This window comes from Gadus chalcogrammus, chromosome 4 (genome assembly GCF_026213295.1).
Source record: "Gadus chalcogrammus isolate NIFS_2021 chromosome 4, NIFS_Gcha_1.0, whole genome shotgun sequence".
Lineage (NCBI taxonomy): Eukaryota > Metazoa > Chordata > Actinopteri > Gadiformes > Gadidae > Gadus > Gadus chalcogrammus.
In genome coordinates, this window is record NC_079415.1 from 11,413,237 (window position 1) to 11,473,236 (window position 60,000).

The 60,000-nt window shown below is 46.5% G+C and overlaps 7 protein-coding genes across 14 annotated transcripts in view; 5 read left to right on the plus strand and 2 right to left on the minus strand.

The window, feature by feature from the left end:
- The window catches only part of c6 (complement component 6), a 25,174-nt gene extending 17,507 nt beyond the window's left edge, over positions 1-7,667 (plus strand). The window contains exons 15-22 of one of the 2 annotated variants that reach the window (XM_056588249.1): positions 152-377; positions 798-966; positions 1,253-1,364; positions 1,541-1,673; positions 2,164-2,361; positions 2,876-2,963; positions 3,399-3,640; positions 6,863-7,667. In XM_056588249.1, the coding sequence (XP_056444224.1) occupies positions 152-377; positions 798-966; positions 1,253-1,364; positions 1,541-1,673; positions 2,164-2,361; positions 2,876-2,963; positions 3,399-3,640; positions 6,863-7,053 (1,359 nt within the window). In that variant the 3' untranslated portion in view covers positions 7,054-7,667. The remainder of the gene's footprint in view (positions 1-151; positions 378-797; positions 967-1,252; positions 1,365-1,540; positions 1,674-2,163; positions 2,362-2,875; positions 2,964-3,398; positions 3,641-6,862) is intronic. The other variant, XM_056588248.1, reaches the window with a different exon arrangement.
- Positions 7,668-7,899: 232 nt separating this feature from the next.
- c7b (complement component 7b) lies at positions 7,900-17,284 on the minus strand. 2 transcript variants are annotated; one of them, XM_056588218.1, is made up of 18 exons: positions 17,194-17,284; positions 16,893-16,954; positions 16,484-16,559; positions 16,166-16,307; positions 15,551-15,692; positions 15,045-15,183; positions 14,588-14,716; positions 14,164-14,407; positions 13,549-13,662; positions 12,995-13,161; positions 12,133-12,349; positions 11,514-11,682; positions 10,917-11,004; positions 10,487-10,619; positions 9,735-9,929; positions 9,226-9,322; positions 8,495-8,664; positions 7,900-8,215 (listed from the first exon to the last, which is right to left on the minus strand). In XM_056588218.1, exons 1-18 carry the CDS (start codon positions 17,197-17,199, stop codon positions 8,037-8,039), a joined length of 2,469 nt encoding a protein of 822 aa, XP_056444193.1. In that variant the 5' UTR covers positions 17,200-17,284; the 3' UTR covers positions 7,900-8,036. The 2 variants fall into 2 exon arrangements, with proteins under 2 accessions (XP_056444193.1, XP_056444194.1); XM_056588219.1 differs by lacking the exon at positions 7,900-8,215 and having other exon boundaries at positions 8,512-8,664; positions 9,679-9,929; positions 17,194-17,282.
- Positions 17,285-20,450: 3,166 nt separating this feature from the next.
- On the plus strand, positions 20,451-30,603 carry LOC130380852 (growth hormone receptor-like). 4 transcript variants are annotated; one of them, XM_056588223.1, is made up of 10 exons: positions 20,451-20,755; positions 21,049-21,137; positions 22,796-22,883; positions 25,958-26,078; positions 26,471-26,637; positions 27,184-27,362; positions 27,671-27,815; positions 28,171-28,252; positions 28,524-28,593; positions 28,799-30,603. In XM_056588223.1, the coding sequence occupies exons 3-10, from the start codon at positions 22,805-22,807 to the stop codon at positions 29,657-29,659; spliced, it is 1,704 nt and encodes a 567-aa protein (XP_056444198.1). In that variant the 5' UTR covers positions 20,451-20,755; positions 21,049-21,137; positions 22,796-22,804; the 3' UTR covers positions 29,660-30,603. The 4 variants fall into 4 exon arrangements, with proteins under 4 accessions (XP_056444198.1, XP_056444196.1, XP_056444197.1 ...); XM_056588221.1 differs by lacking the exon at positions 21,049-21,137; XM_056588222.1 differs by lacking the exon at positions 20,451-20,755 and having other exon boundaries at positions 20,786-21,137.
- Positions 30,604-34,787, plus strand: LOC130380853 (coiled-coil domain-containing protein 152-like). 2 transcript variants are annotated; one of them, XM_056588225.1, is made up of 8 exons: positions 30,604-30,687; positions 30,802-30,907; positions 31,076-31,144; positions 31,267-31,331; positions 31,648-31,771; positions 32,484-32,611; positions 33,479-33,577; positions 33,876-34,787. In XM_056588225.1, exons 1-8 carry the CDS (start codon positions 30,625-30,627, stop codon positions 34,011-34,013), a joined length of 792 nt encoding a protein of 263 aa, XP_056444200.1. In that variant the 5' UTR covers positions 30,604-30,624; the 3' UTR covers positions 34,014-34,787. The 2 variants fall into 2 exon arrangements, with proteins under 2 accessions (XP_056444200.1, XP_056444201.1); XM_056588226.1 differs by lacking the exon at positions 30,604-30,687 and having other exon boundaries at positions 30,696-30,907.
- Positions 34,788-36,576: 1,789 nt separating this feature from the next.
- Positions 36,577-40,311, plus strand: nim1kb (NIM1 serine/threonine protein kinase). The gene is made up of 3 exons (XM_056587791.1): positions 36,577-36,850; positions 37,787-38,055; positions 38,570-40,311. The coding sequence occupies exons 1-3, from the start codon at positions 36,577-36,579 to the stop codon at positions 39,314-39,316; spliced, it is 1,290 nt and encodes a 429-aa protein (XP_056443766.1). The 3' UTR covers positions 39,317-40,311.
- A 913-nt stretch (positions 40,312-41,224) lies between these two features.
- Positions 41,225-42,583, minus strand: LOC130381286 (growth arrest and DNA damage-inducible protein GADD45 gamma-like). Its single transcript, XM_056588790.1, has 3 exons — positions 42,364-42,583; positions 42,040-42,247; positions 41,225-41,913 (listed from the first exon to the last, which is right to left on the minus strand). Exons 1-3 carry the CDS (start codon positions 42,510-42,512, stop codon positions 41,800-41,802), a joined length of 471 nt encoding a protein of 156 aa, XP_056444765.1. The 5' UTR covers positions 42,513-42,583; the 3' UTR covers positions 41,225-41,799.
- Positions 42,584-45,017: 2,434 nt separating this feature from the next.
- On the plus strand, positions 45,018-47,185 carry LOC130381320 (growth arrest and DNA damage-inducible protein GADD45 gamma-like). Of its 2 annotated transcripts, XM_056588838.1 has the most exons (4): positions 45,018-45,056; positions 45,864-45,964; positions 46,088-46,295; positions 46,446-47,185. In XM_056588838.1, the coding sequence occupies exons 1-4, from the start codon at positions 45,018-45,020 to the stop codon at positions 46,557-46,559; spliced, it is 462 nt and encodes a 153-aa protein (XP_056444813.1). In that variant the 3' UTR covers positions 46,560-47,185. The 2 variants fall into 2 exon arrangements, with proteins under 2 accessions (XP_056444813.1, XP_056444814.1); XM_056588839.1 differs by lacking the exon at positions 45,018-45,056 and having other exon boundaries at positions 45,852-45,964.
- Positions 47,186-60,000: the final 12,815 nt, after the last annotated feature.

A 60,000-nucleotide genomic window follows, 5' to 3' on the forward strand; every position in this document is an offset into this window, starting at 1 on the left:
GTGTTCAAGATTTGTTATTGTAAAATGTGAACATAAATAAATGACTAAAATGTGTGTGTGTGTGTGTGTGTGTGTGTGTGTGTGTGTGTGTGTGTGTGTGTGTGTGTGTGTGTGTGTGTGTGTGTGTGTGAGTGTGTGTGTGTGTGCCCAGCTGCGGCCCCTTGTGGAGCTGGTGCACGGCCTTCCATGCGCCGCCACCAAGCGGCGTCTCCTTCGCCGCGCGCTGGTGTCCTACCTGGAGGAGTTTGACGTGTGTCAATGCGCGCCGTGCCCCAACAATGGGCGGCCCGTGCTCTCAGGGACCGAGTGCACGTGTCTGTGCAAGACGGGCACCTTTGGCCCCAACTGTGACAAGAGGTCCCCGGGCTACACATCAGGTGGGCGTCCCTCACGCCCCCTTTCAAGGTTCAACCAATGGGAGTCCTTCTCCGCGTGAAAAAGGATTCACTTCTGCTTATGTTTTGATGTATTATTATTTATTGTTTTTTTGTATTTTATTTCATGCTTATTTTACTGAATGCTGTTTTCTTGGGACCTTCTTGTATGATTCTGAATGTAAACAAATACATCTATGTGACATTTTTTTTGTGTGCGTGCACGTGCCCGTGTGTGGGAGTATGTGTGTTTGTGTGCGTGTGTGCCGTGTGCATGCGTGTGTGCGTGCGTGCAAGCGAATGTGTGCCTATGTGTGGGCGTTTGTGTGTCTTTGTGTATGCGTGTGTATGTGTGTGTGTGTGTGTGTGTGTGTGTGTGTGTGTGTGTGTGTGTGTGTGTGTGTGTGTGTGTTGTGCCAACAGAGGGCGTGGACGGCTCCTGGAGCTGCTGGGGCCCGTGGGATGAGTGCGGAGCCGCCATGCAGAGACAGAGGACCCGGCGGTGTGATCACCCCGCCCCGCTGAGGGGGGGGCTGCCGTGCCAGGGGGCCAGGGTGGAGAAGGAGCCCTGCCACATCTCCATCTTCCAGACGTAGGCCCAGGGAATGGCCGCAGTGATGCTAATATCATATTGATAATAATACATGGGGAGGGAGGGAGGGAGGGAGGGAGGGAGGGAGGGAGGGAGGGAGGGAGGGAAGTAGGATGGAAGGAAGGGGAAAGACGGAAGGGAAGTAGAAAGGGAGAGAGGGAGGAAGGTAGGGAGCAAGGAAGGAAGGAAGGAAGGAAAGAAGGGAAGACAGAAGGAAAGTAGGGAGGGAGGGAGAGAGGGAAGTAGGAAAGACAGAGTGACGTGTGTATTTGTGTTCTATCTGAAGGCAGGCTACATGTGACAACGATGACGACTTCACGGTGGGCTGGATTGATGAGCTGCCCCCAGGGGTGGTGGGGTGTTTCAGACCCAAGAGGCCGGACAACAGCTACCTCCTGGTGAGTCACCCCGCCCCAATGCCCGGCCCAAAGCCACTGCAGCGCGAGGAACCCCTACGCGTTTTCCCTTTCATTTCGACGTCGGTATTCGCTCTGGATAACGAGTGTAGAGAACGACGCACTATATTTTTTCTCCCCCTGTTTGACTTTGACCCTCGTCGCTCTGACCTCCTCAGAAAGGGAAGCAGTACTACGAGGTGGGGGAAGTCGAGGAGTTCCGGTGTTTCACGGGCTTCGAGAACGCGGGTTCGCCGTTGATCCACTGCCTTCCCGATCTCACCTGGCCCCAGCCCGCCGGACAGTGTGTCAGTAAGTTGGGATCGCTTCGAACAAATGTCTTCTTTGTGCAGCAGGAACACTGTGTATCGATAAGGCTCGGTCCTTACGGCAGCCACCCGGGTTCGATTCCATCCTGCGGTCATTTGCTCTCTCTCTCTCTCTCTCTCTCTCTCTCTCTCTCTCTCTCTCTCTCTCTCTCTCTCTCTCTCTCTCCTCTCTCTCTCCTCTCTCTCTCTCTCTCTCTCTCTCTCTCTCTCTCTCTCTCTCTCTCTCTCTCTCTCTCTCTCTCTCACAAATCATGCTGTGGATTGCAAAAGATATGAACCTTATGCTTATGATGTGCTTTCTAATGCATACGTAGCGTAATCCTTTCACAGGTTTGACACAGGTTCCGGGCATAATTACGACTTGGGCTGTCATTATTGGGGTGGGCGGGTCTTAAGTTGTGATCGGGCTGGAAAACTCTAACCCCCCCCCCCCCCCCCCCCCCCCCCCCCCCCCTCCCTCTCCCGCCCCACAGGGATGGTCTGTGCGGCTCCCTCCAACATACCCGAGGAGCTGGAGCTGTACCCCAACAAGAAGGAGTACCGGGTGGGAGAGTCGGTCGGGCTGAACTGCAAGAACGTCAACCAGGCGCCCGCGCCCCTGGGCTGGTTCAGGTGTACCGTCGGCCTGCTCTGGGTCCCCGCGGTGCCCGCCGACCTGCACTGCGTGGACGGTAACCGCACTCGGATCAGGGCTCTGAAGCCCGGTCCATCCTGATTTGTGACCCGATTACTGATTTGGAATGACGGAGAAAGTAGTGATTTTGTGTGGCCGATGATTGTTATCTGCTTGTAAAAACAAAATGCTATTTTTGTTTCTTCAAACAAGGATGTTGTTTGGGAGATATTCCACGTTTATTGGTTGGAAGAATTTTTATTTATTAAAAGGTGACATATTATACCACCAGGTGTGAGTGTGATTAGCTGTTACAAGCCGTTTTGAAAATCTCACACCTGGTGGTATAATATGTCAGCTTTAAATTTCATTTGGTTGATGTTTTTTATTTATTCTCTTAATTTCGTTTTGCAACAATACAACGACCTCGGCGCTAAAAGCATAACAGCAATAAGCGTCACAACGATGATGTCAAAAAAAAGCTTGCTTGTAACGATAGCCTATGAGCTCCTTAGCTGTGTGTCCCAGCTAGCTAACATCCGTTTGTGCCATGTCACTGTCTGTCCATTTAGTAAGACCCTACGTCCCCGAGAGGCGATGTGGCCCTGGAGAGGTGCGCCGGGGCCCCGTGTGTGTCTGTATCGACCGAGTGTCCTGCATGTGAGTTTCACAGGACAACAGACAGGAACAAAAACACATTGCTTTATCACGATTGAAAGCGGATGGCGTGCTGTTGAATAGATTGTGTGTGCGTGTGTGTGTGCGTGCGTGCGTGCGTGCGTGCGTGCGTGCGTGCGTGCGTGCGTGCGTGCGTGCGTGCGTGCGTGCGTGCGTGCGTGCGTGCGTGCGTGTGTGCTTGTGTATGTATGTGTGTGAGTGTGTTTGAAGCAATTAAGTGGTAGCCAGGGGAGGGGGATCAAGCTAAACGTATCTACACTTGTGTAGCCCCTAACATGAACACAACATACGCATAAATACAATCAGTAAAATATCAATTCATCATTCATTGTTGTGTATCTGTTTTGGACTACGTCCTGTGTGCATACCTTTGACATAAACGTCTGTTAAAGTCCTCATGCCCCCTTTTTCCTGCAGTTCCTTCCAAGAAAACCTGTGTGCTCTCAACACGGAGCTGGACGCCCTCGTGCCCATGTCCATCTGTTCCCTCCATGCCGCCCGTTGCCACGGCGACCCCTTCTTTTTCGCCAACAAGGGACAATGCGACGACAGCGCCGCTCACCTGGACCTGGTCAGGTTCCGGGCCCGCATGGCCAATCGCAGCGCCACCGCGGAGCCGTGCGGCGAGGACGTCTGCTACGAATGGGAGACCTGTGTCGGTGAGGCCCCGGCCCTGTCATCGCTATGAAGGAAGCGCTAACATCGCGTTGGAAATCAAAAATTATTATGAACTGTGCCAATTTGAATAGGAGGGTAAAAAGAAGGAGAACCGTTACTGTCGTGTCGGGAAATAGTTGGAACCGCTGTTTCCAACTATTTCCACACCGAGAAATGATGCAAAAGGGAGGAGGAGGGGAGGGAGGGAGGGAGGGAGGGAAGAAGAGGGGAGGGGAGGAAGATGCAGTAGTGGAGGGAAGAGGAGGGGAGGGAGGAGGTAGGGAAGGAAGAGGAGGGGTTGGGAGGAGGTAGGGAATGAGGAGTCATGGAGGGGAGGAAGGAGGTAGGGAAGGAAGAGGAATGGAGGGAGGGAGAGGAGGGGAGGCCGGACTCTGATGTCCCCTGTGCAGCAGTGGCGTGGCATGGGGATTTTTTTGGAGGAAAGTAGGACAGAAAACCTTTAATCAACATGCCTTTTTAAAGCTTGTATGTATTAAATGTAACTACAAGAGCTATTTGAGCGCCCGGTCATTTTACAAGGATTTACAGACGCCTGTAATCTGACCGACACAGACTCACTCACTCACTCACTCACTCACTCACTCACTCACTCACTCACTCACTCACTCACTCACTCACTCACTCACTCACTCACTCACTCACTCACTCACTCACTCACTCCCTCACTCACTCACTCACTCACTCACTCCACTCACTCACTCACTCCCTCACTCACTCACTCACTCACTCACTCACTCACTCACTCACTCACTCACTCACTCACTCACTCACTCACTCACTCACTCACTCACTCACTCACTCACTCACTCACTCACTCACTCACTCACTCACTCACTCACTCACTCACTCACTCACTCACTCACTCACTCACTCACTCACTCACTCACTCACTCACCCTCTCACTCACTCACTCACTCACTCACTCACTCACCACTCACTCACTCACTCACTCACTCACTCACTCACTCACTCACTCACTCACTCACTCACTCACTCACTCACTCACTCACTCACTCACTCACTCACTCACTCACTCACTCACTCACTCACTCACTCACTCACTCACTCACTCACTCACGCACTCACTCACTCACTCACTCACTCACGCACTCACTCACTCACTCACTCACTCACTCACTCACTCACTCACTCACTCACTCACTCACTCACTCACTCACTCACTCACTCACTCACTCACTCACTCAATCACTCACTCACTCACATCACTCACTCACTCACTCACTCACTCACTCACTCACTCACTCACTCACTCACTCACTCACTCACTCACTCACTCCCTCACTCACTCACTCACTCACTCACTCACTCACTCACTCACTCACTCACTCACTCACTCACTCACTCACTCACTCACTCACTCACTCACTCACTCACTCACTCACTCACTCACTCACTCACTCACTCACTCACTCACTCACTCACTCACTCACTCACTCACTCACTCACTCACTCACTCACTCACTCACTCACTCACTCATCACTCACTCACTCACTCACTCACTCACTCACTCACTCACTCACTCACTCACTCACTCACTCACTCACTCACTCACTCACTCACTCACTCACTCACTCACTCACTCACTCACTCACTCACTCACTCACTCACTCACTCACTCACTCACTCACTCAATCACTCACTCACTCACTCACTCACTCATCACTCACTCACTCACTCACTCACTCACTCACTCACTCACTCACTCACTCACTCACTCACTCACTCACTCACTCACTCACTCACTCACTCACTCATCACTCACTCACTCACTCACTCACTCACTCACTCACTCACTCACTCACTCACTCACTCACTCACTCACTCACTCACTCACTCACTCACTCACTCACTCACACACACCACACACACACACACACACACACACACACACACACACACACACACACACACACACACACACGGTCCTCCTAAATATGTTATTAAATTATACATGTTATTTTAAATGCACCCCCCACCCCGACCGAAATGCACAACGAGCCGCTTAATGGCGCTTAGGCGTTTTACGAAGGCTATTTCAAGTTTCACGTTCACGTGTAACACGACTCACACAATCAGTTGTATATGTGCTTGACATACACACATACTTTCTATCCTTTTCGTTTAAAACTAGGCCAAATGTTCCTTATACAACACTACTTAAAATACAATACCAAGACAACCCAGAACAAGCGGCTATAAACAACCACAGCCGCATCTGTTCAGGTGAGCCTATACAGCTACTATCCCTGGTGCTGATTCTCAGCGTTAACAACCGCGATAAAACAACAACTTCATTGGATTGACCAATGCATCTTATTCCTGGCAATCAAGGCATAATAAATAACACACATAGCTACACGTTCAGGGAACAGTTAAGCTGTACCAGGAGAAGGAGTGTCATGACGGTTCACCATGACGGTTCACCAAGGGATGCCACCTCGGGCTGGCTTCCACGCGGACATACAGTGGGCAATGTCGTGTTTTACCGCGTATGCAGTATTTAAAATTTAGAGGGGCGCTGTTACGCGCATTGTGAAATGTTCAATGAGAGGATAAAATGGGGAAGAAATGACGGCAACACAGCACTAAAGAATTAACAAAACTGTTCATATAAATGTTTTTATTGGATGAAAACTACAGTCTAAAAAACAGGGCCTCCGGGTGAAAACGCCACTGCTGTGCAGTCCTCTCTCATATTAGAAAATAGCCGACATTGGCAGTTCCTCTTTAAACATAGCCGTTGTATTCTAATGCAACAAGTACAAGGAAGTTGTTGCTTTATCAGCAACAGCTTTCTTGTATGTGTATTATCTCTTCTAGCTCGAATGTCAATGTACTTGTGTCATGTTTGTTGATGGTATGTTCATGTTTGTTGATGGGGAAGGGGTTAACCTGTCAATTGTTAGTGCTTGGCATTTGGTTCTATGAACATCCTTACCATACCGACAGAGCCATATTGGTTCTCCTTCCTCTAACAAATGTACTTAATGAAAGTCGCTCTGGATAAAAGAGTCTGCTAAAGGCCCTGAATGTAAATGTAAACGATAATAACCAATGGAAATATACCAGTTTCACCGAAGACAAACGAGACAACGTGCTATCGAAGAATCCTGACTTCAGCGCGTTCCTATGACTTTTTGACGTCACCCCCTTTCTCCTTCCTCTTCCTGTCTCTCTGTAGGCTCGTTCGCCGAACGCCGCTGTATTTGCCGCCTTGCCACCGAATGCCCCCGGAGCAGAGAGCCAATCTTCTGCATCAAGCTGGTTGCCAGCCAACGGAAGAAAGAGATCAGCCTTTGCCTCATGGGTGTGCTGAAATGCTCGTCGATTAAAGTAGAAGTGCTCTACGAAGGGCACTGTGAGGCGGCTTGAGTCCACCGCAGCCTTGCTTTTTCTATGAATGACAGTAGATATTAAAGATGGAGTATGTAACATTTCAACTAGCTCATAGCATTTAATAACCCGGACATATCTGTAGTCAATGCTGATCGATAGTGATTTAAAGGCTGTTATCAATTAAAAAAAATCCTGTAACTGATTTATTCTACAAGTAAGAGAGTTTAATTGTAATTTCCCCTTTGCAATATTTTCACATGATGCTCTTCCTCAACCCGCTGAACGTGTGGAACTATTCACAATGACAATTGATCATACATGATTTATATAGATATACATATATAATCAGAACTACAAGATGGACTACAAACATGGAAAGGGGTCTGAATGATTTAATCAAACTTTTATTTGCCCCGATGGGGGATTTGTCATTAACAACAAAAAAACTATTTGTAACCCCGAAACAGATAGATGCACCCGCTATAAATATGATAACCCCCCCCCCCCGTCCCAAGAGTCCAGTCTGCCCAGTCTGTCCCTTTGTTCCTAACTTGTGTCTTGGAGGGGGGGATGTACAAAAAACTGTTTCCCTATTTAAATGTCATGGAAAATAAAATAAGTTTGACAATACAAACAAACGTACATACTACATACATACAAACATACATACTACAAACATACATACAGACAGACAGACAGACAGACAGACAGACAGAAAGACAGACACACAGACAGACACACAGACAGACAGACAGACAGACAGACAGACCAGACAGGACAGACAGACAGACAGACAAGCAAGACAGACAGCACAGACAGACAGACAGGACAGACAGACAGACAGACAGACAGACAGACAGGACAGACAGACAGACAGGACAGTCAGACAGACAGACAGACAGACAGACAGACAGACAGACAGAAAGACAGACACAGACAGACACACAGACAGACAGACAGACAGACAGACAGACAGACAGACAGACAGACAGACAGACAGACAGACAGACAGACACGTGTCAGTCTATTGTGGGACAGTCGTCTATGCTGATCACTGTGACCTGTTCTCCCGCACACTTCCTAGCCCCCGCCTCGCACTGCGTCATCGTCACGGCAACACTGGAAGCTCCGTGGCGGACGCACAGGTGTGTAGAATCCTCTGCACATTCCGCAGCGTTCTGACATGTGCACCGCCCCTCTGAGCGTGGGGATAAAACAGGGATCATTCATTTATTATCATGATTATTATGGTATAGCCAGTGGACATTCAATCAAAAACCACACAATTCACACAAAACCACACAATCCACACAAAAACCACACAATTGCACACCCATTCTGTAATTGTGTGGTTTTTGTGCATCTGTCTTTGTGTATCTGTGTAATGTGTTTGTGTGTATCTGTGGTCATGTAGAGTCTACATAACGACAGATACACACACACACACACACACACACACAGGGTTCTGCAAACACACCTTGACAGATTTGGCCCGGCGTGTGGTGTGTAGCGCTGGCCGGCCACACACACTCGCCGTCGTCGGCCAATGACAAGGTACGGCCCAGACACCTCATCGCCCCGAGCTGACACACACTCAGCAGGCGGGTTCGGCTCGCCCCCAGGTGAGCGCACAACAGCAGGGACGGCCTGTTGAAAAGGGAAATACCACGTTGTGCATCGAAACGACACAATCCAACGATGGGGGAGTTTCCCCTCGGTGCTTGGGACGCAATTAACAATGTTTCATGTAACATTTCACGTACTTAAATGTTCAAGCCGCCATCTTGATAAATCATGACGATGAATTCTGGAATAATAATGTCATCATTCTTATCGTAACGGTGAAGAAGCAACAAAGATGGCGGCTGAGGAATGCGTGACAATTTCGAGATCCCTCCTATAGGCCCTCATCACAGAGGTGTAGGGGCGACAACAGCTGTAGTTAGCGGTTTGCACTCTGTGGGCATGCTGTCATGCACGGCCCTACTGTTACACCTCTGTGATCAAGGCCTGTTGTTTTGTATCATTGTGTGATTTGTGTGTTTTTCTTAAACCACTGGATGGAGCCGAAGGCCCGTTTTCCACCTCATGGAATGGATCTATCAAATCAAATCTCCTGATAGAAAGAACTATTGTCGTGTGCTAAAGAGATCGGTTCTCGCCCATTCCTAAATAACTTGTCTGTCGAGCGACCGTAGCGCTACTCACGGGCACTCGAAGGCCATCCTGCACACACACTCTGAGGCCCCCTGGGTCTCCCACAGCTTACAGCCCAGGTCCGGGGGAGAGGTGGGTGCTCGCGGCACTGCCAGGACAAAAGAAAACACAGGTCATTCATCAGTTCATTAAATAAGTGACGACAGAAATTATTTTTGTCGCAAAGAAATATAAAATATGAAAAATGCAGGCACCTCAAATCCATGAGTTTAAGTCTATCAGCCTCTTACACTAATATTTGCACACACTCGTATGCAAAATAGCTCATCACACACACACACACACACACACACACACACACACACACACACACACACACACACACACACACCACACACACACACACCACACACACACACACACACACACACACACACACACACACACACACACACACACACACACACACACACACACACACACACACACACACACACACACTACAGCTTTGCAAATGGAGTTCATTTTCTGACCGATGGATGAGGTCTGTGGTTCCAAACCTGGGGTGCACTTCACGTCTCCGGCCAGGAAGGGGGACCAGTGGAGCCCGGGACTGCACAGGATCACGGGCTCATGGGCCTCCAGCGCCCACCCCTGGGGACAGGATAAGGAGACCCTGTCTCCGATCTCATAGGTCGCTCTGGCGGGCGTGGCGATGACGTTGCCTCGTACGTGCGGGGGGTCACATGACGCTTCTGTTGAGGCGGCGAGGTTAGGTTTAAGGTTTAGAATTTGGAGCATTTAGCAGACGCTTTTATCCAAAGCAACTTACAAACATTCACACACCGACGGCGGAGTCGACCATGCAAGGCGACAGCCAGCTCGTCTGGGGCTCTTAGGGTTAGGCCTCTTGCTCAGGCACTCAGCTAGGAGGAGCAGGGGATCGAACAAGCAAACTACCGGCTATCAGCCAACCCTCTGTACCTCCTGAGCTAAGCCGACCCAGAAGTTTTCTTTATTTTCCTTTTATAAAACCTTTCAGCTGTCAATATTGTTTGGTGTAAGACGTCAATATTGCACAGACCCTCCTTTAGTATTTAAATCGATGTAATTTAAAGAAATGACATGACAACTAAAAAAGGAATAACAATACCACGTTAGGAAGACTGAACAAAATGTAACTTGTGAGAAGAGAAACCTTAAAGAAGAGTGCACAGGTGAGCTGGAAGGACAGACAAACAGACGGAATGGGAGCGCATAGAGCTGTCCGTAGTGCAGAACGAGTACAGGTAGATCCCGGAGGATCACTCACTTCTACACTGCATGGGTCCAGTGGTCCAGGTCAGGTTGGGGGTGCACTGAGCCAAGGTCTCTCCGACTAGGTAGTGGCCATTGATGCATTGGTATTCTATGCTGCTACCCACCGCATACGCATCCTTAGGGTTCTGCGTTTCCCAATAAAAAAAACACCATCAACAACATGCTTCTTCACACATAGAAAAAGGTTTAATTATTCCGTCTTATTTTAATGTATTTTATTGCATTGTACCATCTTGTTATGTGTTTGTGTGTGTATGTGTATGTGTGTATGTGTGTGACACTGTGTGTGTGAGTGTGCCACTGTGTGTGTGTGTGTGTGTGTCACTGTGTGTGTGCGCACATGTGCGTGTGTGTGGGTGTGTCACTGTGTGTGCGTGCATATGTATGTGTGCGTGCGTGATGCAACATAAGGTGAGTCTCACCCGGATGTATCCGTTCAGGAGGTTAGGAGGTGTGCCACATGTGGGCCTCATAGGCATAGACAGACCAAAGCATTGGGGCTCCATCATCCTGAGATAAAGTGCAATATAATACAAATGACACATTAGTTATTAATAAACACTGTTGTATTGACTCGAGGTCTATTACTTTATGTATTTTTTTAAAACCAGTAAGCTCCGCTATTTTTTTTTAACCAGTATCACATCTTTGGGAGATTCAGATGTCTCTCTTACTCAGTCACTCACTTACATTGTGGGCTTGATGTCCCCTACATCCAACAATAAGTTGGAGATTCTTATTTGGTTTTGTATCGGTGTGATGAAAACATTGTTCATTGATCCACACATACAATAAATGTATGTATGCATGTAAAGAATTTATAAAAATATAAAAATGTAAAATATTTATGAAATGAATATGTAATTACGCCTCGTAAAATGCATTTGTGTTATTTAACAGTATGACACTACACAGTAGCATTTAATAAAATTAGCATTGAATACTCTCCCATATCTGTGTCTGTGTATGTTTTTGTTTGGGTGTTGTGTGCGTGCGTGTGCGTGCGTGCGTGTCCGTACTTCAGGTGGTGGATTTCTGGGTCCTCACATGGTGTGCGCTCAGACGACCCTCCAGAACACGGAGAACCATGAGAGCGGCTGGGGTTGTCACAGCGCCGAACCCGTGACCTCTCACCTCCTGAACAGGCACCCCAAGACGACCAGCAGCTCCAGCTGCCATGGATGGCCTCTGAACGGTCAATAACGTTTGGTTAGATTTAGATTTATTGCTGCACAACTTCGGACAAGGACCTTTGAGGATTTAGTGTTTTTTGTTTTCACTAAAAGTTTTGCGTAAACTCCGTAAGACATTAAAGCCTCGAGTACATCCTGGCACTTAATGTACACACTTATTGTAGGCACTTAATCTAAATTGCCCTTATTCATAGTACTTAATTGTGTAACATCTGCCGTAGCTGCTAGCGTTGCTGTACACAGGGAATGGGTTAGCCTAGCGATTGCTAGTACTTGCTCTATGAACATATTTCCTCTACTGACAGCGATATATTGTTTCACTTCTTATGACAAATGTACTTCTTGCAAGTCGCTTTGGATAAAAGCATCTGCTAAATGCCCTAAATGTAAATGCAAATGAGTTCATGCAGTCCGCAACAAGTCTGAGGCGACCGCCTCGTCCCACCTGCCACAGGGCCTGTCTCACACTGCAGCCCCGAGGTGCCGGGCTGGCAGACGCACGAGCACCCGTCGGCGGAGAGCAGCGGCCGGCCGTTGTTCCGGCACGGCTGGCAGTGGCACGGGTGCTGCTCCGCCAGGTACCGGGCGGTGGCCTGCCGCAGGTTGAGCCTCCGACGCCCGGCGCACGGCACCTCCTTCACCAGCTCATACAGCGGCCGCAGCTGGGGAGACACAGGGCAGGGATTGGTCGATTCGCTTTAATAATAATAATAATAATAATAATACACTTTAATTTGAAGTTCTTTCTCTGAACTCAAGGGCAACGTACAAAGACACACAAACGTCATTAAAAAGAAGCAAAAATACAATAAAGAAAAAGAATGACAATAGTAAGAGACATAGCGATTGGCATCAGATGGAATAGGCCGTTTTAAACAGATGTGTTTTGGATTGTGATTGAAATGGGGGAATGGATCGATGTTTTTGCGGAGAAAAAAAAAGAGAAAGACGGGCGGAAGGGACAGACAGGTGGGTGGAGGAAGATCATGTGAAGGAGCGGGAGGGAGTGGGAACATGGAGGAGGTCGGACATGCTTTTGAAGGATGTAGGGACAGGGGCTGGTTGAAGAGAAAGGAAAATCACTGCATGGATGCAAGCAAAGGAGATGCAGAGAAGGCCTCTGGGAATAAGAGTGCGAAAGGTCAGAGAAAAGGGAATGAAGTCACAAAGAAAGGACTATAGACAGAGATGATAAAAAAAAGTATACAGGATGCATGAAAGCAAAGGCTGATATTAAAAAAGAGGCCCAAGTCAGGTTTCTGCAATAACATCGGGGAACATGGTTGGCGACAGGGCGTGGTTGGTACCTTCTGGTCGATGACGTCCGGGAAGTCTTTGACGGAGGAGGCCCAGTTCTCGTACATGGCCCCGTTGGCCTCGGGGTCCTCCACGTCCAGCACCCCCAGGCCACTGATGAAGCTCGCCGCCCCGCCCACTATGTTGGTCTTGACGCGAAGGGTGTTTGTGTTGTGTCCTGCCGATAGCACAGTTCAAAACACGATGCAATGTAATACTTATATCATATAAATATGGTTTTAAAAAGAATATGATTATATATGATGGAATTAATGAAAATATAACTTATTTCATATATTTGTGTAGAAAATAGTTATTGCTCTCTTTCACTCTCTCGTGATTCAGAGGGCTACGTTGGCATTGAAAAAGATGCATTCACATTGTCAAAGCACAACCAATTTAAGTTAGATACAAAATAATAATTTTGTTTATTTTATCATTAGTTATGATTAGTCATCATTATCATGGTAAAATAGGCAAAGAAAAACGTAGAAATACGGTATAATATAAATAGAAAGTTCACTCTCTCACACTTCCCCTCTGATACAACGATAACATTACTCACCACCGCTGGATGTGAGTGAAGATGTCAGTTTCTCGCAGACTGTTTTGACTTTTTTCCAAAAAAGACGACGTTTCACCTTCCTCCAACACCTCTGGTAGTCCGTGTCCGTTGTGCCTTTTGAAGACGCAGTCACAGGACGGATGTTATTGTATTTGAGCAATTTTGTTAAATACAGAAAAAAGATTGGAATTATTTTTGCCCTTTTTTTCTAATCGCCATTATACGACATTATAGCAAACAACCCATTACTATACATTTATTACCGTTTTGAACATACATTTCTAAGTTAACAAATTCCATCCATCATATTTTCAACTAATGTAATTTTGATTATTAATAATAATGAAAGAAATATGTTTTCCTTTATATTTAGCAAAACCCAAGGTCATCATAACAAGTAAAAGTGCATAAAGTGTGTTATAGAATAGTTCAGAATTCTATTAACACGGTGTGAGGTGGATTATTGTCACTGAAAGCCCTTTAACCGTCCATTTATGCTGTCACAAGGGGGTGACCACCGAGATGAATCATGGACAGAGCGACACCTCATTCATCAGGGTTGTCTCTCCCACTTAGTGACATCACAAATGGATTAAAAAAAAAAAAAAAACCTACTTGTCGATGCAAGTGAATCCCGGTCGAACTCCAGTAGGGCCTGGTACTGTCCTCCCAGGCTGCCCTCGGACATGTAGTGGCTTCCGTAGGTCTGCAGCAGCCTTCGGTAGAACGGATACTCGTAGTCCAGCGGCAGGGAGGACAAGGCCCTCCAGAAGCCCTCTGACAGTGTGAGGTACTGGGGCGCAGTGTTCTGGAACTGGGCGAGCACCACTTTGTTCTTCAGGATCAGGAGTCTCTTAGCCTGGAGGCGACAGATGGTGGATGACAACGTATGTTCGGCATGAGTCGCCCGATCAGGACGTATTCTGCTCCATGGGAATGAGAGTCTGAGAGTGCTACTCGCTCACTTTCGTGAAGAATGATCGTTATGACAATGTTCTAGCGGAACGTTCTAGAAGAAGGGTCTCGCAGAGCCGTGTACCTTGCCCTCGCTGACTTCTTCGTGAAAAGTGATCCGGTGGTGCTGAAACAGGGCATTTTCTTGAACATGAAGCATGTAAGACCAGGAGCTCTCGTAGGATTCATCTGACCCTTCGTTGTCAACTTTGACCTGTACGAGTGGCCAAAAGCAGACTGTAAAACACATTTTAACTGCAAAGCACATATTGGAGACCACCAAAGTGACTAGCTGTAGGCCCCTCAAGATAATAATAAACAAACCATCTCCCTTCCATAATGGGAGGTCTTACAGCAGTTTCAAGAAGCTACAGGTTAATTACTTTTAGAAAACTTTCCAACCAGTTTTACTTCAAAAGATCCACCTCCAACAGTAAACCTTGTTATTTACTTTGCATTTAATATGGAAATGTCATCCCAGGTCTGTTCAATGAATTTGCAACAAATAACCAGCAGATGGCAGTATATTGTGGTTTACTTGCCTCAAAGTTATACGTGATGAGGCTCTGTGGCAGTCTGTACAGGAGGTTGTTGTCTCCGCTGTACACCTTCCTACATTGTCCCCCAAAGCTCAGAGTGTTTATAACTGCAGCTCTCAGCTTCCCAGTCAACAAGTCGTACCTGTTCACAATAAAAAACAAACCATATTGTTGAATTCAACTTTGTGTGTGTGTGTGTGTGTGTGTGTGTGTGTGTGTGTGTGTGTGTGTGTGTGTGTGTGTGTGTGTGTGTGTGTGTGTGTGTGTGTGTGACGTGTGTGCGTGGTTAAAAAGTAGAGCTTCCTTGTTAGAAAAAAAATTGGGTAACGTAGACCTACACAAAACGTTTCAAATGTATACTAGTGTTTACTTTCTAAGTTCTATTCTACTTTACATTGTTTAATTTCCCAAATATAATGGATATAAACCCCAAAGCATTTTATTCTATTCCATTTCACCAACTGCCTTTGTTTGTGCTGTGCACAATGCATTCTGGGAGTTCTGTTTACCCTTTGCCTGTTAGGTCAGAGTTGGGGGGAGTTTTGTCCATGTCACAGACGTCATCACTGCCCAGTGCACAGCCTCTCTCATCGAGGCCATCTTCACAGTCTTGGTCCCCGTTACACACGAGAGACCGACCAATACACTGGCCTGCAGGAGGGACACACACACACACACACACACACACACACCCCCCACACACACACACACACACCACCCACACAACACCACACACCAACACACACAACACAACACACACACACACACACACACACACACACACACACAGTCATCTGTGACCTCTTTCTTGCATTCCAAATCCATTCAGTGTCTACTGCAGCGCCGAAGCCATTTTCCACTGTCAAATTCCACTTGTGTTTTGTGAAGAGATTTCAAGGCCATATAGCCGTTAATAAAAATATGTTGCCCTTTGTTACTTTTCCAGTGGTAAAAATTCCTTTACCACTGGCAACTTCCTTGCTATTTACTGACTGTCCCATCTGTGATGCCACAACTTACACCCTCATGCCATTAACATGTTGTATACATATTACATTCTCCCGGACAGGCTGAGAATGAAGCCAGCGGCACACTGAGCATGTATGTACTGTAGCTCAACGTACCTGAGGTGCAGCGGAATCTCGCCCCGCAGCTCGTCTTTAGCGGGCACTGTTTACTTGGCGTACACGGGAGCACATGCTCAGCCTCTCCCAAGCACGGTGCCCCTCCGTTCTGGGCAAACCTCAACACAGGGCGAGATCGTACCTGAACACAAACAAATGAAAACACCACAATTTAAACCTGTTGCAGCAGCCGAATTGTATCTTAGCATCATGTAGATGGTTTAAGTTGCTTCGTGGGTGCATGCATATTAACGGCTAACGTTGAGGTAACTGCTAACTTTAGGGCTGCAGTTGCAGCCTCCTCCTCATCATCATTACCTTTGTTTTCGTGCAAGCGTCACATTGGGACCATTCCCCGTATGGACCCCATTGGCAGTTCAACGGCCGTTGACAACTAAGAAAAAGGGAATTAAAGTAGGTTTTTTAGCTTTGTGCATCCGCGTTTGTGACGAGAGTGAGTCAAAGTCAAGTGCGTTTGTACAGCCCTTATTCCTATTGATAGTCTCAGGAGTCTCACGAGCATACTCACTAAGGAGGCCAGTGCATGGAAAGTCAATGTTGTTATATTATGTAATGGGATGTATTAGGGCTGTGCTAAATGCCCTCACTGTAATGTATTATCGTATCATATTCAATAACATGACGTGATAAACATCATTTGATATTAAAAACAGTTTGACATTTGACAATACTACAATACAAAGTCAACAAAGTTGGGTAAACATACCAAGATGGATGAGGACCAAAGAGCAGTAAAATGTAGGACAACAAACCAATTGAAAAGTAAGCCTGTGGTAAACCCCAAAACAAGAAAATGTAGGCTAATTAAGGATACATGTGACAGCATGAAGAATGGTTATTTGATATGTCAGTTTTATCAGCAAAGTAAATGTGAAGGACCTTAGCCATTATCAGAAAACAAAAAAACATGAACAAGTGCAAGTATACGCGTACAAAATACTGCATTGCAACAAAATAAGATAAACAATTACCCATATGCTAGAAAATAAGACCTTTGGTGGTTTTACCTGCATTGTGGGCACTTTGAAGGCAGTTCTCACGTGGACTGACAGAGAGGACTTGGGCTATATAACTGGGGAATATTGAGTTGCTCAATAGCTGTGTCCAGGAGTTTCTCCAATAAAGCAACACAGTGTTCCACTGTGTTTCGTCATTACCTGACTAGAATGGATCAAGACCTTTTCATGAGTCACAGTGAATAATTAGAGCGGCCTCCGTGTACTGTGAGTAATGCGACATCATGTTTTTTTCTATTCTGTCCAAGCTTAGTGGGCAAGTATGTCATTGTGCAATTAATACTTTTTGGGTCAGATTTACTGGAACAGTAAAGCAGTGTTTCTGTTTAACCCTCTCTCAGGCACCAGTCCACTGCCGCCCAGACATACGGCCGCACAAGTCTCACACCCGATGTCCCTTTCTCCGGACGTCAAAGAACGTTCACGTAGTGTTTTGGGGAGACTGTCAAACACTGGACTTGACTCCTGTTTTCTATTACAGTTACAGTTGAGAGTTGTTTGACCTATATGGATACTCTCTGTTGGGACTTTAATGAATTGTGGGTAGCTGAAAAAATACAATATGATCATGTGATCGGGACCTGTATCGTTATGTTTTGGGGTATTTTTGCACTATTGATGCTGCTGGTGTTGAAATGTACGATTATTTTTGCAATGATTGCAGTGTTGCCACAGTTACCTTGAAAAAGTAATCCGATTACTGATAACTAGTTACTCCTTCAAATATTAACTTAGTTACTTTACTGATTACTTGATTTTAAAAGTAACTAAGTTAGATTACAAGTTACTTTATTAGTTACATTTAGCTGTTGCCAACACTAACCCCCCCCCCTATCAACAATGGTTCTTCCACACACACACACACACACACACACACACACACACACACACACACACCACACACACACACACACACACACACACACACCACACACACCCACACACACACACACACACACACACACACACACACACACACACACAAACACACACACACACACACACACACCACTCCATCGCTCTCAACGCCAATCGGTGATCCGGTAAAAAAAATAGTAACGCAGAATGACCTTGATGAGTAACTTTAACCTGATTACTGCTTTGGAAATAGTAACGCGTAAGATTACTCGTTACTGAAAAAAGTGGTCCGAGGCCAGTAACTACTGGCATCACTGATTGATTGTCTATATATGAAAAAGCAATGCAGCTCTGTACACACATGATACATTATGACTACAATGAAAAAAACAGGTAGTTATTCAGTCAGGAAAAATATAAATCACTACAACTCCAACAAATTGAACAAATATCTACAGGTAGGCCTATACACTTGCCGTTTACGTCCATGTCACATATTATGGTTTAACCATTGCCCTTTTACGTAGGCCTGTGTGTGTTTGTGTGTGTGTGTGTGTCTATGTCTGTGTGAGTGTGTGTGTGTGTGTTTTACTAGTTGATGCACGAGATCAGTGCTGGTGCAAAAGTCCCCATGGCCCCATGCCTGAATCTACATGCCAAAGACCCAGCTATTTGCAAACTCGTCTGTAAATTTGCAAAAATTGAGCCGTACCACCAGATGTGCTACAATCTCTTCTGATTAGCTCATTCTGTTCACATGTAAGCAGTGAAGAATGGTTAATCACTCAGTCACATTGGGCCAGTTAATTGGCCTTAGCTATATTGGATATAGCCTGTATGATTTTCTTGTTATGAGCGAGCAGACTGAAAGGATAGCTGCACAATGTGCTATTTGTGGTGGTTTCTAATGGGAAATCACTCCTAGGAGTAAGACCATGTGAAGACCTGGGATTGGTTAAGATGATCTATATCAGATTAACAGCGAAAATGCAACACTCACATCGCACATCGTTCGGGACACGGTAACCTACCGAAAGTCTGCCAACTTTCACAGCTGAGACCGATCACAAACTGCTGATTTTGATAATCAAGAAGAACCTAAATGAAATGTCTCCTAGAAGCTTCGGAGGTATGACCTTGAGGTGATATACACAACCCAAAAGGTGGAAACTGATCCATTACATCTACATGACAAAGACTATCTTGTGGTGATAGATTACTTCTCAAACTATCCTGAAATATCACAGCTTTCTAGCCCATCAGCTAATTCAGTGATCCCACACAATTAGCTGATGGGCTAGATCGTTTTCTGCAAGGCATGGGATTACCCAATCTGGTGAATGACAATGGACCGCAGATCCTCATCTAGCTTTATTGAGCACCATTGGTGTATGGGGCCTCTCCTGCCGAGCTGCTCATGGGCCACAAGTTGCGTGACACACTGACACATCTTCCAACTGGAAAGGACAAGAGAGGACTGATGAGAAACAGCGACAGCTCAAGCTGAAACCGAGGAATAACTATGAAAAAAACGCCAGGAGAGCTCTACAGGAAAATGATGCAGTGAAAATTGAGGACACAACAATCGACTAAACAACAAAACGATCATGGAACAGAAAGGCAACTGTCCCTAAAGAAGTGAGTCCTAGATCCTTCACAGTACAACCTGATGATGGACAAGTGTTTAGGCGTTACCGCAGAAGTTTGCTTAGGGGCTCATGCAGGGGGAGCAGATCAGTGTACATTCAGACAGCCACACTGAGGATTCTCCTCCACCAAACACAGAGACGCTTGTCAACATGACCTGTAAGACCACCAGAGAGGCTTGGAGAAGATGAGACTGAAGGGGAATGTCTAGGAGAAGGAACGCTTTTGTGTTCAATGTTATGGGTGGTGATAAGTCAAGTAAACGTATTGCTTTTATCAAAAGGTGTGAGGAGAACAATGAAATATAGATTTGAGTTCAATTGAAATGTTACGTTGGACAATGTTTTATGGAAAGCTTGCAAATGCATATGGAGTTAGAAAGGGAGATGTAATGTGTCTATAGGTCGGCTTTATGGGTTTGAGTGGGCTAGCCCATCTAGCGCGTAGGCCTACTAGTTCAAGAGGAAATCAGAGCAACCTTTACCTGCACGGCGAAACGACATATTAAAGAGACTCAATTTCCTAGCAACCATATAATCGTCGTAGGATTTCATATACATTGAGAAACATTACAACTCCTTCGTTGAGAGTTTACATGTGGGCCAACGTTAAGATTTCGGCACCCTCCCCTACCATTCGTGTTGTCTTTATATGATCCATCCTAAATGCCGTAGGACTATTTGACAGATGAACTGCCCTTGTGGTCTAACATAAATCCGTAGCGGTCCCACACATGGCCGAAAGATGTCACCTCTGCTGCTTTTGTCTCTACCCCAGAATAAAAGAAACGTGTAACTTCTGTCCTGCAGTTGTAACCTATTTATAGGCAACATGCATCCGGGATCCATGTGGACGCAGAGTCGTGCTTTCCTGGAAAGCGAAACACCCGTCTGGGACATGGTGTTATTGTCCTTCAAACCTGGCCGCCAGATGCGCTCTTTGGTCCGGGTTACCGGGTTTGGATTTTTCTGCAGAAGAACTGTTAATACATCGACATATTGAAAAGGGAACGAGTGGACTGAGGGCTATTTAGCCTACTAGGACTAAGGTGAGTTGTTTTGCTCACGTCACGGCTCTGATACGACCCTTCCAACTTCAGGTTTACGTCGTTTCACACGTTTTCTACTAAATCTCTTATATAGGCTATAGGCTACTATTTATTTCCTATTAGGCCTACAATATTTTCAGTTTTTTTGTCCCTTCCTTCCTTTGTATAGAATACAACACGTAAGCCCCCTGTTTTTTATTTAAGATAGTTATTGGAAGAGTCAGTCACGTAAGTCAGCAAGTAGGCCTAATTGCAGCCTGGTAGTTACATTTATTTCCCCTCGTTTTTGACAGAATCCCAAAATGACACATTTGAATCAGTGGACGGCTGTATGAAATGAACTGCCTGGTTTTGCTGCACACCATAATGAAAGAAAGTTAAGGTAAAAGGGCAAAGCTGTCGCGGGTCCAGATCAACTCACATTAACCAACGTTTATGAACGCCAATTAATTGGACAAATTAAATAATGGCATCTGATAATCACCAACTGACAGATTGAGTTCAAATGGCCAAGTTCCTATGTAGCCTTTTTCCACATTTACAAAATAAATTACGATTTATTTATTGATTATTCATTCGGCTGCAAATGTTAAACAAATGGATTTCGTTATTAAAACGTTGGACCACACATCTTCATTTAAATGAATACGTTTTGCGGGTTTTCCTTTAATGAGCATAAAACGGCCTGCATTCACGCGCCTATACAGTCACGTGGCTACGTCATCTTCAGCTGCTCCTGCAGTCACTCACATCCTGAGTATGGAGTAGGATGTTTTTCTCTGCAGCAAAGTCAAGAGCTGTGTTGAACACCGGAAACCCTCAATCGTTCTTATCTGTATTATTATACCCTCCTACCAATATTACCATTTAGTAAATATGATGGTGGTCACAGTGATGCACCATGGCTTCTTATTTTTATTTTACCGTACGAAAAAAAAAGTTTGTATCATCATAAGGTAAAATGGTAAGTAGGCCTATCTATATTATGTCTTGCAAATGGTTGGCAGGATAAGCTAAAAGTGTTTTTTTCTCAGCAGTAACCCAACTTAATTTTCATTGCATTACAATTTTTAAACATTACTCATGCATGAAAATGTATCAGTATAAGAAGTAACAAACAATTGGGGTGCATATTATTATTGCGCATAGTGTATTATGTTAGCCAATTATACAAGTAAATGATAAGTAAAAGGATAAAAGGCAGGACTAATATAATACAAATAATATAGAACTATAATAGCATAACTGAGGGCAGGGAAGAGTAAATTTGAATGGTCTAAACCCATAACAATACTGTTTCTTTCGAATTCTCGGCTGAGCCTGGGAAGTGGGAGTTTTAGATTTCACAAGATCTGGCACCAGTACAACTGGAATAAATGTCATTTAAAGCACCGGTTACACAATGCAAAACATCAAGGAAAAGGGAAGATAAATCATTAGAATTAACGATTGAAGCATTATGAGAAATCCCTATTTTTTTGTCATTGTTTTTTTATTGTGCTTATTTTATTGGTCTTTTTTTTCTTAGGGTGGTAAAAAAAGATTTATAAAGCCTACCGCTTCAATGTTTTGCAGACCCACAAGTATTTATTACTCATAGTCCAGTCCACTTCAAAAGCCTTGTGCATTGGAATGCTGTTTAAGCAGGGAGCATTTTTCATGCTCTTCACAACTAGCCTATATATTATTTTGTCGTTGATTACATTAACATTGAATTCTCACACATTTTATTAATGTATTGATGTCTTTTTTTATTGTGTTTTATATTGTATTTTAATTAGGGTTTTTGTGGAGGTGTGTGTGTGTGTGTGTGTGTGTGTGTGGGTGTGTGTGTGTGTGTGTGTGTGTGTGTGTGTGTGGTGTGTGTGTGCGTGTGCGTGCGTGTATGTGTGTTTGTGTGCGTGTGAGTGGGGGGAGTCAAGGAGTGGCCTTCTCTGGACCTATTTAATGGTGGTAGTGGGCTGGACCAGGAAGAGGTGGGAGTAGTGTGGCTTGAGTCGCGCTGAGTACATTGAGTCACCACATGTTCTCCCTGTATAGTTCCACGCCATGGCTGCCTCACTCTCCCTGCTCCTCTCACTCCTCATACTGGGCACGCTTTCTGCACAGGAACTGGCCTCTGAGCATGGTATGTACCAGGATTTACTAGATCCCTCCCTCGTGTGTGTTGTTTGTCAAATGTATGTTCACATGTGTGTGTACTACGCAATGTGTTATCCAGACATAAACCTAGAGTTTGCCTGCAGTGTTAGTCCCCCTGTTTAGCCCATAGCCGGTGATGAACAGATTCCTTTTTATTACAATGCATAACCCTTCACGAAAATGTATTGTTCTTTTGAACCCGCTGTGGAATGTATAAGTATATACTTAAATCTTATTCATTATGTATCCAGCAACAGATAACAAAAAGATTATAATTTAGTTATGTATTAACCAAAAGCAAAACATGAGACTTCATCAGAGACGGGGCTGAGGCATTCAAACAGATACAGTTTGTGTAAGTGTGTGTGTGTTGCATAACACTAAAGCGCTGTACAGAGACGAGGCTTGGAGGAGAGCCAGTCGATTTATAGTGAAGCGGCTTCCCAGGAATTCCTGTGTAGCGGCAAGAACCATTCCTCTCTGGGGCAACATAGAACAATAGGGAGCACTCTTGTCTGATACTCCCTTTTTAGAGAAGGACTTGCTGGTTCTGGACCGATTGTTTGCCTGTTTGCATGCATGCACTGTTGTTGTGTTCAGATGCTAATGCCCTTGGAATGCAGCTCAAGATGCCTCGAGTGACTTCTTTTCGTTGCGCTGAGCCACTTGTTTGGTGAAACAGGCTGTTTGTGTTCCGATGTGCGTATTAAGTACCGTTCCGCGCGCTGCCGATAGAATTTTGGAGAGGCCACCACCGCGGTGTGTGTGGTGCCAGATAGTTAACAGAAACAGTTTTCCTAGAATCCCGGGTGCGCCCGCCAAGTTTGATCTGTTGGCTCTGGGAAGTTGGCTTCAGCAGGCTCCAATTTGCAGACCTCGACACGCAATCAAAGAAATCATAATAGAAAGCATTTGGAGTGCCTCGCTTCATGCTCTTTTTTTCCACTTCCACTCAATGTTTTGTATTGTTCCAAAAGCTTTCACGGTTGCCAATGCAAAATACCCGTGCATTTCTCCGGTCCAAATACAAAAACGTATTATATTCTAGAGAGACTGCTTTTGGACTTTCTTGTACATTGCTGTCTGTTGTGATGGATTCCAGCAGAGAGATGTTGGATGGCGGTCAGGGTTAGATAGTCGGTTTGTTGCCTTGTACTTTGGATGACCCTGTTAACTGTTTAGGACAGGAAGTGTCTCCGATATCACAGCTAGCACGTAGCCGAGGGAGGGAAATGGCTTCAATAATCTCATATGAAGGGGCCTAATGGAGGGCACTCGCAGGACAGAAGTAATAGTAGTAGTGCTCGGGGGCATTAGAAATGACTGTCATTGATTATCTAACACGAACAGTAGGCTTCAGTGTGGCACACCACATACATGTTACAGTGTGACAAATAATAATAAGATCACACAAAATTATCTCTAAAAAGATAAATGTGTGCTTTCTGATGATGCAAGTATTCATTTTTATTTACATCCATGAAAATTGTAGGTTTCTTTTTGCAATGGCAGCCTTGGTATCTACTGTGCGTGTATTTACTTATGAAGTCAAGCTCACAGATCACTGTGCAAACACGGGTCCCGTTCATGCTTCCAGACCATCAACCCATTGTGCACATGCACCACGGTTATTAAGGTTACACAAGCGCTCCTATCACAAAGCCAGAACAGCAGTTCCCCACCTTGTGCTTGAGGTGTACCACGAAATAGTCGGCAAGACCTTTCGGTGAAACTACCTCTTATGCAAATAAAACAATGAAGATAAAAATGCATGAAATCGCTGAGCAAAGAGAGCCAGCGCTGTCTTGATACACGATTATTACCACAAGAAGGCATTGGCCAATGAGAAACAGTGGGTGGGAAGAAATCTGCAACGATGTTTTATGATCCCGGTGTGTTTATTAAGAGTTTACACAAATGAACACAAATAAAAAGCAATTATACCTTATTCACTGATAAATATGATTTTATTTGAATGATCTTTATAATTGTTTCTAATAATATAAATCTATTTATAGAATATAATCCCATCTCCAGTTCCCGTGCGTACTCAACAGGTTGAGTGATTGATAAAACACAACAGTGCAGTGGTGGATTTTGGTTCACCTAATAATTAGGACTGGAATCTCTATCTTGACGTAGCAGAGTATCAGATGTTTTTCCCCCTGTAGATGTTCCTGGTAGGAGTCATAGATCTGGTAAACAGGTTATTTTTATATTTCACCACCCCGCCCTCCTCCTTGAACAAAAAAAAAGAGTCCTTGCTGGCAGGAGATATTTACCATCACCAGTGCACCACCCATCATTTATCAACTTTAGCAGTGAAGGAGTCATTTTGTCCTTGGCACTCGCTCCAAATGTAATATTTTTCTGATATATATACTGACAGCCATAATCCCTGTACATTGCAGTGGATGGTTGATGGAGATGGATATTATTGTAGGGGGTGTGTTGTGAGTTTTAAAGCATGGCTTATGGCTGTTGCTTGAATAGTGATGGACTATTGAATAAAAGAAAGCACTGCACTGCTGATCCTTATAAAGGATATGATTTCAAGGCTTTATACAGTTTATCAAGGCGTTCCTATTCTGGCATGAGGTACATCATATCATGCATACCTCCTCAACACAGAGCGATTGCTTCGGTTTAGTTCACATATTTGAACAGGTTTCCGGCCTGCCCAAATACCCCTCAGTGTGTTCTCTGAGGCCTCTCTCGGGACCTTGGAGGCCGGTAGGTAGGCTACCCTTGCGTCTCCCGCGGGGCAGAGATCACACACTTCTAGGAAAGTTGAGCTGCCGTTCCCCCCCAGCGCTGCTGCTTCTGCGGTTTTAAATTACGACTTGCCAGCCCGGATCGACCTCAGTCAAACAAGTCCCAGCAGGACCCTACACATCATGTTGACGGCGTGTAAGGGTTAACATGAAGCAAGTGGTTCTGAAGTGTGTCCTAAGCCATAATGTTTGTCCCTCTCCCTCTCCCTCTCCCTCTCCCTTTCCCTCCTCTCTCCTCTGCCCCTCTCCCCCCCCCCCCCCCCCCCCCCCCCCCTCCCCGGATCAGTCCTTCCCCATCTGACCAGCTGTGTTTCTAACGACATGGAAACCTTCCGCTGCAGTTGGAATGTCGGAACATTCCAGAACCTATCACAGCCCGGAGACCTCAGGCTATTCTACATTAAAAAGTAAGAACATCCTAAGAACATGAATCGCATTTCTAGGAAATGTAGTGGCCTTGCACGTGGGATTTGGTATTTGGAACTAATAAAGAACACAGGTGGCCTGCCAAAAATAACCAGGTGCAGTGTTATCACAAACCGTTTATTTTCTTGGATTGTTGTGTCTATTCCTGCTGCAGCGTTCCAGTCGACATGGCAAAACTCTTTTGGTTTGGTTTTGCAAAATGGAAGATAATATAGAACATATACCAGTCTATTACAAGCCTGTTTCACCGTCTCCTCTGCTCTTTTTTTTGTCGTATCAAATTATTTGACCCTGTTTTCTTCTTTCCTGCCTCAAACGTAAATGAGCAAAGTCAACGTTCACCATCAGCCGATTACTCTCCCGACACCCGCAGGAACCTCCAGTCCCTCAGAGAGTGTCCCCAGTACGGCCCCCCCGGCACCAGTGAGTGCTACTTCAGTGAGAACCACACCAGCATCTGGATCTACTACAGTGTGCAGCTCTTCTCCCGGGACCGCGCCGTCCTCTATGACGAGAGAATCTTCCCCATCGAGGAGATCGGTGAGAGGGAAGCTCTTCTTCGGCTTGTTTCAGAAACCTGATGTTGAATCAATGTTCATTTATATATACATATATATATATCTATATATAGATATAGAGATAGATAGATAGATAGATAGATAGATAGATAGATAGATAGATAGATAGATAGATAGATAGATAGATAGATAGATAGATAGATAGATAGATAGGGTTAACGCAGTTTCTGCTTTTGTATTTCAGAAATGTGGTCCTATATAATTTTTAATTATCTTATAATTGTTGATGTTGTTAGTAGTTAGCATTCAATGTAGGCGTAGTGGAAGTATAATTTTCTTATTTTAATTAAATATAAACATATTCCTTACAGAACAATAGTTCCAATGAACCAGTATTGGTTTCTGAAAAAAGGAATACAAACATTTGTACGTCCATTATATAAACATTTTATAAACAATATTATGACATATTATAAATGTCAACCCTCAAATGTAACAGAAAGGGGCTGATACTTTTCCAACCTCCTTCATTTGGTCTTAATTCTTCTTGTCCCTGATGTACCTCCAGTTCAACCCCATCCACCTGTGGAGCTGAACTGGACCCTGCTGACAGTGGCCCCGAGCGGGACCCACTTCGACGTCAGGCTGAGCTGGAAGGCCCCGCAGACGGCCGACGTCAAGACGGGCTGGATGAGGCTCGAGTACGAAGTGCAGCACCGCGAGGGGGCCGCCGACGCCTGGAAATCGGTGGGCGTCCGAATCACTGTTGAAAAGCACGATGAATTCATGCTTCCGATATCTGGGATGTGATTGTTGTCGAATTGATGTAGGATCCGTTAACGGTCTTAAACATTAGGGTATTTGGTTTCTAACTGATAAGGATTCTGTTGAAACTGGGATTTTCCTCTGATTTTAAGGACTCGAAACCAAAGTTCATGACCTTTGTTGTCCCTGTCCCCGGTCGCCCTCAGAGCTAATGGTTAAGCTGAGGCCAGGACCTTTTACCCCTGGTTATTGGAAAGCCGGTGATGATGTTCCCTGGCTCCCTTTAATAGAAAGACCTTCAGAGGAACACGGTTACCTCACTCTATGGGCTGCAGACCAACGTGGACCACGAGGTCAGAGTGAGGTCTAGGATGCTGTCCTTCAAGGAGTTTGGAGCTTTCAGCGACTCCCTATTCATCCGTGTCGCCTCCCAAGGTGAAACCATAGAATGTTTTCTCCTTCATTATCTATTTCAAGCGATAGTGTCACACTCCGATGCTCTGATAAAAGATAACTAAGCTATTTGTTTTAAGAGAATTCTGCTACATACACGTTTTGGGAAAAAAATATCGAAGTTTCCGCCGTCAAACCTGTTTCCAAAGTCCAACTATGGCAGGGATACGGTGTTGACGTGGTGGGCTGTGATTTTTACACAAGAACCTTTGAATGAAGTAGGACCCTGTAAATACAAAATATCTCAACCTGTGTTTATTGTTTTTATTCATCCAACTGTATTATGAAGTTAGCATTTCAATTATAACATTTTATGTTTTGTTTTTTTTATTCTCAGTCTCCAGATTCCCTATTGCCATCCTCTTGATTTTCGCTGCCTTGTGTTTCCTTGGCGTTCTAATATTGGTCATGCAACAAAGGTAAGTCCCTCTTAGCGTTCTGAGCATTGAATACTGACTTTAGTGATTTACGGAGTAGACAATGCAATGTGTTCACATAAGGAGTGGCTAATATATACATCTTCATCCAATTAATTAATTAATTATGCTGCTATTATTTAAAGTGTAATTTTGCTAGATTTCTTTTACGTTTTATCATTATATAGTAGTATTATAATCGATAATTGTATACCCAAAATGACCTGATGTTCCTAATAATATTCCTATATGAATGTGTCTGTACTTCCATTAGGTTGATGGTTATACTCCTGCCTCGGGTTCCTGGACCTAAAATCAGAGGATTTGACCCAGAACTACTCAAGGTTCCCAATAAATTAATTACTATTTCTGTACGAAATTCCGTAGGAAATTGACTAAATTTTTTTGGAATGCAATTCGATCAAAAAATAGTTTGTACGTTTTTGAACTTAAACTGATGCTTAAGCAGGGAGCAATAATACAAACTGAGAAAGTCAGTTAGTATAATAATAACAATAATGTATAATTTATTTATGTTGTGTGGGGCAGAACGGCAAGCTGTCGGAGCTGATGTCCGCTCTGGGGACGCACGACCAACTGAAGTCTACCAACAACGACCAGAGCGACCCCTGGGTGGAGTTCATCGACCTGGACATCGAGGAGGAGGAGGAGGAGGAGGAGGAGGAGGGCTCATGCGGGCCCGGGGACGCCGGCTCCCCCTCCTCGCCCCGCGCGCCCCTCTCCTCCCTGGGGCTCCGGGACGACAGCGACTCGGGCCGGGACAGCTGCTGCTGCTGCGACGGCCCGTCCGACCACGGCCGCTCCCCCTCCTGCGAGCCCCCCGCGCCCCGCGGCCCCGCCCGGGACCCCTCTGCCTGGCCGACCCGGGAGCGGGCGGGCCCCGTGGGCCTCCCCCCCGCCGATCTGTACACCCTTGTGAGCCACGTGCACGGCTCCGGAGAGGTGCTCCTCAAGGCCGGGGAGGAGGAGGCACAGCGGAAGGAGGAGGAGGAAGAGGAGGAGGAGAAGCACAAGCAGGAGGAGGAGGAGGAGGAGGAGGAGGAGGAGAAGGAAAACGCAAAGATCGACTTCCGGCTGGTGATGACGGCGGACGCGGAAGAGGCTGAAACCTGGGGGTACTCCTCAGAGCGGGACGCGGGCAAGACGACCGTAGGGGAGCCCAGCGTCCCACCGTCAGCCCTGCCTTCCTGGGGGTGCCAGGGCTGTCCCCAAGGGGCCTACACGGCTGCACAACCCCTGAGCTACACCCTGGTGGAGGGGGTGGACAAGCAGAACAGCCTGCTGCTGGGGCCCAACAACACACCCGTCGCCTGGCTATGCACGCCCAAGTCTGTGCCGACGCCTGAGGGATACCTGACCCCCGACCTTTTGCGGGACATCACGCCCTAGATCGTGAACATGTATTCCACATGTTGGCTGCCAGCCAAATTGTGTTGAAGATACGATGTGGTGTGTAACATTTGGTGCCTGGGCTCGGGGCACCACCGTTAGTCTCTCTATCGCCATCTGGAGGAGGAGGGTGACACTACTGCTGTCACAGAAGAATAAAGATTATGAGAGAGTTCTCTTTAGGTTTTACTGGGAGGACTGTGTACCTCGTGGAATGACACAGGGCCACCTAACGTGTCAGTTGTGAAGTGTTTAACACAACCACTCCTCGGGGTCTGGTTCATCCCCTTACACAACTGTTTTGCTTAGGGGGGAAATGTACAGACCACAAAAAAACATATAACCCAGGGAATGTCTTTGTTTGGAACTGGTCTGGTTAGATTTTTCCGAATAAGCCCTGAGGTAAAACAAAAAAGTTTGTCTCGGTTTAGTCATTCTAAGTAGCGACCTCTGTTGAGGAATTAAAAAAAAGACATTGTAAAGTGAGTTGGTTTGGTGTTTTTTTACATATAATATTTTTTTTACTGTTTTGTTAACTCGGCCAAGTATTTTGTTTCTCATAAAACATATTTGTAAAAAGTCAGTAGGCCTCCTCTTGGATATATAACATTGAAAAGCTAAACCTCTTTTAAGTCACACCTTTAAAAGTTTAGACAGATTTTTTTTATGTTATACTTAAAAATGTAGGATATCATGCTGCTTCACACTGACTTATCACAGTGCGATTGAACGTGATGAACCTGTTTTTTTTGTAGTGCACTTGCAAATAAAGTTGGTGACTTCTTCGCTGTGTGATCTGAGTGATCTGTGATTGGTGTACACGGTTTGGACCCTAGTCTGTGATTGGATGGTGAAAGTCAGATAGCGTATGGTGTAAATAGCTTCTGGTTAGCTAGCACAGATGGCAAACGGTCATTTGAAAATAAAAACAAAAGCTCCGTGTTTGGACAAGCAGTTTTTACAAGATGTCAAAGTTAACGTGTGTCGATATTGAGAAACTAATGGGCTGTTTCACTCTGTTGGAACAGGTAGGCCTAACAAAGGGTCATGGAGTTACAGTCTACCATTAGAATAGCATTAATATATGAGAATAGCCTAGAATGAAGCTATTTTGAGAGTCTAATTCTTTTTAATTGTAATAGACAATTTGCAGAAAGATCGGCGAAAATAACATGCTAGAGGCGAAGCTGGATGACGCCCAGCGGACTCTGAAGTTCTCCCTCATCAAAGAGAGAAGTCTGATGGAGGGTACCGTAATGTACACTGTCTGACTCTGTAATGGGAGGATGTCTCCTCCTAATGCTGGACCAAGGAAACTTCCGATAAGGAAAACGACTATTGCAGTCTCTTTCATTGCTGTTAACTATTAAGCAACATCAAAACAGTGACTTTATCCACGTATGGCTTGTGTTGCAGAGAGAGACGGTATTCTGGTCACAGTGAACACAGTCCAGGAGACGCTTCAGCAGCAGTACAACCTCAGAGGTGCAACCTCTCACCACTCTCACTGCGTGATAGCACACATACCACACATTTATTTAAATCATAATTAAAAAATAAATTACATCACAATTATCGAATTAATTTAACGATGATCTTACTGACAGACGTTAACGACAGTTTGAAGGACAGAATGGCTGAAATGAAAAGACATAACGAGAGGAGAATTGCGGTAAGGATGGAAGATGTGTGATTAATTTACACAGCACATACACATCATTTAGTTTTTTACTTTATCTTACTTAAAAATAGCATTTCTGTTTGTAGTCATTCGAAAATAAAATAGGCAATGACCATGATCATTTTTATTTTCCCTACACTACTGGTAGGACTACAACTAGAATGATAAAAGATAAGGTATATTTTAAGGCTTTGTTTAGCTTTTTAAAACATCTAACACCAGAATTGTCGCATGCTGCCACAAAGATTAGATTTCTACTTTTTTTAAAATAATCTTTAATAGAACTAATGCCTGGTGACCTTTCCAGGAGAAAGATGGTGAACTACAGAAGCTATTGAATGTTATGGAAGAGGAGGAAGGGCGCCACCAGAGGGCGCTGGAGACGGTAAAACAGCAGTGCCAGCGGGAGATTCAGGACATCCTCAAGCAATGTAAAGAACATGATGTGACGGTACCGAGCCAACCATGTCTGTTGCCTGTAGATGGAGCTGTTTTAGTGACTTCTGAACTGAGGCATATCTGCCAACAACTGTTTATTACTATGAACTTCCGTACTAACTTCTGTCAAAACACACACACAGAACAAAGAGGTATTCTAACAGCAGATTTGTGTGTTCTAATCTAAAGTGATGCTTACATATAGCTTTTTCTGACAAACAGTCCAGAAAAATGAACGTGAATTATCTGAAACAGAAAAGTCAGATATTATTTGCATTCCAATTCAAGCTATAAATGTAATTTGATAAATGACGAAACAAATAATTTATTGTCAGTGGATGTCAATCCAACCGTGTTAAACACTCTGTATAACCGAGGGAACATTACATTTAACCATATGGACATTTAAAGTATTGTAACAGAAAAAAAACTAGTTTTGTCATCCCCCTTTCCTCAAACCACACGTTGGCACCCTCAAAACGTCATTTCGAGGGCATATCATCTCATCGTGATTTATTTAGACTATACAACTCGGTATCAGGATCAGTAAATATCTTGAAGGCAAATATTATCTTTTGAATGGACGAGCAATAAATAAAACGGAATGTCCCATCACTACAATTGTGAAGAAATACTGCCGTCACAGACCTGTTATCAGGCCCTTGTGAGGTGATGTGACATCATGGCCTTGCCTTTCCATCCCAGTGGAAACTAAAGACGCAGAGCTGGCGAGACTTCTGGAGGGCAAAGAGGCTGAACTGCAGCGCATGAAGGACACGCTGAAGAACCAGGAGAAGGAGACACAGAACCAGCTCCTCAAGCTTCGAATGGAGGTTAAACAAGCCAGATATCTAAGGGTGCACTCACACTAGGCCATCTGGCCGTGGCCGTTGGCCGTTTTCACACCTAGCCGTGCTCAACTGGCCCCATTGTTCTCTGGCCTGCACTCACACTAGGCCATGTGGCCGTGGCCGTTGGCCGTCACAACTGTGGCCTGGCCACGGTAGGCTCTTGTACATACGTCATCACTTCGTATTCTAATACGTCATCACCAAGCGTCCGCTGCGCAGACCATAAGAAAGTCTGCCGCCAGTCAGAGTTTTAATAACAATGGACAACAACACAGAGAACACAGTTCGCACTTTGCTGAGTCTGTTGCTTATTTGGATATATGTTTACCGTTTAATGGGAAAGAAGGCTCGTCGCCTTTATTATGTCCATGGTCGTCGCATGGACTATACGTCATCCAGCTCAGGTTGCGTAGCCGTGCGTGTGTGCGTGTCGGCTCATTAGCATCTGTACCGTAGCGGCCCGTACCGTAGCAACACACCTCTCCCAAGTGGCCAAATTGCCCTGCCTGGCCAGACTGGCAACACTCACACTGGCAGATTTGAGCACGGTTAGGTGTGAAAACGGCCACGGCCACGGCCAGATGGCCTAGTGTGAGTGCACCCTAACAAGTCAGATACCGTGCTCTTGAATCGAGCAGTAGCCCCATGCCTTCTTAAGAAGAATCATAGAAGGGCACTATACTTCATGGCATTGACGTTAAAAAATGATGGTTGCTTCTGCTTGTGCAATGTAGAGATCCTTGAGATAGTCTGTGTGGGAGACGTTTGATGTCTTAGATGTGGTTTACCTCAGGTAGTTACGGTACATGCTACAGTAGAGGAGTGTATAACGTTGCTCTGTGTCGTTAGTTTGGTGCGACGCTCGCCAAGGTTCAGAACTCAGCCCAGCGCAGTCAGCAGCAGACCCAGCAGAACCCCAGTGCTGCCCACCTCAACATCTTCAAGAGGGTGATCTAACTGTCTCTGTCCATCTATGCATGCATGTGTGTCTGCCGGTCTGCCTTTTGATCTCTACTTGCCTGTCTGCGCTTATCAAATGTAATTGACTAATTAATTATTAGTGGGACATATCATGTAAATAATAAGAAAGCACACATGGTTATAAAAACAATATGTCTGTGTCTGTTTCTGTGTGTGTGCATGCAGGCCTGTGTATGCGTGCATGAAGTGGGGGAATGCGATTCATGTGCGTGTGCGTGTTTTCACTAGAGGACACAAGTGATTAAGTGCTTTTGTGGTTTCCTAGAAACTGCACTTCATGCAGGAGGAGAAGGACCGGGAGATCATGGCTCTGCGCCAGAGGATCCAGGCACTGGAGGCGCAGCAGCAGCAGCAACACACCAGCGGCTCCACAGACGGACACCTCAAGAGGAGGAGGATGTAGCCGTCCCTCACCGGCCCATGCAGTAACTCACACCACCATTTCAGTTCAAATCCCATTCAAAATTATATCGTTTTTTGTTTTTTTTCATGATTTTCAAAATGTCTTTGTTTACTTTGTGAAGCTGTTGCTCATGGTGTTCAGATGTTTATGGTTCGGTTATGGTTTCATGGTTTCATGTACGAGGTAGTGGACGTGATGCCACAGGTTCGTTCAGGACCAGTTTGTCCATGACGAGGCCAGTCCTCTTCTATGACCCTGTCTCGGATGTAATCCAATCAGAGCACAGTTCAAGACCAAGGCGGCAGGTCACACACAGAAGTGGAGAACTTTTTGAAACGTCATCTTGGAATTACTCCCAGCCTGTCAGAAGGATCAAGTCATTAATGCCAATTTACCTAATTAGTTAGTGTTGTTGTTGCGTGTTGTACTGCAAGACTAATGCTGACCTTGTAAGAACACAGAGGCTAGGTGCAACGCTGCAAATATCGGACATTTATTCTTCGTTGATTGTCAGTGGAGGGCCAGTCAAACTCTAATATGAGATGAAAGAAGCATTTATGTGTGTGTCTGTGTGTGTGTGTTTGTGTGTGAGAGAGTGTGTTTGTATGTGTGCGTGTGTGTGTGTGTGTTTGTGGGGTTTCCGTCAGATCATTGCTGTCATCAGTACCAGGTTTCACTTTCTATGTTTTTCAAGAAGGTGAGATTGGGTTCAGTGTTTATTAATGATAATCTGCTGCTTGTTTGTTTTTCCGAACTTAATAAAACAAAATAAATACAAATATTGAACCGCCAATTTTTGGAAAGATTTAAACATTCCATGTAATTATAGTGTTTGTGTAGATTACAGGGAAACACTTGTCACATCCCAGACTATTTTAACTCAAATAATGTTGACAAAAAACGGCATAGACGAAGGGTGGAGGAAGTATTTAGGTAGGGAGGGTCACCGCCTATATCGCAATGTAAAATGTTTCTGCGTTTACAAGTTAGACAAGATAATAATGTAATGTCTTTTTTGTATTGTATTTATTTGCCTTTTTACAGAAACCAACATTCCAGTGTGATACCTACAAAACCGTAGGCCTACGTTTGCATGTCCATGGTGATTTGGACAATTTTCATTTGAGCAAAGTGGAAGGACCGTAGAGTACAGACCGTGGATGACTAGATTCTTCACTGATTTCCAGTAAGGCTTCCATTCCCAGTATCTGTCTCCAGTTCTGCTCTCAGGTCCTAGTGCACCTGAAGGGAGTTGGCCCCGATCGCTTGCTGCTCTCCTATAAGCCTTTTACCCGGTCTAATCAGGTCACAAACATGCTTATCCCGATGGGAACACAAGGTAACGATCTTATGTAACGCCTCATCCACACCGCGCGGCTCACCCTACTACCAGGGATCAAGCGGCAGAGACGAAGCCCCAGTGAAGCACAGACATACGCTCAGCGACGGACCCTGGCTCTGACAATTTTTTTCGCGTGTGTGTATCTATGTATTACATGATACCAGTCTGTAGGACTGCATCGGTTGCATTCCTGCTCCATTATATTAGCTTTTTGCGCAAAAGGGTTTGAGACAGAGAGATAGATAGTGTGGATTAAAGCGCATGAAGCCACCTTAATCTCTGAACTCAGAGAGAGAGAAAGAGAGAGTGAGAGAGCGAGAGAGAGAGGAGGTAGAGGTGAGTGGTGGGACAATGAGGACCATGACCGCGTGTCTTATGTTGATGCTAATGGGATGTGCTGGGACCACTGGGAAGTTGTCCTCTACAGTGGGAAGTGACAGCTGGTTCTGCCAGAGCGTCCGTGTGTCCAATGTTACCGTGTAGCGGTGTGACCGTTCTGTCTGTTGGGATCCAGCATCCGGTTCTTCTGAGAGTGGATTTCCATTTCCCATGGATTTCTTAAGACGTCTGTCGGGACTCAGAGTCTACCTGGAAAAGGATACGGTAAGAATAATAGCAATGCGACTAAACAATGATCCTGCTATTGCCTTTTGAGATGCTTTGATTGAAAACTATTTAATTATTTAGATTTTCAGTTTCAGATTTTTCTTATTATATATGTTTTTTGAAAAAGTATTTTGCTTTCACAAATTCACATTGGAGTATTCATGAAAGAGGTGAAACACTAGCACTACTAATACATTGTGTTTTGAGTCAATCATGGTTCATCGATTAAATGCATTGCATCAACGGCCAAAAATATATACGAATTCAGTGATTCTTAATAATTCATATCAGGAATTATTACATTATTATGAACATTGTTTTACATGTCATGAAAAAACAATGTAGTTTCATGACATTGTTTCATGACGTATAATACTTCCTAATTGCCTTTTACTGTAAATCCAGAGGAATTGAATAATCAAACAGGAATCCCATGTTGATCTGCAATATCCTTTCAACTCACACCTCACCCGATGACACTTGTCATCATACTGAACCTTCCACTTACTCGACCAAAGCCTTCATTGGAGCCCTGTCTGTGACCCCTGACCCCTGGCCCTGGTCCTCGGGACCCCGCTGCCTGCAGATGACGTGAACCCGGGGGCTGCGTGCGAGATGGCAGGAGGCCAGTACCAGGTGGCCCCGCCCGGGCGCGGGCCCAGCCTGTGCAGCCTGACGGACGGCTCCGACGTGGGCCCCGAGGAGGGGGACCCCGACGACGGCCCCCACTCCAACCCCCTGAAGAGGCTGACCAGCTGCATGCGCACGGACGAGAAGGTGATGAAGGAGCTCATCATCGGACGCCGGGTGGGCTTCTACAAGGTCCGCGGGGAGATCGGCTGCGGGAGCTTCTCGCGGGTCAAGCTGGCCTTCCACGCCCTCACCAAAGGTAAGAGGCGCTGAAGAGAGGGACGGCGCTAGGAAAGGTTTTTATAAACGCAATAGTCAACTTCTAAAGCTCACCTGGACTGAGCTTCTACCTTTAGTGGTCAACACAGGAATAGCGATCAGAAAAGGGCCGGAATAGAGGAATATATATTGGAATATGGGATCATATCAATTGGAATGTAGGGGATAATTGCCTCATAGCATAATTCCGTATCTGGTGCAGAACCATGACCTCGAGGTCCTTCTCCTCCTGCATGAAGTGCAGCTTCTAGGGAACCACAAAAGCACTTTTTCACTTGTGTCCTAGTGAAGACACACACACACACACACACACACACACGCACGCGCACGCACGCACACACACACACACACACACACACACACACACACACACACACACACACATATGCATGCCAGTGAGCAAGCAACCATACTGCATGCACGCATTCACAGGCATGCATGCACACGCACACACACACACACACACACACACACACACACACACACACACACACACACACACACACACACATGTTGTTTATATACATGTGTGTTTTCTTATACTTTCATAGCAAAAAGTTATATTCTAAGGTTCATTTTGTCAAATAGATGACATGGGTAGATAGTGATGCGGAATGTAAAGAGCACTCTGATTGTCTTAGGATACAGCAAATGAGGCACACGCACAGTGAATCAGCAGCGTTAGGAGAGTAGGGTTAGGTTAGGGTAGGTTACGCCAATTTGGCCAAAATATGACTCAGGCAATCATGCTATGAGGCTAACCAGATATTGGAATGTAAACACGAGACTGGACGAACAACAATTAGTCAATTTCGTGTGTCAGGCACATACACTAGTCATGTTCACCGACCCCCAAAATACCCGGCACTCTCTCTCTCTCTCTCGCTCTCTCTCTGGGGGCATCCCGTCCCTCCAGACAAGGTGGCCCTGAAGATCCTGGACAAGACGCGGATGGACGTCCAGGCCCAGAGGCAGCTGGCCCGGGAGATCGCCAACACGGAGCGGCTGCAGCACCCCAACGTGGTGCGTCTGTACGAGGTGGTGGAGACCCCCTGCCGCCTCTACCTGGTGCTGGAGTACGCGGGCGGGGGGGACCTCCACACCCGCATCTGTGACCGAGGCAAGATGGCCGCCGACTGCTGCAAGGTGGCCTTTGCGCAGATCCTGTTTGCCATCAAGTATTTGGTGAGGATGCTTTAGTTTTTACTTATCGTCATGTTTTTTTGAAAATAACTATTCTTACTGGTAGGCATAACTGTTTTACCGTTTAGTTAATTTAAAGTTTAATCTTTACTTACTCGACCTACTGTTGGTTCGACGCCACCTTAGGTTCCAAAACACAACATAGTGCCGTAGGAATCAGGGAAGCCTGTTATGCTCCGGGACTCAGGGATGGAGGGGAGCAGCACCCTCTTCCCCCACCGCTACACCACTAACCACCTGCATATGTTTGTGTGTGTGCATGCGTTTCTGTGTGTATGTGTGTGCGTTCGTGCGTGCGTGCGTGCGTGTGTATGCGTTTGAATGTGTGTGTGCGTGTGCATTTGTGCATGGCCATGTGCATGCGCGCGTGTGGCTCTGTGTGTGCATTCGTGTGTCTGTGTATGTGTGCGTGTGCGAGTGTGCATGTGCATGTGTGTGTGTGTGTGTGTGCATGCGTATGTGCGTGCGTGTGTCCACGCCTGCGTGTGACGTGCAGCACAACAACATGATCATCCACCGGGACCTGAAGGCGGAGAACGTGCTGTTCACGGCACGCGGCTGCGTCAAGGTGGCCGACTTCGGCTTCAGCACGCGGGTCCCCGGCCCGGACCGCGCCCTGGACACCTTCTGCGGCTCGCCGCCCTACGCGGCGCCCGAGCTGTTCCGGGACGAGAGCTACCTGGGCCCCCCGGTGGACGTGTGGGCCCTGGGGGTCCTGCTCTTCTTCATGGCCACCGCCACCATGCCCTTCCGGGCCGACACCCTGGGCAAGCTGCGGCGCTGCGTGCTGGACGGCGCCTACGCCGTGCCGCCCTGGGTGCCGGGCCCCTGCCAGAGGCTCATCAAGGGCATGCTGAGGCCCCTGCCCGAGGACCGCCACGCCGTGGACCAGATGCTGGGCTGCGATTGGCTGCTGCCCGTGGAGTTCCCCTGGCCCCTGCTGGGCCCGGTGCCCCCCGGATGGACGGACCGGGAGGAGGAGGAGGAGGTGGAGGAGGAGGTGCGGGCGGGCCTGGAGGAGCTGGGCTTCACCCGGGAGCACGCGGGGACCCAACAGGGGCCCCCCCAGAACAGCCGGAGCCCGGTGACGGGCGCGTACCGGATCCTGCTGCACCGCACCCAGAGGAGGCGGGGCTGCGAGACGGTGCCGGTGGTGCGGGGCATGGTGCGGGACCCCAGGCGGGAGGGCCTGAAGGCCTACAGGGGCCTCAGACACTCCTCCAAGCTCTGCGTGGTCTCCTGATCCGGCGGGCGGCCGTCGCTCAGGAGGTCGAGCTGGTGACGACTGGTGTGACCGGAATGTCGCCAGTTCGATCCCCGGAGCGTCGAGGTGTCCCTGAGCGAGACGCCTCGCCCTGACTGCCCCTGACGAGCTGGCTGTCGCCCTGCGCGGGTGACTCCGCCGTCAGTGTGGGATTTGTGAATGGTTGTAATTCGCTTTGAAAGTGTCAACAAAATTGTAGTGTAAAAAAGTGTAAAAGTAAAATGTTGATCCACATCACAGTCCGAATTGGATTCCACACTTACACTGTGCTTTAAAGCCGCTGTAAGCAATGTTGTCGCTCCCATACGTCACCGTAAACGCGGGTCTTCCGTGGCTCCTGTTTATTTTTTCCTGGCAGCTTCTTCTTTTCTTCAGTGTATTTTCTATCCTCCACTTTGTGTTTTCTTCCGGGAGCGCCTAATCGGTAGCTTCGCCTGCTCCGCTACTGTCAGTCATCACTGAAACCCCGGCTGCCTCGACGTGAACGAGCAGAGAGGACCGCCTCCTGGTGGAGTTCTCTCTCCTGATTGGATAAAGTGGGAACGGGATACCTCAAAGTGTGTTTTGTGTTTACTGCAGAGCTGATGGACTGGAAGAGCCTTGCTACTGACTGGGAGAAACCCTCTATGTTAGTGATTGTTGTCTCAGTGTTGAAGACTAATTTTAAGAAAATATCTCTTATAGTGGCAATCAATCCATAATCATTTCCATAATGAAGAATGGAAATTATTGAATGTGTATTTAATTAGATAAACTGATGTGTTTCTGCTAATTGCTCGTTCCTTATCCTTCACAATATTCAGTAAGATTCAAGTGCCTCATGAGACAAACTTATGTCTATGGCGTATCTGTGTTTACCACTTCCAAAAAGGGTGTAGGCTACATGTTTCAAGACATGTTTTCGAAAACTTTGGGAACTGCACTGAAATGTATTTGAATGATTTATTTGTTACTATGGTTGGTTGGTTGAAAGTTTAACCCATGTATGAAAAATAAAGCATGGTGGTTGTGCAAGTGCTTTGTTTTTTGGGATGCTTTTACTTTTCTAAGAAAGTGCACACTTTCATATAATAATCATGCATTTGATTAGTGCATGCACTATTTGTGAAGGGTTTTCACTAGTGCCTGCTGCAAGACTGCAAATACACAGTGGTCTAGCAGCAGCAGTCCGACACCAGACTATGACCTCAATAGAACCGGCCAAAACCAGACAGACCCATTCCCTGTTATTGTGTGCATGCGTTTGTGTGAGCGAGTGCGAATCACCCCACCACCATCTGCACGAAACGGCAGATGGCGTGGCGTGGCTTCGAAGACATCTGCCCCGCGAGACAATAGGCGCTCTGTGTGCGGACTGGGGCCGCTGGGGTCTGACAGCCGGCCGCGCGCTGCTATTGTGCGCGCTCTATTCACATTCAGATGAGCGCCTCAAAGTGGGCGGAGCTATCGTTTAGACAACAGCACGCAGATGACAGACCTTGGAGCCTCATATGCAAATTCGTCGGGGTCTACGCTTTCAGAGATTTCGAAGCGTCACGCTGTACTGAGCGTGTACTCCAGACACACACACACGCACACGCACACACACACGCTCTGATTTACTGCAGTGTCATAAATGCTAATTTATGTAGAGTAAGCACAAGTAACAAAGAAATAACTTTTATGTTTTATTGTCATCGTTCAGTTACAATTTAGGCCACCACTCTTTTGTTAAGACGTTAACAATTGTAAAGTGTGTATAGTTGGCCTATTAGGTTTCTAACATGTTATTTTCTTGAAAACATTGGTCATTTAAATATTGGCTAGATAAGTTCATAAATTCATTATTATTATTTTTTTTATTATTATTATTTATTTTATTATTTTATTTATAACAAAAGGCAAATTAAATGTTCTAAAGTTAAACCTTTAGACGCATTATAAGTAAAGAATTTGTTCAGAATTCTTTTTTTTTCAATATTCATCTTGTCATCATTAAATTTCTAAAGTGAAACCTTTAGAGAATTAAGACAATTCTGGAAAGTGGGAAACATTCGGCCATTCGGCAAGAGAGCGTCTTTAGAAAGTCTTTTCCTATCGACGTCTCCTTCTCAGCACCGCTTCTTCTCCTATGCTGCGGCTGCTTCAACTCGCGACGTCGCGATCCGCGTGGAACCGCAGAATGCACGACTCGCTTCTCCTTTCTCTCCAAACCTCATCCGCACAAAGAATGAGGGTCGTTGTGTCGCTCTCGAGGCATGCCGGACCTCATTCACATAAAGAATGAGAGTCATCTTGGCATGGACGGGACGAGAGACGACGGGCACGGGACTTATGGGCCCTCGGGGGGGCCCGGCGCCGCGCTATACCTTGACGGGTTTCTCCTCAGGAGTATCCAGTCGTAGGTGGGTAGAAACGTGTTCATCCTGTTCATAAGGATGAGTATTCCCGTTTTAATGAAGGCTTCTCGGCAGCAAGCCAGATCAGCGCTCGAAGAGAGCGACCTCCGGCAGCCAGTCGTTCTGCCCGCGGCTCTCCTGGCAGAACAGGTGCAGCTTCTCCAGAGACGGGTCCTCCCATGAGCCGTCGGTGGGGTTCTGATGGAGGAGGAAGCAACGGGGAGGGTTAGTCACATGTGACACTCAGGAAAGGTTGAATGAATGCAGTCAGGTGCTGGTCCTGGAGAACACATTGTGTGGGGAGGAAGGGGGGGGGGGGCGTACCGTGATGAGGAGGCAGTGGGCGTCTTCAAACTGTCCGGCCTTGTCGCCCACGATCTCGGCAAGGCGCTGCACGTTGCTGACCCGAACGATGCTTATCTCGTTGTCAAAGCAGAAAGACTGGATGAGGGTGAAGTGGATCTGCAGAGCGATGTCGCACTCAAAGTCCTCGTCCACGGCCAGCACGCAGAAGGACACGCTGTCTGGATCACTGTGCATAAAAAGAAAAACATAGAATTTAGCATCCAGAAATATACACAAACACACAATGAAAACAAGTTGATGTGTGGTGGCAATGCTGTCCCTACGGTAGGACCGTGTACTTACAGGTTCATTATCTTAGCGGACTCGTACACGCCCACGGTCAGGCAGTCGTTGTCCTGAGCGGACAGCAAAACCTCCTCCAGACACGCGCCGTGGCACTGGGCCGCGCGCTCCACGGAGGCCTGCTCGGTGATCACTTCCTCAAGAGTCATGGTGATGAAGATGCTCAAAGGTAGTCCTCGAAAGATGAGTGAAAGTTTGAGTGAGTTTCTTAGGGTCGTCGGAGAAGATGTATCCGAAAAAGCAGAGTGACTTGAATCCTCGCAAGACGCCCTCTTTATACTCTCGAGCTCGTGCGGCCCCTGAAAGGTCTGCGCTGTGATTGGCTGGTGAGGGTGGTGTGTGTGTGTATTGGTATGCTAATGCTATTGTCACACAGTGGCTCGTGGCAGATTGATAGGGATGGGGTCACTGCGCCACGTTCGGGCTCCGAGCTTTTTTTGTGTGGCTGTGTAAACTTTGTATTTAAACTTAGTACGGTAATGTTCGTCTCTGCTGTTTAGATTAGAAACATAGTGGTGTAAAAGATGCGTACTGCAAATAGCTACATTTTGCACCAAATAAACTAGACTTTTATAGGATTTGTAATGTGCATTTCTACTGTTTGTTTTGATTAAGAGGGTGTGTGTGGGAGTGTCATAGTTGTGTTATAATAACAACAAAACATACTTATCACAAATATCTGAGACGAGATGCATGCATTTAATCGCATGAATCGCATAACATATTGTGTGATTATACGAAATATACGAAATATCACGAAGAATAGGTTTTGGTGAAAGTGAGTGTTGTCGCACTATTGGAAAGTGTGCAAAAGCTGACCCTTACACCCCTCCCCTCCAGCCCCCCTCGGCTCGAGCCACAGAGGCAGGTGTGCGCTGCCATCTGTAGCACCAGAGGCTGGCTCCAAAACGCGCTCCATTGTGCGCGCAGAAGCCTCTATTATCAGATCGGCCATACAAATGCAAATGAGCAGCGCGTGCCAGAATGCCGGGCGTGCGCACCGCACCACCTCCAGTCTAGACCACGTGACCATCAGCTGTCGTGATCAGAAACTAGTTGGTAACTCTCGAGATCGGAGGAAAGTCGTGTATCGAGTTTGATTACGCAGATAGAAACACTCCGGTTAACACTCATTTTGAAATTCTTTCTTCTAGGTGATAAAGACTCATTTCCCTATCAGCACAGCCCACATTGGTTTAGCCATACTAAAGTTTGAAACGTTATAATAAACTTTTGGGAAAAAAAGCAATTATTTTCCTTTCATGAGTAGGCTATTACGCATTGCTTTTACGCACAGACCTTTAAACTACATTTAATGAAATGCACTTGTTCTCTGCGTTTTCCAGTACCAATAAGCTCTTACAATAAGCTCTTGAAATAATTCAATTTTGCAGGTTATATTTTTATTTAGAGAACAGCGTAGAAGCCTACTTGTGCAGCCGGCCTTCTGCTGCGTAATTAAAGTAGGCGAAACAGGTCGGCGGTGATTGATTCAGCACTATTGTTCCGTGGTTTGCAGGGCAGCAGATGGAGTACTGTCGCTATGACTACTACCCACACACACACACACACACACACACACACACACACACACACACACACACACACACACACACACACACACACACACACACACACACACACACACACACACACACACACACACACACACACACACACACACACACACACACACACACACACACACACACACACACACATACACACACCCTTACTGGGGTCAACCGCGACCCCGGGGCACCCTGCTCCATTCTGTGCGAGTCTCCACATTCAGACTTCAGTGTTCTGAGTTTTGAATGCGAAATAAAAGGTGTTTATTCTCTAAACTCATCGCTAAGCATCAACGTTAGGCGACACTTCTTATCTTAAAAAATAAACACAGACTAGTGCATAATTGCATGATTAGATGTATATCACTTGTAGTGTGAGTTGTTAACACATGCAGGACCATTTGAGGTGTGTTTTGTTTCACAATAACAGCTGATCACTTCGGAGATAAGGCTGCCGGAACACAGCCAACCGCAGCGGGTTTATTTTTCAGTGAATATTTATCAACAGTATAACTTTCATCGTTCTTCTGGTAACTGTTTGCACACCATGTCGGCATGCTTCAGGCTATCGCAGTTATGTTCCAGTCCAACAGAAGCTCCGTTTGTAGCGCTGGGTCGCCCCAGCCAGGCATCAGGGCGGTCGCGTGCAAGCCGACACCGACCTTTTGTTCACGCGCCACATCTGCCGGACGGAGCCCCTCCCCGGCGGCGCGCGACAGGTGTTGCAGCAGGCCCGGGCTGATCTATGGGCCCCTAAACATCACATTTGGCAAAGGCATTAATCCTCTTAAGGCACGGGCGAAATGTAGGCCTACTCCCCCAAAAAACGAAGTTTCTAAATACAGAGTGAACGTTTACTTCATTTGGTGAAAATGAAGTATTCTTGCATGCAGATGTATCTCTTTAAGTAATCACATATTGCAGACATTAGCCTACTCTCCGTCATTAAATCTTATTTTGATGTGATTTGTTTGAGGATTTCATTGGCTTGTTCGTCGTCATGCTCTGTGCAATGATGGAGCAATTCACCAAGGCATATAGCATACTTGTCTTTGAGCAAAATAAAGAAGTAGTAAATAGTAAATGCAAACCATCGTGACCTGCGGCAATTCAGCCCAGCAGGTGATCGTGCTATTGGACCCTTACCTCCTCCCCCCCCACCCGGACACTGCAGACAGATGGGTTGCTATGGCGAGAGATGCAGACACAGAGATTAAAGCCACAGTCATCTCCAGATGCCACGCGCCTTCAGTCAGGCCTTGCTCCACGCATGCAAAATAGTGAACAGCGGCGCGTGCCGCGTCTCCTCCAATGCACGACATTCAAGGCAGAAAAAAATATTTCAGCTTCATGTTCAAACTATTTCGAAAATAAACTTCAAATTGGATAACTTTGCCTCTACTAACAACAACAAAAAACTTTTTCTTATTTGTTTGCTTGATTTTTTTGTCATTACATCGTGTGTATTATTGAGAGGATTTTGAGACATAAGTGCAGAAAAATCTCTATTAAGTTCTGCAAGTGTAAAAGGGTAATAGTTTAATTTCTGTAGGTCTGGTTTTGTTTTAAATCTGAAGCGTAAAAGCTAAATTGACGGAAGTGATCGCCCACGTCAATTCATTCTTGACTCTCGAATGCGACACGAGTCTAAAAGTTGCATGTGATTAAATTATCGCCATTAATGTGTGGGCTTGAATGAAGGTCACATTTGATCCATTCAATCCAAATCCAAACCGTGCCCCAGCCCTTTCTCCCAAACTTCTCTCTATAGGCACGCGTCTGTTGGCAGCCATTGTCCCGACAGCCAATCACAGAGCTCGCGCGTGCCGGGGTCCCGCTATAAATAGAGAGGAGCTCTTGGCAGAGGCACTCTTCTCGAATCCCTTTTCACACCAACCACCAACCCAGATCAATATCTTTGAATCCAAGATGGAGTCTACTGGCAAAGCCCTGAAGGAAGCTCTTGTCTCTGCTCAAAGCGAAGAGCGTCTGACCATTGGAGTCTATGAGAGTGCCATGATCATGAATGAGTAAGTATTCAATAATAATGCAAACAAACAAAAAATACCTGCAGATTTTCCTCAGTAAACCGATACAACATGCGAAAAAATCAACACGGTGACTGACTGTTTGTTTTCCCTTTTTTTGAACAGTGATCCGGACAGCGTGTCCTTCTGCGTGCTGGCCGTGGACGAGGACTTTGAGTGCGACATCGCTCTGCAGATCCACTTCACCCTCATCCAGTCCTTCTGCTTCGACAACGAGATAAGCATCGTGCGCGTGAGCAACATGCAGCGCCTGGCCCAGATCGTGGGCGACGAGGCCGGACAGTTCAAAGACGCCCACTGCCTCCTCATCACGGTACGTCCCCCCCCCCCCCCCCCCCCCCCCCCCCCCACCTGCATCCCACACACACACTGTGTTCTCCAGGACCAGCACCTGACTGCATTGATCCAACCTTATGCTGAGTGTCATGTGACTAACCCTCCCCGTTGCTTCCTCCTCCATCAGAACCCCACCGACGGCTCATGGGAGGACCCGTCTCTGGAGAAGCTGCACCTGTTCTGCCAGGAGAGCCGCGGGCAGAACGACTGGCTGCCGGAGGTCGCCCTCTTCGAGCGCTGATCCGGCTCGCTGCCGGGGAACGCCTTCATTAAAACGGGAATACTCATCCTTATGAACAGGATGAACACGTTTCTACCCACCCACGACCGGATACTCCTGAGGAGAAACCCGTCAAGGTATAGCGCGGCGCCGGGCCCCCCCCCGAGGGCCCATAAGTCCCGTGCCCGTCGTCTCTCGTCCCGTCCATGCCAAGATGACTCTCATTCTTTATGTGAATGAGGTCCGGCATGCCTCGAGAGCGACACAACGACCCTCATTCTTTGTGCGGATGAGGTTTGGAGAGAAAGGAGAAGCGAGTCGTGCATTCTGCGGTTCCACGCGGATCGCGACGTCGCGAGTTGAAGCAGCCGCAGCATAGGAGAAGAAGCGGTGCTGAGAAGGAGACGTCGATAGGAAAAGACTTTCTAAAGACGCTCTCTTGCCGAATGGCCGAATGTTTCCCACTTTCCAGAATTGTCTTAATTCTCTAAAGGTTTCACTTTAGAATGATGACAACAGAAGTTATGACCAATGTGTTGAACCACTCTTTTTGGTGTGACCTAAAGGTTTCACTTTAGGATTGTCACACTGTCAAAAGATTGCAAGATATATTATGTAAAACGAAAAAAAAAAAAAGAAAATAAGAAAAATTGTGTTCCACATGTCTTGAAAAACAGTGCAAAGAAAGTGAGCCACTATACTGAACTGAAATGCACTCTTGTGCTTAGAAAATGTCAATGCATTTTATCTTTTGTACTTTGAAGTGAAAATAAAACAAATTCATAAAATAATAATAATGCATTGTATGATAACTCCTTTCCAGCCCTGGTTAATATAGACTAGATTACCATAGCTGGTTTACATGGAGACGCATTCCCAACTAAAGAAGGCAACTGTCTTTTGAACAAAACACACCATTTTAATCCTAAAGTCCATCAATGCACTTTAGCAAGAATCGTAAAGAGCTTTGAGCAGAACGCAAATGAATAGCATCTATTTCCCCCATCAACCACTATATTCCATGCAACTTAATGCCGTCAAGTCTCAAGACAGAGTCACAGTGCACAATGTAACTAAGTGCATTTACTCAATAATCCAAAGTACAATCTTTGGAACTTTAATAATCCAAAGAAGGTAAAACACATGCACAATCATGCATTTCAGTTGGCTGCAGAAACAAAGTGTACCAGGTGCAGTTTTATATTCTTAATAACATCTGTGCCATGTGTTTTTAATACCCCAAATACCATTTTAGAACCCAGACTAAAATACCTTATGGTAACATTAATGCATGTCTGTATTTCTGACTCGTGGGCTGCGACTATTACGACCGAAAGTAAACCACTCTACATCACTATAGTCTAGCTTTTGGGAGAGACGGACTGATACAAAAATCATGATCATCTTCAACCTCAGAACCCGGCATTTTATTCATTCACAAAACAAACACACAAAATGAAATCCTCACAATAAGTGCGAACGTGATCAGCCAGTCGCAGAGTTGTGAAAGTCGGAGGGGTGTTGCATAACGAGCGACTCTCTGTGGGGGGGCAGGCGGCTTGCAGCACACAGGATAAGACCAGGATGTGAACACTGGTATCACTCACACATCACAGGTACTGCTTCAAAGACTTCCTTCCAGAGTGGCCCCGCGGCAAAGCCATTGGAAGCCACTTCCAAGCATGTTAAGGTGTGTGTTGTGGAAGGCCTGTCTGCCTCTAGCCCTGCTGGTCCCCATAGTTCCTTTTCAGGTTAAGTGTACACCTTTATATACGTCCTTATATCGCTGTTTGTAAACTGATGGCTGTGCAGAGAGTGGACTAAGTGGCAGGGAATTTGTTCACTCGAGTCATGTTCTCTTGTAGTTCAACAATGCATAGCAAGCGATAGGGATACAGTTTTAAGTGTTGCATTTAGAAGTAAACACGGTATTTAGGGGTTATCTAATGCTTCGAATCCGTAGAATAAAGTCAAGCTAACTAAAGATCATGGATTTTTTGGTGTGTGTGCTCTTTGTTCCTGGCACACGCTGCATATCAAAGGCCAGCTCTGATTGGGGATTCAGAACTCTGGAGGTCCTTTGTGGCCGTAGAATTAAACTCCAAAGTCACTTTGGCGCAGCATGTTGCGTGTCAGGCCAAACTATTGTTGACCCATTCAGTGGTAAACAGCTGCCCAGCCCTCGTGGCCGAACTCTGACCCTGGCCTATCAACCACACACTCACGCTCACAAACACATGCAGCCTCACTCTGACTGCACCCCACACAGACACACACACACACACACATACACACGCACACACACACACACACACACACACACACACACACACACACACACACACACACACACACACACACACACACACACACACACACACACACACACACACACACACACACACACACACACACACACACACACAGACTCTCTCTGACTGCATGCACACACACACACAAACACACACACACACACTATCTCTTTGTCTTTGTGTGTGTGTGTGTGTGCGTGCAGCCCAAGAGAGAGTGTCTGTGTGGGGTGCTCTCAGAGTGATGGTGCACTCCGACACTATCTGACTGCTTGCAAAGACACGCATACACAGTGCAACTGCACGTGCAAACACACACACATACACCCACGCACACACACAGACAACACACACACGCACACACACACACACACACGCACACAGACACACAAACTTAGAAACACTAACACACACACTCTCTCTAACGGTACGCACACACGCACATACACACACACACACACACACACACACACACATCCACACACACACACACACAAAGTCTCTCTCTAGCTGCAAACAAACACACACATACGCACACACACACACACATATACATATACATGCTTTGTCTCTCTTTCACTTTTAAATGCAAACACAAACATACACACACACATACATCCAAACGTACACTCAAAACAACAATGGTAAACTCGCCATGGCACACACAATCCTATCTACCATCAAGGAGTGTGTCAAAGTTTCCCCTGTGCATTGTTGGTATTCGCGAATAAGAGAAAAACCTACACAGCAGCACTATGTCAGGACACAAAAGTGTGTCGAACAAACAACAGGACCAGCTGAACACCCCCAAAACTCTGACTGGATCCCTTTTGACCTCTGCCCTTTTGTAGAATCTCCCTGGCAACCAATCCTCACAGTCAGTCCATCTGCCAGCTCATATAATGACATGAAGCACAGGAAGAAAGGTAGGTGATGGGGGGAGAGAGAGAGAGAGAGAGAGAGAGAGAGAGAGAGAGAGAGAGAGAGAGAGAGAGAGAGAGAGAGAGAGAGAGAGAGAGTGGTAGTAGGAGTACGATGGTTGGTGTGTGATATAGTACAAATGCATGTTTTTGTGCTGTGTGTTTGCATGTTTTATGTGTTTGTGTGGATGCACTTGCGTGTGTGTGAGCATGTGCATGTGTTTGCTCGGCTTTAGTGTGCATGAGTCAGGGTTACTCAGTACGTTCAAGTGTGTGCGTAGCAGCTGAATCTCCGCAGACGAATGACAAATCAACCTAAAAAAAAAGCATGCAAAAGTTGACAATTGCATGCTCTTCTTGCTGGTTGGCCACCACCCCCGTGCACGCGCACGCTGTGTTGCATGCAGACCGTGCACTACGTCCACATTGTGTGCGTGCACAACTCCTTACACACAACTGTGCAAGTGGGTAGGTCTTTAATTGGCCCTCATCCCGATCGACAGCCTCCTCCAAGCCCATTCATCCCCCCCTGGCCAGGCGGACCGCCCCGCCTGGCCCCTGCCTCAACCCAGGCCTCACAGAGCCTCTGTGCCGGCCACCGGCCCCTCTCAAGTGTCCCCTTTCAGGGGCCCTCCCCTCCATTCAGCCCCGGTGGAGGGCTGGGCCCGGCCCTCTGAGCAGCAGCAGATGGTTTCGCCGGGGTGAATGGGTGTGCCTGTGTGTGTGTGTGTGTGTGTGTATGTGTGTGTGTGTGTGTGTGTGTGGGGGGTTGTATGTGTGTGTGTGTGTGTGTGTGTGTGTGTGTGTGTGTGTGTGTGTGTGTGTGTGTGTGTGTGTGTGTGTGTGTGTGTGTGTGTGGGGGGGGGGGGGGGGGGGGTGGTATGTCTGTGTGTGTGTATGTATGCATGTGTGTGTGTGTGTGTGTGTGTGTGTGTGTGTGTGTGTGTGTGTGTGTGTGTGTGTGTGTGTGTGTGTGTGTGTGTATGTGTGTGTGTGTGTGCGAGGGGGGGGGGGGTTGTGTGTCTGTGTGTGTGCGTGCGTGTGTCTGTGTCTGTGTCCACGCGGGCTGACCTGATAGATTGGTGTGGGCGGTGTGGTGTGTTGCCTAGGCCACAGCCATCGGAATCCCCGGAGTGATCCCTGTACTACGATGTCTGATGTAAACGATTGAGAGTCAGGTGTTTGACAGAGTATTGATCTGCATGTTGAAACACAAAGAGAGGTTGTACATTGATTTTGGTTTCATTTTTTGCATCTTGCTCTAAATAATCCCACTAGAAAGTTTGCAACATACAATTCACAATCTGAGAAACAACCACCATCATTTTTTGCCAGTACAAAACAAAACAATACAAACATTGAAGAAGAGCAAAACCAACAAACCCAAAAACAATGAAGAAGACAAAGCAAGCCTCTTATGCCCATCATAGCGACCCTTTTACCCTACACACACTACCACACTATTCCACTTTGTTCAGGTCTTCACTCGGTTCTGATAGCCCGCCTATAAGCCCCTTTTATCTATTTATTATATATTCTTTTATGAATGAAAACATTGAATATAATGGATGAGCATGGTACTTGTATACTGTTCTTGTCTCAGTCAGTGAGCATTGGAAGGTACCAGTAGCATCTGAACCCTCACCCAACCGACCCTGGCACTCAGCCAGACCAACCACATGCAAAGTCAAAGACCACACCTGCGCTTAATCCTACTGACAAACGTTTCATTGAAACTGCACTCTCCTGTGCGTGTTGTTCTGTTGAGAACAAACTATTGAGCACCAGATCTCATCATCGGGGTTACCAAGTTGTATGATGCACATTGTTTGCGTCACATTTTTTTGATAATCGTTTGAGGAGGTGCATGGTGTGACTCTGTGACGTTTTATTAAGTGTTAAGTGCATTTGTGCAAGTGTACGCGCCTGCATGTGTGTGTGTGAATGTACATGCATGCTAACATCTGTGTGTGTGTGCATGTACGTGCATGCTACTAACTTGTGTGTGTATTTACGTGCATGCTCTCATGTGTGTGCGTGTGTATCTACGTGCGTGCGATCCGATTCGATAGCACTTTATTGTCAGAGCAAGTCTGAAAATGTTCTTGCATGCCAGCAGCTCCATTTACGAACATCACAGACAAGACAAGACAAGACATCAGTACAGGACATCAAGACAGGACCAAAAAATAAAATTAAAATACATACATTCGTCATAACATGATTACATTACAACAGACGACAAGATTGAAGGCCCATCAGCATGCATTTGGTCCTGGGTTAAGTGCCTGATTCAGTTCGAGGATTGACTGGTGCACAAAAGAGTGCCATCAGTCTAACCTTTCTGAATGTTGGAACCCTATATCTCAGATTTGATGGTAGTAGATTGTTCTCGATGTTCAGGACGTGGTTGGGGTCGGAGGAAATGTTGTTAGCCAACCTCAGTATGTTTTTATGGTAAGCTGATTCATACAGTTTGTGGAGTGGATGACCTATCTTTGAGCAGATTTTCAATTGGTGGAGGCAGTTTAATTTTCAGAAGCAGACAAACTATTGTACCATGTGGTGTTACAGTACTGTAAAACACTCATAATCACAGCTACAAAAAATAATCAAATAATTTGTCGACTTGCTCTGAAAGATCTGAGTCGGCGGGCAAACCAGATTCTCTGTTTATTCTTATTATAAATCTTGTCTACGTGGTCTTTCCATGATAGCTGACGGTCTATACCCCTAAGTATCTAAATCAGGACACCTGCTTGATTTTATTCTTGATGGATGAATAGACAAACGGAATGACAGTCTTGTGGTGAGCCAAATACAATCTCTTCTGTTTTCTTGGTGTCCAGTTTGTTCACGCCAAGTTGGTGAAACTCAGGTTTTGTGGCTCAACAGAGATATTAAAACAGTATCCGCCGAGTATTTGAGTGTATATTGATTTGCTGTAACTGTACGACAATCATCGGTAGAGAAGGTAAAAAGAATAGCTGAACAACCCTGGGGGGCCCAACATTGGTTATAATGGCAGATTAAAGGGTTTTGTTTACCTTTACAGACTGTGCTCTGTTGGTGAGAAATGAATCATACTAATGTTTCAGGTATGGAATCAGTTCCTGCCATCAGAATGTCTGCTTGTACTGAAGGCTGATGCAAAGTCTAGAAAGAGAAAGAGGGCATGCTTAAATTTGTGTGTTTGTATGTACATGCTTACGTGTGTGTGTGTGTGTGTGTGTGTGTGTGTGTGTGTGTGTGTGTGTGTGTGTGTGTGTGTGTGTGTGTGTGTGTGTGTGTGTGTGTGTGTGTGTGTGTGTGTATGTACATGCATACGTGTGTGTGTGTGTGTGTGTGTTTGTTTGTGTGTGTGTGTGTGTGTGTGTGTGTGTGTGTGTGTGTGTGTGTGTGTGTGTGTGTGTGTGTGTGTGTGTGTGTGTGTGTGTGTGTGTGTGTGTGTGTGTGTGTGTGTGTGTGAATGTACGTGCATGCTTACATGTGTGTGTGTGTGTGTCTGTGTGTGTGTGTGTGTGTGTGTGTGTGTGTGTGTGTGTGTGTGTGTGTGTGTGTGTGTGTGTGTGTGTGTGTGTGTGTGTGTGTGTGTGTGTATGTGTGTGTGTGTGTGTGTGTGTGTGTGTGTGTGTGTGTGTGTGTGTGTGTGTGTGTGTGTGTGTGCATGTACATGCATACTTAAACATGCATGTATCTACATCATCCGTTGAGGGAAAAATCCGTATTAGCTGTGGCCTACAATCCAGACCTTCAGAATTACTCTGTGCTATACCATTAGTTGATTGTGTGGATGAATCGTTCATTTAAATGACATGTATAGCTCATGGGGTATTAAGCAATTAGCTGTCCCAGTGTTGAAGTACACTGCAGTCATTGGGGCCTCTCTCTGTCTGCGCGCATGCTAGCCCTAAGTCTGCTAGCTATGCTAATGAGGAACACCCGCATTACCATAGCCCTGCTGTTTGGCTAATGCAGGTCATGCTCAGTTCTGGGTCAACACCCCAACTGATAAATCTAGGGGCGAATGTCAGCATGTGTGCAGGCAAGCCAACGCGCACGCACACACACACATTTACATTTACAAACACAGACACACACACGTACGCATGCACGCCAGACACATGCATGCCCACACACACACACACACACACACACACACACACACACACACACACACACACACACACACACACACACACACACACAAACACACACACACACACACACACACACACAGACACGTGCACGCACGCCCGCAGGTATGCACGCACACACACACATACACACACACAGACACACACACAAACCGAACACACACACACCCACACACTCTCACTCTCTCTCTAGCTCTCTCTCTCATTACCCTAGTCGTCAGCTTGCTAATTTAAATTCGGATCTTAATCAGACTGGCTTATTTCAACTCCTGATTAATCTGATCACTAATTGGATTAACTCAACCCATTAGGCCACAAAGATCTTGAATGGTTCTGCTCATGCAAAAGAGATTGAGTCGTCTATGAAATATTTTGTTGATGATTTCTTTCACTTGGTTCGCATTAACGTGAATATTGACACATATATGTTGCCAGCCAAATCTTTATTTTGCAGTACGTATTTCAGGGATGCATAAAGCATCTGCAATATAACATGCAACATTGTCAATGTCCCATACTTACCCGTATACTCCCATATTACAATGTTAATTTCAGTGATTCCTGATATTTCTGTTTCGACATCCTGCAGCAACATAAGAGGTTTTCTTGTGTCCATGAAGCCAGTTACTGAAAGGGCAGACTAGCCAAGGCACAATACACAACTGTTCATCTTCACAAGGTGTCGGAGTGTGTCTGCATAAACACAACATGCAGATCTATGAGGTTGTGATTATGCACAGATCTTAACTCCTTGTATTGTCCACTGGCGGCCATGAGCCAGTAGTTCAGACGCATGCTGCCAACTGTTGTCAAAACAGTGGGGTCCCCACCCAGACAATGAGGACCCCTCAAGAGCCACTCCTCCCCACAACACACACTCACACACACATGCAAAGACGTGCACCGACGCACGCGCCCGCACACACACGTTTACATGCAAACACACACATATACTTGCAAAGACATAGACGTACATAAAACACACCTATACACAAACAGACACACACACTCACACACACACACACACACACACACACACACACACACACAAACACACACACACACACACACACACACACACACACACACACACACACACACACACACACACACACACACACACACACACACACACACACACACAGTGACATACACACAAGAACAAATAGACACATTTTACGTGCAAACACACATACACACATGCAAATACACGCACACATGCATCCAAACATACACATGCACAAAGGCTTGCACTTGCACGCATACACACATGCACACACATACACACTTTTACACACGTGCATACAACAAACATATCCTTCCACACATGCATCCATCCACATATGCACAAACACATGCGCAGTCCCTACAAACATATATATCTTGCACGCAATTCAACAAGAAAACGTTTGTGTGTGTGTGTGTGTGTGTGTGTGTGTGTGTGTGTGTGTGTGTGTGTGTGTGTGTGTGTGTGTGTGTGTGTGTGTGTGTGTGTGTGTGTGTGTGTGTGTGTGTGTGTGTGTGTGTGTGTCTGTGTCTGTGTCTGTCTCTCTGCAGCCCAGCCATACCTGATGGCCTATTGTTGCTCTGTGCAGGGCAGCTGTGCTCTAGTCTGCTGTCTGTGTTCAGCGGCTACTGCTGCTGCAGCCCGCGCGTGCAGGCGTGCGTGCTCCCCTGTGTGTGTGTGTGTGTGTGTGTGTGTGTGTGTGTGTGTGTGTGTGTGTGTGTGTGTGTGTGTGTGTGTGTGTGTGTGTGTGTGTGTGTGTGTGTGTGTGTGTGTGTGTGTGTGTGTGTGTGTGTGTATGTGTGTGTGTGTGTGTATGACAAGTGCGTGCTGCCCAAACAGATCAGATGGCTGAACGACGTGCTTGTACTCCAGCCGGACCCCCTCACCCCCCCCCATCCCCCCCACCCCGTCCCCGTCCCTCACACAACAAAAGTCAGACAAAGGCCTGAGCTACCACTTTTACACCCTCCTCAATGGGCAATGGGTGCAGAGGGGGGGGGGTTGAACTGTTGTGTGTGTGTGTGTGTGTGTGTGTGTGTGTGTGTGTGTGTGTGTGTGTGTGTGTGTGTGTGTGTGTGTGTGTGTGTGTGTGTGTGTGTGTGGGGCAGGGAGGGGGGAGGGATGGTTGTTCCCTTTCACAGAAGCTTTCTATGAAAGTTCTCCCTCCCTCCCTCCCTCCCACTCCCTCCCTCCCCTTTGTATGGAAGAAAGGCGAGGTCCAGAAGCAGCTGCTGGGGTGGGGGGGGGACACATGAGACGGCCCCTTTCACCCAAAACACAAAGTCTGGGGTGCCAGAGAGGGAGTGGGGTGTGTGTGCGCGCGCGTGTGTGTGTTTATATTTGTGTATTTATTTATGTGCATGTGCACACTTGTGTGTGTGTGGGTATATGCATGTGTGTGTTTGTGTGTGTACATGTGGTAGTGCATGCATGTTCATGTGCTTATGTGTGTGTTTGTGTATGCATGTGCATGTGCATGTGCACGCGTGTATGCGAGTGTAGGTGTGTGAGTGTGTGTGTGTGTAGTAGAGAGGGTGGGCTGGTGCAGGTGGTGGGGGTGGGTGGTGGGGGTAGGTTGGCTTAGAGGGGTTATTATACTACCACAACCCCAAAGGCACACTTTGGCGAACGCGAGCCAGCCCTCGGACCCTCCCCTGCCCCAAAGGCCACGCCTCCATCACCGTCCACCAGGATACCCTGCTGCTGTACCCCCACCACCCCCATCCCCCCCCCCACCACCACCACCACCACCAGGCCCCGCCCACCCCTTCAAGGAGACGGGCCTTCGTAAAGTGGGACACTGAACCCATCACTCACAGAACAAAGCCCTGCTAGAGGCCTGCCATATGGAGCCACATCATCTGTTCTCTGTTCAGGAACCACTGCTGCTGCTATTCAGGGAGCACCCCTAAAAACACCGGAATCCGGCCAATGGCGGCGCAGGTCGGGCCGTCGTTTACCCAGCGACGACAAAGCTGGTGTGTCTGATTGGTTGTCGTATTGTGGGGCAGTAGAGCCATTACCAATTAGCAGAGGAAGGGCCTCAGGTATAGTCTGGTCATTTATTAATTTAGTGGGATAATGATGAGTACTGACTCTCTTCTGCAGGGTTAATTGAGGTCTTAAAATATAACTTAAAGCTTAAAACTAATTGCATTTGTATTATTAGCACTTTTGATAATTCAATTTACCTTATGAAGCTGAATTTTCGCATGGAATAAGTGTGGTTACAAAAAAAAGCCACACTTTTGTGTGTTTCTGAGGAATCAACACTTTTGCCGAAAACCTTATATTAGTTTTCTGGTCATTTAATTTTAACTCGATGATGGATAAACTAGTTTTCTTTAACTTTGCCACTGTTTCAGGTTAGACTGTTTTAATTTAATATTATTATTCATATATTTTAGAAAATAATTAAATAAATTGCGTTAAAGGAGTGCGCGTGGATCGGGGCACACTTGTGCACGCTTGTGCCCCGATGGTGGGCTTTAAGGACACCTAGTGCTCTAATCAAGGGACTACAATTCAAGAAGTTCTTGAATCCTCCGATATCGCCCACTGCCGTTCCCATTCTGAAATAGCAGTTTTCCAATTAATCTTAGCCCAACAGCTCTCTCTAGCGGTAAGAACAGTTAAGTGTTTGTGTTTCCATCCTACTGCTTACGTTGTACTATCATGCGTGTACATCATGTCACAGAGCGCTCCTGTCTCATAAATATTGATCTGGATTTGGGGAGGAAATTGGAATGAATCGTTGTGTAACTGAAACTAACCAACCATTCCGTAAATAAGGATGGAATGGGCTCAGTCACTTGCTAACTTATAAATATTGTTGTCCAAGTCTAATTAAATTCAAGTTCTCCATGTTTGTCTGAGCTGCAGTTAATCAAGCACAGGAAGTCCAAGTCACACACATCCAGGTTATTGCTGTTTCATTGTGAAAAGAAGGATGGATTTATGTTTCACAAACTACCTACAGTGAGTCTGTGTAACCACGGTGATACAAATGAACATGGCTGGACAGTCACACATGTACACACACACACACATGTGCAGCACACACACTCACACATATGCATACCCCCACACACATACACGTACACACCCCCACACACGCACACACACACACACACACACACACACACACACACACACACACACACACACACACACACACACACACACACGCGCGCAAACACACACACAAAAACGCACTTATACAACAACATACACATACACACACACACACACAACCCCCTACCCCCCACATACACACACACACACACACACACACACACACACACACACACACACACACACACACACACACACACACACACACACACACACAACCCCCTCCCCCCCTCCCCCCCGCACACACACACACACTCACACACACACACACACACACACACACACACACACACACACACACACACACACACACACACACACACACACACACACACACACACACACACACACAACCTCACCGACCGACCCCTACACCCACACTGACTCCCACATCCACACACACACAGACACGCATCCACACAAACCAGCTACCTGTCCCACCTGATCCTCAGAGCCCCCGAGGCAGGCCACCCAGGACCCCAGAGAGGGGGCAGAGGCGGGGCCCCTTAAGTCCTGCGCTCGCTGAGCTAACCCAAGACCCCCCCCCCGTGCTCCGGCTCCATCCGTCGTCACGCCTCTTGTGAGCTTCACGGGCCGTGCGAGCCAAATGAGGGTACTCAGACTGGGACCCCAGGTCGGAATGGGCCGCGCTCCGGTTCACTCCATTACACCGGGAGAGGGGAGACAGGGGGGGGGGGGCGGCGGGACCGGAGGTGGGGTCCGCCGCCTGACGGGCCCGTCCTGCCTGACTTGGGGAGCGCGGCTAAGAGATGGGGGGGGGGGGGGGGGGGGGGGGGGGGCTCAGAGGGGATTGGGGTTTGGGGTGGGGGGGGGGGGGGGATTGCGGCTCAGAGGGGAGCTGCTAATGGCTGCATTCCTTTTGTTTCCCTTCTCAAGCTGTTTCTCTCCCGGTTCAAGTGGCGTCTCCTGGTGTGTGGCCCTCAACCCGGGGCAGACGTCTGCGGCATCCCAACGGCATGTGTGGCGTCGGTACGTTATGTTGCATTCACGACCACATGTGTGATCTCACAGAAGCGTGTGTGACGTCACAACGCGCATGCGGGACACCAGGGCAGTGGGCGTGACATCAAAATGTATGTGCATGACGCCGGTGCAGTTTGTGTGTGCGTAACATCATAATGTATGTGTGTGACACGAGTGCTCTGTGTGTGTGTGTGTGAGTGTGTGTGTGTGTGTTTGACATCATAATGTATATGCATCACACCCAGTGCTGTGTGTGTCACATCCTGACGGTGTGTGTGACATGAGTACACCATGAATGACATTGCAAGCATGTGCCTAGCATGTTTTTCGTTTGGTAGTTGCAACAACTAAGAGACAACTATCTCAACGTGTGTGTGTGTGTGTATTGCATCAGTCTATCTTTGCATTACACATGCATATGTGTAATGTAATATGTGTTACACAACCAGAATTCATTCAACACTCTTTTACTCATTTTACTATTTTTCCTCAACCTGGCACACAGCTAATCCCCCCCATTGCCCTCGGCACACACACACACACACACACACACACACACACACACACACACACACACACACACACACACACACACACACACACACACACACACACACACACACACAACCCCACACACACACACACACACAAAATGCACGCATAATCAAACAAATTAGCCCAAATGCACATCCCTAATGACTCAGTTGAATGTGTAAAAAAGCCTTGAACGACAACTCTAATTACGGTCATAATGTTAGACATGAGCCATTACCAGTGAATGGTGACGGCTATTAAAGGGCCGACCGACAGGCTGATGCAGCTCCAGCATACCCCAACACACAGACACACACAGACACACACACACACACACACACACACACACACACACACACACACACACACACACGCGCACGCACGCACGCACGCACGCACGCACGCACGCACGCACGC

Bases quoted from the DNA above. Each gene is read 5' to 3' on its own strand.
- c7b (XM_056588218.1), bottom strand. The intron at 16,308-16,483 runs GTAATGATGATG...GTTTGTGTTCAG, and splicing joins ACGCTTGCACGAAAACAAAG to GTACGATCTCGCCCTGTGTT. The intron at 9,930-10,486 runs GTGAGTGATCCT...CCGCCTCAACAG, and splicing joins TGGACCCATGCAGTGTAGAA to AAGCGTCATGTGACCCCCCG.
- LOC130380852 (XM_056588220.1), top strand. The intron at 22,884-25,957 runs GTATGTACCAGG...TCCCCGGATCAG, and splicing joins GGAACTGGCCTCTGAGCATG to TCCTTCCCCATCTGACCAGC. The intron at 26,079-26,470 runs GTAAGAACATCC...CGACACCCGCAG, and splicing joins AGGCTATTCTACATTAAAAA to GAACCTCCAGTCCCTCAGAG.
- LOC130380853 (XM_056588225.1), top strand. From the start codon at position 30,625: ATGTCAAAGTTAACGTGTGTCGATATTGAGAAACTAATGGGCTGTTTC. The intron at 30,688-30,801 runs GTAGGCCTAACA...TAATTGTAATAG, and splicing joins GTTTCACTCTGTTGGAACAG to ACAATTTGCAGAAAGATCGG. The intron at 30,908-31,075 runs GTACCGTAATGT...CTTGTGTTGCAG, and splicing joins AGAGAGAAGTCTGATGGAGG to AGAGAGACGGTATTCTGGTC.
- nim1kb (XM_056587791.1), top strand. From the start codon at position 36,577: ATGGCAGGAGGCCAGTACCAGGTGGCCCCGCCCGGGCGCGGGCCCAGC. The intron at 36,851-37,786 runs GTAAGAGGCGCT...CCGTCCCTCCAG, and splicing joins CTTCCACGCCCTCACCAAAG to ACAAGGTGGCCCTGAAGATC. The intron at 38,056-38,569 runs GTGAGGATGCTT...TGTGACGTGCAG, and splicing joins TGTTTGCCATCAAGTATTTG to CACAACAACATGATCATCCA.
- LOC130381286 (XM_056588790.1), bottom strand. From the start codon at position 42,512: ATGACTCTTGAGGAAGTGATCACCGAGCAGGCCTCCGTGGAGCGCGCG. The intron at 42,248-42,363 runs GTAAGTACACGG...TTTTATGCACAG, and splicing joins TCCGCTAAGATAATGAACCT to TGATCCAGACAGCGTGTCCT. The intron at 41,914-42,039 runs GTACGCCCCCCC...CTCCTCCATCAG, and splicing joins CCCACTGCCTCCTCATCACG to AACCCCACCGACGGCTCATG.
- LOC130381320 (XM_056588838.1), top strand. From the start codon at position 45,018: ATGCAAACCATCGTGACCTGCGGCAATTCAGCCCAGCAG. The intron at 45,057-45,863 runs GTGATCGTGCTA...TTTGAATCCAAG, and splicing joins GCGGCAATTCAGCCCAGCAG to ATGGAGTCTACTGGCAAAGC. The intron at 46,296-46,445 runs GTACGTCCCCCC...CTCCTCCATCAG, and splicing joins CCCACTGCCTCCTCATCACG to AACCCCACCGACGGCTCATG.